At 35.1% G+C, this 72089-nt stretch overlaps 5 protein-coding genes and 1 pseudogene across 5 annotated transcripts in view; 3 read left to right on the plus strand and 3 right to left on the minus strand.

Moving 5' to 3' along the window:
• Window positions 1-4299: 4299 nt before the first annotated feature.
• On the plus strand, window positions 4300-26763 carry LOC121245052 (phenylalanine--tRNA ligase beta subunit, cytoplasmic-like). The gene is made up of 21 exons (XM_041143329.1): window positions 4300-4560; window positions 4902-4982; window positions 5083-5138; window positions 5268-5368; window positions 11223-11352; window positions 11462-11577; window positions 12027-12093; window positions 13079-13120; window positions 13819-13860; window positions 14002-14078; window positions 14439-14565; window positions 14728-14895; window positions 19319-19447; window positions 19553-19687; window positions 19822-19956; window positions 21973-22047; window positions 24238-24345; window positions 25830-25919; window positions 26030-26113; window positions 26484-26574; window positions 26696-26763. Exons 2-20 carry the CDS (start codon window positions 4925-4927, stop codon window positions 26550-26552), a joined length of 1809 nt encoding a protein of 602 aa, XP_040999263.1. The 5' UTR covers window positions 4300-4560; window positions 4902-4924; the 3' UTR covers window positions 26553-26574; window positions 26696-26763.
• Window positions 26764-29756: 2993 nt separating this feature from the next.
• LOC121245054 (protein MIS12 homolog) lies at window positions 29757-39050 on the minus strand. The gene is made up of 7 exons (XM_041143331.1): window positions 38793-39050; window positions 38635-38692; window positions 38149-38268; window positions 31837-31932; window positions 31412-31550; window positions 30136-30270; window positions 29757-30031 (listed from the first exon to the last, which is right to left on the minus strand). The coding sequence occupies exons 1-7, from the start codon at window positions 38912-38914 to the stop codon at window positions 29970-29972; spliced, it is 732 nt and encodes a 243-aa protein (XP_040999265.1). The 5' UTR covers window positions 38915-39050; the 3' UTR covers window positions 29757-29969.
• A 161-nt stretch (window positions 39051-39211) lies between these two features.
• LOC121245053 (plant cysteine oxidase 3) lies at window positions 39212-42621 on the plus strand. Its single transcript, XM_041143330.1, has 5 exons — window positions 39212-39438; window positions 39798-39949; window positions 40234-40396; window positions 41869-42069; window positions 42229-42621. The coding sequence occupies exons 1-5, from the start codon at window positions 39231-39233 to the stop codon at window positions 42354-42356; spliced, it is 852 nt and encodes a 283-aa protein (XP_040999264.1). The 5' UTR covers window positions 39212-39230; the 3' UTR covers window positions 42357-42621.
• A 3392-nt stretch (window positions 42622-46013) lies between these two features.
• Window positions 46014-49141, minus strand: LOC121245055 (probable disease resistance RPP8-like protein 2). Its single transcript, XM_041143333.1, has 2 exons — window positions 48322-49141; window positions 46014-48234 (listed from the first exon to the last, which is right to left on the minus strand). The coding sequence occupies exons 1-2, from the start codon at window positions 48905-48907 to the stop codon at window positions 46250-46252; spliced, it is 2571 nt and encodes an 856-aa protein (XP_040999267.1). The 5' UTR covers window positions 48908-49141; the 3' UTR covers window positions 46014-46249.
• Window positions 49142-57905: 8764 nt separating this feature from the next.
• Window positions 57906-58914, plus strand: LOC121245056 (annotated as a pseudogene).
• Window positions 58915-67987: 9073 nt separating this feature from the next.
• LOC121245057 (senescence-specific cysteine protease SAG39-like) overlaps window positions 67988-72089 on the minus strand; it is a 16817-nt gene continuing 12715 nt past the window's right edge. The window contains exons 3-4 of the mRNA XM_041143334.1: window positions 68984-69440; window positions 67988-68715 (exon numbers count right to left, since the gene is read on the minus strand). Of these exons, the coding sequence (XP_040999268.1) occupies window positions 68123-68715; window positions 68984-69440 (1050 nt within the window). The 3' untranslated portion in view covers window positions 67988-68122. The remainder of the gene's footprint in view (window positions 68716-68983; window positions 69441-72089) is intronic.

The raw sequence follows: 72089 nt of genomic DNA on the forward strand, positions 1-72089 counted from the left end.
ATTGGACAATAAATGATGGAGAAAGAGAGATGAGCTCGAAATGTGGAAGATCGAATGGAAGGGCAATGGAGAGTTTTTATAAAGCCAAAAATTGTTTCATGGAATGTAAGGGGGTTAAATGAGAAAGAAAAATACCTCAATGTTACAAATCAGCTTCGTAAATGGAGAGTAGATATGGTATGCTTGCAAGAAACGAAGCTTAAATTTATCGCCCTTTGCATCATTAGGAGCTTGTCAAGTTGTAGTCAAGTTGAGTGGTATTACTTGCCATCCAATGTAGCATAAAGAGATATCTTAGCGATGTGGGACAAAAGAGTAGTGAAAAAAGTAGAGGATTTTTTGGGTGACTTTATGGTGGCTTGCTCATTTAAGAATGTTGTGGATAAATACTAGTGGGCTTTCGCTGGTGTTTGTGAACCTAATCTAGATCGCACACGAAGCTTATTATGGAATAAGCTAGCTGGAGTAAGCAGCATATGGGACTTACCTCAAGGAATTGTCAGCGATTTCAATATCACTCGATTCCTGAGTGAAAGATTAGGTGGTTCCAGCTTTACCCCAACAATGGTAGCCTTCTCTAACTTCATATTTGAACAAAATTTATTGGACATTCCTCTTGCAGATGGCTCCTTCACTTGGTCAAGTAACCATGAACACCCCTATTGGTCAATGATCGATAGATTTCTAATATAACCAGAATGTGAAACACATTATCCGGACCTTATTTAAAAGAGACTCTACAAGTTGTGTTCTGATCACTTTCCTATTCTCCTTGATTGTGGAAGTTTCATGGAGGCCCAAACTATTTCAAGTTGAGAACACGTGGTTGAATGTAGAAGGATTTCTCGGTAGAGTCCGACAATTGTGGTCTTCTTACTAATTATATGGAAACCCAAGCTATATCTTGGCTTGCAGATTGAAATACTTGAAAAAAGATCTTGTTTGGTGATGTGGAAGGCCAAAAAAACTCTCTTTGAGGAACTCAAGGGATTGGAGGACATGGAAGGGGAGAGGGAACTATTTGAAGCAGAAAGGACTTGTAAAATCCAAGTGACTACATACATTGAAATAGTTTTTCTTATTGAAAGAAAATCTTGGAGATAAAAATCGCGAGTATTATGGTTTAAGGAAGGGGATAGATACACCAAGTTCTTCCACCGGGTGGCTGATTCACATAAGAGAAACAATGCTATAGAGACGTAGGTGATTGGTGGGGTGGCTTCCTCCAACCAAACTGAGATCACATATCATATTGTCAGTTACCATGAGAATGTTTTCTCGAAACAATTTTCTTGAAGACTGATATTAAATGAGTTTGATTTTGAAGTTCTTGATGAGCAAGGAACAAAACAACTTGAAAGGTCATTTGAGGAGTTAGAGGTCAGGCAAGTATTAAAACGCTTGGTATGTAACAAAGCTTCAGGTTCGGATGGTTTCTCCATGGCGTTTTTTCAAACATGTTGGGAAGTGCTTAAAGACAACATGATGGGTTTTCTTGAATTTTATGAAAATGGAAAGTTTGAAAAAAGCAAAAATGAACCTTTTATAGCACTCATACTAAAAAAGCCTAGTGTTGTAGAGGTAAAAGATTATCATCCCATTAGCTTGGTGAGTGGGATGCACAAAATTCTCTCCTAAGTAACAAATGTTTGGATAGTAGACTCAAGTCGGGAAAGTTGGGGCTTTTGTGCAAGCTGGATCTGAAAAAGGCCTATGATCATACCAACTGGAGATTGTTACTCTACATGGTGTACTTGGATCCATCATTGTATATGTAGAACTTGTTTCTTTATATTGGTGAATGGCATGCCAAAATGCTTCTTTAAAAGTTCACGAAGATTGAGACAATGTGATCATTTTTCTCCGCTACTCTTTGTTTTTGTGATGGGAGCTTTTAGTAAGATGATTTCAAGTGTCGTGGAGGGTGGGTTCATATATGGATCCTTAGTGGAGGAGCAACTACTAGCTTTCTCAACATCTCTCATCTACTATTCGCTGATGATACCTAGTTGGAAGAAGATGTATTTATTTAAAGGTGGTAGGGTCATCCTAATCAAAAGCACTCTCTCCAATTTGCCAACTTACTTCCTCTCATTATTTCTCTCTCCGCTAATGTTTATGAGGTGAGATAAATTATGAGCTTAAATTTCACTTCATGAAATGGGCCACATTATGCTCTCCATTATAGAAGGAGAATTGAGTATTCAAAACTTGACATCTTTCAATAAAGTCTTGCTTAACAAATGCTTATGGAGATATCACTATGAACAGGGGCTTTGTGGAGAATTGTCATTGAATTAAAACATGGACAACCATGTAGAGAATGTTGTTCTAATGAGGTGAGTGGGCCTTATAGATTGGGCTTGTGGAAGCATATAAGAAGAGGCTGGGAAACATATGCAAGAAATATCCGCTTTACTGTGGGTAATGGATCCAAGGTCAAGTTTTGGCATGATGTATGATCCGACGATAGGGCACTCAAGGAAACTTATCCACAAGTTTATGTTCTAGCACGGATGAAAGAAGCCTCGATTGCAGGCATACTAATCATCTCCAATGGGATTTTCCAATGGAATCTTACATTCCTTAGACAAGCACAAGATTGAGAAATCGATGTTTCTTCGACGTTCTTTGACATTATGTATTCCACCGATTTGTCAGGGGGAGTGGAAGACAAGATTTTTTGGTACCCCTCTAAGAACGGGATATTCATAGTTCTGTATTTCTTACCAAGTCATGTCCACGTGCAACAAAAATTCATTTCCATAGAAGAGCATTTGAAAGACCAATGCACCTCTAAATGCAACATTTTTTGTATGGACAGATTTTTTAGAGAAGATCCTCACTCTAGATAACTTGAGGAAATGCCAAATCATAGTCACAGAGTGATGTTACATATGCAAGAAGAGCGGAGAGTCCATTGAACATCTACTACTTCATTGTGAGATTGCAATGACTTTATAGAATGAAGTCTTTACTCGGTTGAGACTAGTTTCGAGAGGTATTCGAGGCAACTCTCAAATGGCATTCATATGGAAGATAGTCTCAATATGCCTATTGTAGTACATTTGGAAGGAGTGGAATGAACGAAGTTTTGAAGATCATAAGTGGACAATGGATAAGCTTAGAAACTTTTTTTTTTAATACTTTACTCCATTGGTCGATTGCAAATGATTTTCATGGCATGACTTTTAATGAATTCCTTATATCACTAAACTAATACGCTTAGGTGTTGCTCTTGTATATGTCTCGTATACTTGGGCTTTTGTATACTCTTTTAATCAATAAAATTTTGTTTATTGATATTTTTTTTTTATCATAATTGGGGCACATCTCACTTATAGTATATGATGTCGTTTTGAAGAATATGAGTAAAATGCTAAGACTCTAGCTCGCATGACCGATGACAGAAAGATGTGCATGGTGGAGATAAGAGAAGCGAACACCAAGGTAGAACGAGATAGAAGTGAACAACTTGCTCTTGAGAATTAGTTCGAAGATGAAATTACGAAATTAGATTTTTTTGGCATGAATGCAATGCAACAAGATTAGTTCCAAAGTCTTCGGAATGAAATTTATGAGACTTCAAAGAATAAGTCTGCAACTACATCTACATCTGAGGATCCATCCACACCTTTTGGAGGTGTGTAACTTTTCATCCAGCCTATATCGACGTTGTAATTAACATTAGTAGATATTTAACTACACTTTGCCTAATTCTAGTGGCTGCCCACACATGTGGCTGGGTAGCAATTCTGTAACTAGATGTGGTTTAGGCACTTTTAGTTTTGTGATTGGGCATTATTTTTATTTTTGGTGATGGGTTGATTTTTGGTGATTATGCTAATTTTGTGATGGGTTGAAATGTTTTTCACAAAACGTAATATTTTGCGATTGCCCATAGTTCAGTCTAATTTTGTACTGAAAATGTAAAACCAGATGTGCTGATTTTGTGATTGCCCTTACTTCAGTCTGATTTTGTGCTGAAAATGTAAAGCCAGATGTACTGATTTTGTGATTGCCCGTAGTTCATTCTCTATCCATTATCTTTGTTTTTAATTTTTGGTGATGGACATTGTTTTAATTACTTAATGTAGATTGTAACACTGTTTTGAATTAAATTAAGTAGTTGTTTGGATAATGAGATGAAATGATTTTAGATAAAATTAAAAGTTGAGTAAAATATTATATTTTATTATTATTATTATTTTAAAATTTAAAAAAATTGAATTATTTATTATATTTTAAATAAAAATTTAAAAAATTTGTAACGAAAATAAATTGATCCAAACCACTCCCGAATGTAAAATCACTCGTCATGCAAATTTTGATTTTGCATTTGCATGATCGAATGATAGTGCCTTAAAGCCTTCGCTTTTTCAGTGCGTCGTTACCCTGATCCATTGCCATAAACTTCGAAACCCCTTGACCTCTGCCGTGTCCCTTTTTCTCATCCGTCCGTCGCTGCGATCATCTGCCGCCCAACGCTTGCCAGTCTCGATTATCGAAGGCTAAAGCCCGCTGCCATCATCTGCGTCTGCTTCAACGATTCGAATCGAGGTCCACTTCTCTCCCTCTCCCTCTCTCTGTGTCTACAACTAATTTGGTTTCACCAACCATCTTTCCCAATGGTTATGTTAATGTACTCGTTTTTCCTCGTGTAATATCAGAATATTGTAATAGTGTCCGACATCCGCTTCGTTTTATGGAGTCGGAAACGGAGCCGATTCTAAAGTTATCGAAGTTGGAGGCCCGACTCGGCCTCCTATTAAGTCAGAGTCGGTGTCGGTGCACAATTCAGCCGGGGCAAAAGCGATCCTAAACAAAAGCACTAAACCTGACGAACCCCTTTTTTTGAAACGCATTCTTATCCCATTTTCTGCTTCATTGCTAAGTTGCAGACTATCTTCCTGAGTTATCAACCATGCCTACTATCAGCGTAGGAAGGGATCGACTGTTCGCAGCCCTCGGAAAAACTTACAGTGAGACTGATGATTTTTTTATATGTATTTCCTTGCATTTTTCTCTTTTCGAAGGAAATTTGATGAAATGGTTATGCTTTTTTTTTTTGGAATATCACAGCGCAGGAAGAGTTCGAGGACCTTTGCTTCAGGTTCGGTATCGAGCTCGACGACGTCGTAAGCATTTCGTGCACTCTTTGTCCTCTTCCTTCTTTCTCTCTCTCTTTTTTTTTTTTCTTGTTAATATTAATGATTTCGAGATTATTGGTACTTTTATTGAGAATACATTTCATTTGGCTGTCCCAGACTACCGAGAAAGCCATTATTAGAAAGGAAAAGCATTTGGAAGAGGAGGAAACCGGCGAAGACGAAGAAGTTATCTACAAGATTGAGATCCCTGCCAATAGGTATTATACTATTTCATATACAAAACGTGGTTGTTCTTTTTTATAAGTACTTTTATTGGCACCAAGTGTCTGAAACAAATCCCCGACTAATTTTGAGGGTGGACAAGCACTCGGCAATGAGTTTCTTGCGAGTGCACTTCAGGTAATTCAAGGGGCAAACTCGGGTACACCGGAAAATTTATAAGTTTTAAATGATAGCAGAGAATTTACATTTACTTATTGTTAATTATAGGTTTATTAGAATATTAAATTTTCAAAAGTAGCTATAGAGTTGCTACAGAGTTTATCCTTATATTTGTTCAGTTTGATTGGTTTTTCCTCTTAAGTGCTACAAATTTTTTTTTGTTCTCATTAAATAGTTTTTTGGCTTTGCTTATCATATAATTGAGTCGATTTAGATTGGGTTCACATGTTACATTACAGTTTTTAATGATCTTTTATACTCTCGATTTTTTTTTAAAGTTAACTGTATTTTCTATTTCTTTTTTCTAAGGTGTGTAAGTCACTTTGCTTATTTATGATAAGTTTATTTTCTTATAATTTTTTTAATAAAGGGATCTAGTAAAATTTTGAGTTTCTTAACTTGGTTTAATTGATTGACTTTTTTTTTATCATTAAACAAAATTTTATTGTGCATAAAGTAGACAAAGGCCCGAGTATATGAGACATATACAAGAGCATCACCTATATATGCTGGTTAGCGATACAAGGAAGTGTTCCTTAGGACTTATAGTGTCCTTTGTTTTTTTGTAAGTAATTAATCATTATTGATAAGCAGAAAAGGTTCAACTCAAGTACACGAGTATACAAGAGACACACCCATTTAGAAGGTGAAAAAGATACAGGAACTTATAATTTCCTATTCTAACATTCATTATTGTTTTTGCTTCTCGCATACTATGTTCTACTTATCAACAAGAAAACTAGAAACAAAAATCAGGGATATGCTTAAAATTTGAGTTTCTCAAGAAAAATAATTTCACAATCTTGCCTATAAAAAATAAAATAAAAATAAAATAATAACATTTTTTTTTGCATTGCCCACATTCCTTTACTTAATGTAGGCCTCGTTTGGAAACCCATTTCATTTCATCTCATCTCCTTCCTAAACATGCAAATATAAACACTTTTCAATTTCAAATATCCAACTTTTTCATCTAATCATTACAATTTTTCCAACTTCCAAACAAAACACAAAAAATAATTCAACTTTTTCAAATTCCAAAACAAAAATAATATTAAAAATTTATATTCTTACAATATTTTAACTTTATAATATTTTTGTTCAATTTTTTCTCTCTCCTTCCCAAAACCCAATAAAACATCTTAACTCAAACTATTTTACTATAATTAATAGATTTCTCATCTCATCTCATTCCCCAAATGAGGCCTTAGAAAGACTATGAACTGAGAGGAACTTTCATTTATTATTTTTCAATACCCTATTCCTTTGGGATGCCTTTATAGATTTTAATGGGCTGAATTTTCATGATTTTATCATATCTTTTTCTATTTCTAGTTAGGTGTTTCTCTTGTAATGTCCCATGTATTCGATTTTAAAAAGGCCATATACCCTTTGTGTTTTACTTTATAGGTATACCCTTTGTGTTTTTCTAATATAATATTCTATTACCTATCAAAAAAATTTCTATTTGATTATTGCAAAAGCAATCCCTCAATCTTACATTCTTAACTTTTGTTCAAATTTTCAATTTTAAATTTACTCCCTAGATTTCATAATTTTGTCAATTAGGTCCTTCCGTCATATTTGCATTAACTAAACTGATGGAAGTGCTTTCATGGCTTGCCACATTTCCAATTGGATAGGTGGCATATCACATGGAATAATAAGAAAAAATATATAATTGTTTAGAAAGCTAAAAGTCATTTAAAATATTCTAAAATCATTTAACAGATCCAAAAATTAAACAGGAATGTCAAAACTCATATGAAAACCTAGTTTCTAAAAATAAGTAAAAATAAATCAAAACGAAAAATGAAAAATAAAAGTCCAATATATTCTAGAAAAAAAACATTAAAAAATAAGAAAGGCAAAAATATGTGTAAGCTCATACAAAAATATATGAAAATATAAAAAAAGTAAATAATATTTTTTTATAAGTAAAAATTTATTAATACAATAGGCGTAGCCAAGTACACTGGATGTATACAAAAGAAAACACCAAGCTAGGGAGTAGAAATAGATACAAGGAAGTCATGAACATTAGCCCCATGTAGTGGCAATGCTGGCCAGCTAGACAAATATAGGAGGCATGCAGCAGATTAAAGCGGTTTGGAAGATGATTCCTATATGCATCATGTGGTGTTTGTGGTAGGAGCGCAATGATCGGACGTTTGAAGACAGAGAGATCGCTAGAGGAACTTATAGCTTTATTTTACAGTACTCTATGTACCTGGGCTATTGCTGTTGATTTCAACGGCATGGATCTACATGACTTTCTTGTCTCTTTTGCGCCTTCTTAATTAGGGCATATAGTTGTTCTTGTATTTGTATCGGGCTTTGCCTAATTCTTTGATCAATAAAATTTGTTTACTTATAAGAAAAAAAAAAAGCCTATGATAGGGAAATGATCCGAACAAAGCCCAAGAGAGAGAAATGAGAAATCTATCCATTCTAGACCAAGCTTGATTGGATGGCCATGTGAATGATCCTCCAATCTCTTGCTTGGGACAAAGACACACCTCCCCCAATCTCTCACTTGGGAACCGGGTAAGGTTGAAGCCACCACCAATGCACCAAGGCATGTCCCACCAATCCAGGTTTGGCCCATAAACTTTGGTAAAGGCCCACTTGAGATCATCTACCACCTTTTTTAGAAAAGCAAACCACTGTAAATTCCCCAACACACTCCTCAATACCTGTAAACTTTGAACAATCCTATGAGAAATATACCCTAGTCCCCGATTCCAAGTTAAAATCTTGGGCTTCATAATACAATTGGTTCTGCCCTCCCTCTATGCCTCCCTCGACTTGGACTACCTCCTTTAGTGTCGTAGTTGATTGCCCAAGTAAGATGCTTTAACTCATTGCTCTTCTTAGATCTTGATTTTGTTCCAAGTAAGTGACCCGCCTCAATTCCAGTGAGTAGTGCTATGAATTGGTTCTCAAATCCTTTGCATGTAATCCCCACACTCTGCTATATCTCGTTAATCTTTTGCAAAACTCAATCTGATGATGAATCAACTATATTGTTGATTAGTGGAAGAGATATTAGGGGGACAACATCTTCCACAGACGCAGCTCCAAATTGTATACCAGGCCCTAAATATTCCTCCTCACAAGGCACTAATGACAACCCCATCATTTCCTCCGCACCATCTCCTTCATACTAATCCTGCACCTCCTCAATAGCGCCATTGTTGTTGTCACTGCCTTGTCCAAAGCTGTATGTTGACCCACAAGGTGCCTGAACAGGTATCAAGAAATTGGTTCTCTCCATCATGGGTGTTGGGGCCATTGTCACCATTTGAAGTTCTGGGTTGGCTGCAGACTCATAATCACCCCCAAGTCTCTGTGTGGGTGTCATCATTTCGTCGTAGACAACATTGATTGGGCGTGCGCAACTCTCTGCCGATCCTTTCTATGCCACTCTGACAGACCCTAAATTTCTCCCATGCCTTGGTGTTCACATTTTCCTTCAACTCTAGCGTGGGTGTTGTCGTTTCATTAAAGAGAACACTGATCAGGGGTGTAGCACTCATCGGCAAACTTTTTCGTGTCACCCATGGTGGAGGGCAGTCCGTTTCGGCAGTCTCTATGCTGACCCACTTCGAATATATATGACCTGATTTTCCTTTTGACCCATCACACTCTCTTGGATCTGGATATAGAAACTAGGCCAAACCCAATTTTCTTTTTTCCTTTATCCGGTTTTATAGAATTTGGCCCATCTCTTATCACACCCAGCCCCACTCCTTTGTGTAAATGACTTATGATTTAGTCCTATCTTGGGCTCCCCTTTATTGGGCCTTACAACCCCATTACTAGCTCTCAAAAATAAGTCAATTTTCGTAGATAACAAGGCAACCGCTGCCTTCAACTTGACAAGCAGGTTTTGCATCTCTTTTAGTGTACTGTGCATCTTTCTTTCAGCCATACTGCTATTGCGAAGCCTCAAACCATCCCTTGTTGCATAGAAACAGTTCTTAAGGTTTCGGAGGAGTCAGACCTCTTCTGCCTTGGGTTCTGTCGATGTGTGATCTGGAGAGGTTTCAGACCACTTTCACAATTCCCCTTCTTGCCCCTATTATCAAACTGAGTCACCGAAGCATGATCCGTATTCTGAGCTTCTGCATATGATTGCCTCACCACCGTGGATGCACTCAAATCTTTTTGCTTCAGTTCCATACTGTTGTTCCTGTACTGTTGGTGCGTCATTGAGCCATGAAGGCTCTGTTTCCTTCGCGCATGTGTTTTATGAATTCCGATTGTCTTTCTGCCTGAAACACTACTTCCTCTGTAGCCACCAGCCACCCTATACCACTATGATTCAGAACTACAGACCTCCAAACCCTTCTGGTCTTCTCCACAATTTTTATTGAGGACCTCCATGCTTCTGCTGCAAACTCAAAAGCCTTCGATTCCACCCAAAAGTGCACAAACTGACCCATAATAATCTGTGATCTAAAATAAGGGAATGAAATAGAGAACTATTTCCGGCAATCAGTAGACTGCCGAAAATAGCGATTAGTGCACCCATTCCATACGAGAGACTAAAGAAGCAATCTTTTTTCTAACTGTAGCAAACTGGAAACTCCCTCTTTTTTCCACAAGAATCTGCCATTTGATGTGAGGATCAAGAATTTCACATCCCTCTTGTTTCCAAATGCAATTGTTGCGAGTGTCCTAAATAAAAAAGTAAAAAAATGAAACCCCAAAATAGAAAAGCAAAAGAAATGCAAACAAAAATCCAAAAACTAGGTTGGCGTACCAAGTGCAAAAATATGTTTTTTTTTATAAACACATAAAACTAGGTTGGCGTCCCAAATGCAAAAAAAGAAAAAGGAAAGTTTTGTAGTGCCTTTTACTTCATATAATTTAATACTTATAAAAAAAAATAAATAAATAAACAAATGATTTTTTTTTTTTTTGTTAAAAAATTTTGAGAAGCTTACTTCATATAATTTCAAATGAAAGTGTAGATGATTTAGATTTTTATTATTTTTGTATCTTGAATTTTTAATTCCTTTGTGTTTTTAAAATTTGGTTATTTTAAATGTGTTTTGCAGTTTCTTTTTTACTTCATATAATTTTTTAATGATTTTGGGATTCAAATGTTTTTTCTTTCAAAAACAATTTTGGTACCAAGGATCTAAATGATTTTTTCATATTTTTAAACAATTTTGTTATATTTTTATTCTTTTTTAGCCATGTGGCATGCTGCATGTCCATTATTGGATGGCATTTATGATAGTTTAGGTGAGAAAAATATGGAGGGACCAGATTGATGTAATTGTAAAACCCAAGGAGCAAGATGATAAAATGTAAAACTCAAGGAGCAAAAAGGCAAATGTGCAAAATTCTGAGACTTTATAGTTTTTAACCTTTATTTTATGAGGGTAATTAAAAAAAGAGAATTGGTACAAACATAAAGGAATTGCACAAAAGTAAACCCACAAACTGACGTGGCTTGATACGGTATGTCAGATTGTAAAGTTACTTTTATTGTAAAGTAGATTTAATGGATCACATGAAGTCACGTCAATTTGTGTGTTTACTTTTGTGTAATCTCTTTGTGGCTAAAGTGTCTCTTAAAAAAATGCAAGATAAATTCAAATTGTTTACTCCTTATTGCTTATAAAAAATCTAATTATTTTGTTTTGACATGCACAGATATGATTTGCTTTGCTCGGAAGGAATTGCTCAGGCTCTTCGAATCTTCAGTGGCCAGCAGGAGATGCCGAATTATAATGTGGCTAACATTAGTAGAGAATCGATGATTAAAATGCACGTGAAACCAGAGGTTGTTTATCCCCAAAATTCACAAGCCCATGATCGAATTTTTTTTCTTAAATTTTCATTGTGACAGCTGATTTTCTGGGGTCTGAACTCTTCCTTTTCTCTGCTTGCAGACAGCTTCAATTCGTCCTTATGTTGTTTGTGCTGTTTTAAGAGGTATAACATTTGATGAAGGAAGTTATAACAGCTTTATTGATCTCCAAGATAAGCTCCATCAAAACATTTGCCGGTAATGAATCCTAACTCACAACTTCATTTATAATATGTAACTTGGCATAATTATTATCTCCAAGAAAATGCTTTGAACCATTAAAAGTTGAAGATTTCTTTTTTGATTAACTTTTGCTTGTGTTTGTCCATTAAATCTAGACAGAACAGGGTTTATTTATTATGTTTTATGTATGGTTGTTTAAATGATATGCAAATAACACAAGCATCAACGAGTGTGCACAAAGTTATGAAAAATCTTATGAGGTTATATATTAAACCTTAATTTTGACCTAAAGTTTATAAAGTCTTTTTTGCTTATGTAGTTTTTAGCAGATCCCCCATCGGCCAAAACTAGCATATATTTGTTACATGGCCCAAAGATTTTATGTCTGGAGCTTTTATGTAAAGTTTCCTTAAAGATTTTATGTAATCTATCATTTCACTTGCTTGTATTTGATAATTTTTTAGCCGAAGAACCCTAGTTGCCATTGGAACTCACGACATGGATACATTACATGGCCCTTTCACATATGAGGTAGGTTTCTCCAATATTAATTCTTCTTGTTACGGTATGTTATGCCTTGGTTAATGTGTTATGGCTGAACACATGTGGGCAGTTAGTTCTTTTTTTGATAATGTCTCTTTGGAATGATTGGCGGTAGAGAAATGATAGAAGCTTCGAGGACGGCGAGATAACAATGGATGAGCTTATAGTTTTGGTTTTTAACACATTGATCTTATGGGTGGGGCCATTGTTTTTTAATGGGCTTAATGTCTATGATTTTCTACTTTCGGTTGTAAACCCTAGTTAGGTACTTCTCATATATACTTCTTGTGTACTTGGGCTTTGCCTCATTTTATGAATAAAACTTCTTGATTACCTATAAAAAAAATCTCTTTGGAATGAAGGGAGAAGTTTCTGCCCTAGGTCAAAAGCTTTTGGAGACCTGTCACCCCTTTGGCCCTTCAATACATATAATCTGCTTGTAAAGAAGATGCCACCATCTTATTCCAGTTGGAAGTATTCTATGTGGCCTGTACTTTTTGAGTCGGTAACTCCTTATTGTCCCGAGGTGCACTTGCAATAAACATCTTGCTGAGGGCCTGTGCACCCCTGGGATTAGTCGGAACTTTGTTTTTGGACATCCAGTGCCAATAAAAAAAAACTCCTTATTCTGGATGGTTAGATTAATTTGTTGATCACCTTTTTTACTTGTCCAATCCTATGTCAGGACATGCGGCTTTTATATTGTTTGTCCGATTGTTGAAGATTTTCCTCTCTCTCTCTCCTTTTTCAAGTGTTTAGTGTGTTGAGCATATCCACAAACACGGTTGCTTTGGGAAGTTATTTCTCTCATTTTTGTATGAGGTTATAAAAAATTGTACGATGTTATTCCACATTAATTTGCTTAGTTTAAATAATACTTGAAGGTTGTACGGACTGAAGTTAGAACATCTACTGCATCAGTAACTTACAATTTCACTCTTTTTATTTTTTTTATTTTTTTTGTTATTTGCAGGCTTTGCCTCCTTCAAGTATAAATTTTGTGCCACTGAAGCAGGTAACCTTCATATTTTGATTCAATTCTTAAACACAGTCCAAATATATTGTTACTTTGTCAGAATCAGTGCTACCTGATAAAGTCATGAGAAACAGTATTATACAAAATGAACACATAGGCTTGTGACTAAAAAAATTACAGAATGCTTGAAGGGCCTTCCCTAAAATCTCTGTTGAAGAAAGATGTATTTTCCTGGGTAAAAGAAAATTGGATTCATGTAGCAAGCAATAGGTTTCCCTGTTGTTATTCAGAGTTTTAAACCAACCTTGTTCCCATTGGTTTATTATACTTGATATATAATTTACCATTTCTTCTGCTTTGGTGTCCCTTTCAAAGAAATTGAATCATGTGGTTGACAACTTTTAAACAAAGAGAGTTTGTGTCTGAAATAAGAGCCCTTTTGTGTTTTTTTTTTTTTCACGCAACTTTTTGTTTTCTCTTGCACACTTCTCGTTTGTCCATGCAACTTCAGTTTTTTAAACTAAATCTTCTTATTACAAGGTACTTTTCCCCTTCTCTGATTGACCAAAGAATCTGCTGATTCATCGGAACTTCCTATTCTTTTGTAGATGGCAGTGGTCTAAGAAAATTTGCCTTTATCATGCTTTATCTTCTTTTTTTGAATGATAAAATAGTGTGAAGTTGCAGTGTATAATGTTAGAACTGATTGCTGAAAGCTTTTTTCGTTTGGAATTTAGGTGAAGAATTTCAGAGCTGATGAGCTGATGGAGTTTTACAAAGTGAGTCTTAGATAAAGATATTGGTGATTGCACCTACATTGCCTGTGCACGATTCGTAGGATCTTCTATATTTTACTTTATGTTGGTTGTGGAGATATTTGAATATAATTTCTTGATCTATGTTTAATCTTGATTTGGCAGTCAGATTTGAAACTGAAGAAATTTTTGCACATAATTGAGAGCTCACCAGTGTTCCCTGTTATATATGACAGTAACAGGTATGATGATTTTTTTTCTTTTACGTTTATGCAATTGTAAGGACTTTGATTTACCTGCCATTTTAATTAATTGTTGTTATTTCTTTACTGTTCTATCATTTTCCCCTTACTTTCTTGTCTTAAATTGTTGAAGATATCTGCTCTGAGGACATTGAGTTCATACTGTTCTTTTTACTGAGAGTACTGGAAATATAACTCTATTGTCTTTATTGAATTTTCATTGAACAAGAAAATCTTTTAGCCTATGTACATCCTCTTAATTCCTTTTTATACTGAATGAGTAGTTGTAGGTATTTATCTGCTCTTAATGTTTTAATATTTGTCTTTTTCTTCGCCCTGAAAATTCTATTTTTGATGCAGAACGGTTTTATCTTTGCCCCCAATTATCAATAGTGCCCATTCAGCTATCACTCTTAAGACGAAGAATGTGTTCATTGAATGTACTGCCACTGATCTGACAAAAGCCAAGATTGTTTTGAACACAATGGTAACATGGAAATTTTCGGCTGCTTTGAATTTTTTTTGATTGTTAATTTTATTGATCATGAAATAGACAAAAGCCCGAGTATACAGGACATATACTCGGCTGCTTTGGATTTTGATTATGGCTTAGAGTTGATGAATGAATGATTTTCTTCTATTGTCCTAGGTGACAACCTTTTCAGAATATTGTGAAAGGAAGTTTGAAATTGAGCCAGTTGAAGTGATATACTCAGATGGGAAGTCATATATTTGTCCTGATTTGTCTGTCTACAGCATGGAAGTCTCTCTGTCCTATATTACTGGTGCAATTGGCGTCCCCTTGGATGCTGTCAAGGTATTTCAATTTCTTTGCATTATATGTCTATTTCTTGATAACCCCACGGGGTTGGCCCAAGTGGTGAAGGTTTTGGTCTTGGGGTATCACTCCCTTCAAAGTCCAAGGTTCAACATCTTATGGGTGCAAATAATTTTTCGGGGCCACACCCCCTGGTGAAAAGCTAGCAATTTAACAAGTTCCGTGTAGGGAAACTTCCGAGGGTGCAGTGCATGAGACTAGGGTTTACTTTACAGTGGTGGGTCCGAAGGGCCCTGCCTTGGAGAGGTTCCCGAATCCCCAACATAAAAAAAAGTCTTTTTTTTTTATAAGTAATAATTTTATTCAAAGAAATAGGTATAAGCCCAAGTACACAAGACGTATACAAAGGAAACATCTAAAACTTCCAAAAACAGAAAGAAACTGACATCTGATAACTAAAACAGATGCAGAAAATTATCCTTCATTACAAAAGCTTTAACCTAAGAACTCAAAGTACTCAAGAAAAAATCCCTAAGATCTCCCAACGAGTGTTCTTTATCTTCGAAGCATCTCCCATTTCTTTCAAGCCATATGCACCACATAAGACAAGGAGGAATCATCTTCCAAACTCTCGCCGCCTTCTTACAGCCCTTCAAACCCTTCCACCCTACAAAAAATGTCTATTTCTTGATTTATGAAACCTTAAATGTGCATTCAAGGCGGTGACTGTTATTGATGCATGTGTGTATGGGAGTGCTCATTTCTGATATATTTAGTTTTTAATTTATAATGGGGCTGGTTAGCTGTACTTGTTAGTATTTGTAAGTTCTTTATTTGTTTGGTCTTTATGCATGTCACCAACCAACAACTTATATTTGTATATTTTTCGTTGATGTTTGTTTTCCACTATAGCTGGATGCAAACGAGTATCTAACGTTCTCTCACTTGGAAAAAGATTTTGTTTTTTGATTGGCACCAGGTGTCCAGGAATAGCGTCCCAACTAATCCCAGGGGTGCATAGGCCCTCGGTAAGGAGTTTTCCGCAAGCACACCTTGGGTAATTCTAGGGAAAAATCTCCCAATCTGATGGCTCCTAGAGATTGTTTGCACCGAAGGGGATTGACATTGAAATCTCACTTGGAAAAAGATTGACATTGAAATCTCTCCCAATACAACATGGCAAATTCCACCAACTTATTAACCCACCTTTCTTTGATGAAGAACTTAGCAACCCACCCTAAGGCATTTTACCTCTCTGTTTAATCCTTTTGCATTCTAAAATAGTATTTAGGCTTCATAAGAAACTAAGAGAATTCGTCCCCTTCATTCTATCCTAACTAGAGTCATGGACCTTTAGGTTATGTTTGGATGTTGAGTTGAGTTGTGAATAGTAGTATTTTATGGGTCCCATTGAGATGGGTTTAACTTTTTTAGGTTGAGATAGATTGAACTTCTTAGGTTAAAATGTATGAAGTAGGTTGAGATGAGTTTTAAATTTTTTATGGGAAGCTGAAAAGTAGTGGGTCCTATCAATAATTAGTTTGAGATGAGTTGAGTTTGGTTCAACAACCAAACACAACCTTAGTATCTAGATAAAACAAGTTAGTTATTTTTATTTTTTGATGAATAAGAAGTATCTTTTAAGATAAGTAACAAGGCAAAGCAAAGTACACAGGAAGTATACAAATACTAAACCTAGTTACAAGTCAGTTATTTTAAATCTTTACAACCTTTTAGTATCTGGTGTATTTCTACTCGCCAAGTCTTGGACACCTATTAGCTTTGATGGCAATGGACCATCCATATGCTCCTCGTCAAAAACATCACATGAGATTCCCACTAAGTGCATGAAGGATTTAACTTCCTGTGAAACCCAATTTGAGGATGTTGCATGCCCATCCTCAGTAGCAAATAGATATTTAAGGGTTCGCAACTCAAGGGCTCATCTCGAGTATAGTGATTCACTACAAGGACAGACTCGCAGTGTTGAAGTGTGTTTGAGCACAAAGTGCCAAGGCCAAAAGTATTTCACTTACCAAAAGCGAAGCACATTTATAAAGGCTCACATTAAGTGTGCTTTTTGGCACTTTCCTTGGTGAGCTTAAATCTCAACAAGTGCGCTGTTGTAGTTTTTTGAAAAAATATAAAATAATGGAATTAACTTTTATTGTTTGTTTGGACCCCTTTTCTTGTCCTCAATTACTACTTTAGGATTGTGTTTTATTGCTTATGTTAGTTCCAATGTCAATACCTACTAGGGCTGCAACCCGACCTGATAAAGACAGATTTGCGCCCAACCCGACCCGAGAATCTTCATCTAAGGCGTCAACCCGAACCGACTCGACCCAAACAAAATCAAACCGGGTTGAACCCGTATGACCCGACCTTTAAAAACAAGGTCGTTTTCATGCTTCCATAAACGAAAACCGATTCGCTTAGGGGGAAAAAAAATGAAAACGGATTCAATGGTTTACAAACCACGGGAGAGGAAGAGAGAGAAGTCTTGGGATCGAAGGAGAAGATCTCGAGCTGAGGTGAGGCATCCCTAAGTCTCGACCTGCCCAGCACCAGCAGCAGCAACGGCGGCAACAAATCTGCAGACGGCGGCGTCTAGCTCAAGCAAAGTTACATTGAAGGTAGAGAACCAGATCTTTAAATGGCATGCTGAATCTGATCAGGGGGAGACCCGCCTTCGTGGAAGAAAAGGTACTTGGAGCTTGGGTTCGATAGTGGTGGTGGTAGTGGAGGAGGCGGATTAGACTCTGGTGGGGGAGCGAAAGACAGAAGAATAAAAAAGAAGCTCAAAGGATGATGAGTTGCTTTCATGGCGAATTTTTCTTGGTATCTCTAATTAATTTCTTTTCTTTCTCCTAATTCATCTCTGGTTTTCATCTTGCAAATTTTCTGTATGGTGAGCCTGCATGTGGGCTGTGTGGGCAGCTAGTGGTTTGGGTTTGAGGAATCAAAGGTCCCAAATAATGATATTTGTTCAAGCGAGAGGAGAAACAGTGCTAGAAAAATAGAGACGGAACACATTCTAAAGGGTTTCTTCTCTATGGCGTTTTAATGGAGTCTTGGCCATGAGAGAAAAGGCTTTTAATGCAAAAAAGAAAGAAATTGGAAGAGATCAGTTAAAGGCTGCAAAGGCAATGGAGGAGAGAGAGAGAGAGTAAAAGGCAAAGGATGAAAACTTTCAGAACTTGTGCTTCTCGAGGCATATCAACGGCCAGAAATGGTGAAGCTTTACAGGAGATGTAAGATATGAAAGACAATGCAAGATGGTGTCAGAGCCAATAGAAGAAAGTTATGAGATGAAAACCAGAGATGAATTAGGACGCCTAATTGCAAAGAGATGAATAATATCATCCACTTTATTCTCCTCATCAATTTCCTTTTCTCCATTCTCTGTTTCAGGCATATTATTGATGCTACATTTTGTTACGAACTTGTTTGTTGTTGCCCAAGGGTGTCACTTGTTTGTTCGTTGCCCAAAGGGTGTCACATGTTTTCATAAAACCAATTCAGAACACAGCTCATTTTTTTTTTCAATAATTCTAAAAAATTACAGCAATTTTCACTTACTAAACATGCCCATCAAATTCTTGTTACCCATTGTCAATTTTTATATTTTTCAAAGATCAGTCTCCTTATTTTTTGAGTATCATGGAACATGTTTATAGACATTGAACTCCTTCCTATTCTGTTTGAACTGCGACTTTTAATGAGGGTACTAGCATATGTAAGAAAGTGGGACTAATAATAAACATAACCAGATCCACGATCTCTGATTTTTTTCATGTTATATTTTTGTTAGTAATTTGTTGTGTCTACTTTATAGGGTTTGCACCTGATCTACACAAAATTAACAATGGCATACTTTATTTGAAATCTTAAACTATGTTCTGTTGGAGGATGGAAGGTAGGAGGGTTGGAGAGGGAGAGAAGGGATAGAAGGTAAGGCAGAGGATTCTACCTCCACTTCATTTTGTTTGGTTGGCAGGGTAAGGGGGAGGGAATGATTATAGTTAAATGCGGGGTGAGGGTAACATTGAATTTTATTCCCTTCTATTTTTTCTTAAGTAACTTTACTCACTTTTGTCACACTTCCTCTTTTAGCGAAAAAGGAAAACAAATGAATAAAACAAATAACTCTCCCCCCTCTCTCCCCTCCGATCTTTCTGACTTTGATTGGATTGTAAACAGTGGGGCAGGTGGAATTATCCTCTGGATTTGCTTTCCCCCTAACCAAACAGTGTGACTTGTGTGCCCTCTCATCTTCTTCAGAACCTCCTTATTCATTGCTCCCGTAAAACTTAATATTAGATTAGCAATCTGTTAGTAGCTGTCATGTTATGATGTGGATACTTTATATTTCTATATGTTCAGTGACAGTAACTACTCATATGCACAAGGGCTTAGCTTGTTTTTGCGCTGTCTACTCACTGTCTTTCCTATCATGCAGGTCACTAGTTTGTTGAATCGGATGCAATTGAGTGCTGTGCAGTCTGTATCAGGTGATAATAGCTCTGATATTACTGTATCTGTACCCCCAACTAGAAGTGATGTTCTTCATCCATGTGATGTTATGGAGGTATTAATAGTACTAAAACCTGGTCATTTAACTAATGCGTCTTTTCTGCACCAAACATGTTTGTACTTGTATTTGTATTGACATGGCATGTTTTTCGTTGCTAAGGATGTTGCCATTGCTTATGGGTACAATAATATTAAGGATATTGCGATTGCTAAGGGTTACAATATTTCAAAGGGCAGGGCTGTGTCTTTGAGGCCACTGCCCCTGGAAGAGTTTAGTCATCTTGTCAGATTGGAGGTACAGAGCCAATAAGATACAAATAAGATTGCAGCTTTTTCTTGATTAGTGATACCGTTCCTTGTATACTTTTATTTTTTTTATTGCATTCTATTTGTTTAACAATTTTTTTTTTGGTTTGATTTTCCCATTAGATGGCAATGTGTGGGTTTACCGAGGTCTTGTCATTTATTTTGTGCTCACACAATGATAATTTTGCAATGTTAAATCATGAAGATGATGGTTCCACTGCGGTGATTATTGAAAATCCTCGTTCTTCTGAAAATGAGGTTTGTATTCTCAATCTTATGTGCTTAATTATACTCTGATAATGTGGATTTGCTAGTATAATTTTTGGAAGGGTATGAATGTTGTATATGATTGTTGTAACTTCTATTGATATGATATCCTTTAATTGTCTCTTTACTCATTTTAGGTGCATTCTCTTTTGAAAAGTCCTCGTTTGCTGTCCTTAAGCTTGCTATTTTTATTATCTCTTTGTTATCAAGACTTTTTTTGAACAAAATCAAGACTTAATGCATATCATGAACTCCATTTCTTTAGAAGGCAGTTATATATTTTTTGAGTCATTTGCCTCCGCTTTCTTCTTCTGTTTGTTACTTTTTTTTACACTAGTTGTCTTGTGTGGATTAAAGATTTTCTTGAAAAATTCTAAAATCTTTTTGAGAAATTGTTTTTCTTTTGTGTTTTGTAAAAATGGTAGAACCTGTAGAAAAAATGGAGGACTTATAAAAAAAAAGTGGACTTATAAAAAAGAAAAAAGAAAAAAGCGGTGGTGTCCACTGAATAGATGCTTGTTGTGAAAATTTTCCAATGTTTTTTGGGGGTTTTGTTGTGTTGTGTTCTTTAGGTTATGCCAAGGCAAAAGGATTAAATGAAAAAAAGTTTGGATGTTTGGTTGATAGAAAATAAGTCTGCTATAATCTAAAAGACATTTGAAGATTTGTTAGCTGGTTAGGTGTCCCCTTTTCAGTTCCACCTCTGACCTTTCTTTACCAGTAATATGTATTATTGATGCACATTGCTCATATAAGATTGATACTATTACTGTTTAAAAAAAAAAGATTGATACTATTACTGTTATTTATTTTTATACTTATCTTTACCATTATTTTTTGACCAATCAAAAAAAAAAAAAAAAAATTTATATACTTACATCTAAGGTGATTCTTTTTAACCTTTACATCATTCACAATTTTTTATGAGTTCTATATTTTGTCAAACTCACTGTTGTGAACCTTCCGTGCTAAGATTTGTTCCATATCAACAAGGTCATTGGGGTTGGTAGCCAACCCTTGCACACAAACTCTCCAAATTATATTTTTATTTTTTATTTTTGATAAGTAAACCAAATTATATTTTTATTGGCATTTATTTGGAAACTTGTTTATGTATTGCATTGCTATCCTGTCCACGCCCAATGAGTATGAGATTAGGATGCATCACTGCATGATATGCATGTTATAACCAGAATTGTGTGCGGATTGTTTCACAAGATTGTCTGTATCACAATTTTAAGTTGCTATCGAAGTGGCTCTCCTGATTTGGACTTCCATTTTGTCATTAAGGTGCATGCATTTTTCGCTTTAACCAAATTAAAAACAGGATCTTAGAGTGCGTCTACGCTTAATAATTAATTGGGAAAAATACACAAATCCCCTCAAATTACCATTGCATTGCAATTACCCTTAAAAATATCAATTTTGGTGATTACCCCCTAAACTACTCAAAATTTGCAATATACCTCCCCTCATAAGAACTTTGACATAAATACCCTTCATAAAAAGTTTGAAAAAGAAATCTCAAAACCCATAGAAGATATAAAAATACAAAATAATTATAGCAAAGTAAAAATTAAAATGTAAAAATTAAAATTAAGTTTCAAAAATTTTGAAATGTAATATTAGAAAAGTAAACAATGAAAATCATTTTCAAAATAAAGTTTTGAAATTCAACTTTTTTTTAAATCTTTATGAAATTTTAATTTTTAATTTAACATGGGATTTGGTCAATTTTTAGAATTTTTGGGTGTAATTTTGTCCTTTTAAGTGGAAAGGAGGCACATTGTAATTAGTTATTAGTTTGGGGGTGATTGCAAATTGGGTGGTAATTTGAGGGGGTTTTGTGTGTTTTCCAACTAATTAGTATATTGTTACCAACTTCAGTAAACTCTAGGTTTGCTTCTTGGTTTACTTGGTTTTCACTGTCATTTATTTCTTTTATCTTCGTTTGTTTTCTCCACTTTCTTTATTGATTTGAAGTTCGACATATTGTTTCATTTCCAGACTGCTCGTACCAGTCTTATGTCTGGTCTATTGAAAACTGTTGGACAGAACAAAGCCCATCCAAAGCCCATAAAGGTACATTGTAGTTTCTCAATAGACTATTGATTTTTCCGTGGGTGAGTCTGACTGTGCCCATGTTATTAGGTAGTCACATTAAGTTTGTATTATGTTAGACGAGTTGTGAGCGTGTAGGGTTAATAATTTCTGAATGGAAAATGCTTGGGTGCCCGAAGGTGGTGACCAAAGCATGTGACGGAACAGTGCATTTGTCTGTTTTTAATATTACCTTCGGGCATAGTGGCAGGACTTTTTCTGAATTGTGCATAGCATTCAATTTAGTTAGGCCATTATTCTTAGTTCTAGTTCTCTCTTTATGGAATCTTATGTTGTTTCATTGTCGTCAATAAATACAAAATTTGTGGATATAAAAGTTACAATCTTTTGTGTAATTTTTCTGTTCATGTAGTTGTGCTGTTTAATCATGTCATAAATAAATATGAAAATTTTAAACCAATTGAATTAAATATAACATCCGTATATGTAATCTTCATATACCAATGGACAGCTCTAGCATTTCTTAAAAGCCATGCAAGTGAGTTGCTTATAGCAGTAATTGTCGAATGTAGGGATATTAAAACGATTATTGTTACTTTGTTATCTGGGGCTTCTAGGATATTTTTGAAGGCAAAACCCACTCAATCCGAAAGTGCCAAATATCATGCCCACAAGTCCTCAGCCAACCCCCAATGTAGTAGAAGATGATCAACACTTGCCTAATCCTGTTTGCACAAACATCACCACTCCATTACTTTGATATGCCTCTTTTGTCAAATTACCCAGTGTTAAGATCTTTCCCAAGACCTCCATCCAAACAAAACCTTTGAATGTGCCATGCTTCTCTAAATAGACTTCCAAGGAAATGAAGAACCAACTAGAGTGACGAGCGCATTGAAGAAGATTTCACCTCGGTTGGATCTCCAATATATTTGATCATCGCCATCTATTCTCCACCTAAAGAAATACAGCCGGCCTGAAGAATGAAGAGAACAACTTCATCACTCAATCTTTTGTTGATCTAACAAAATTAAGATTCCATTGGGGCAAGCGTTATTCAACTGAAGCCTCCTTACAAAGGAATGAATGAAATATCTCCCAAAAGTCTCCTTAACTTGGCCTTGAAAGTGGCCTCCGAATGGAAGCCCATGTACTTTTTTGGTAAGATGACACTTTACACCCCAGAATGCCTTAACTTGAACTCATCAGCATTCCTCCCCACAAGAAATCAATCTAAAACATCTCAAAGTGTTTGGCAACACCAAGGATAGGGAAGAAAGACTAGAAAAGTTGGTAGGTTAGAGTATTCTTGATCAGAGTAACTTGCTCGCTTTAGTCACTTTCACCTAAGTGATGTTCCATCTATTTTATAGCACCACCCAAATAGATGGTGCCTTCAACAGCATCCCTTGTGGGAGACTTGGATGCTTCATGGGTAGATATGACACTCTACAGCCTAGGAAACAAGTCAAACTGCCAATATTATCCACCACTCTAACTGATACTAATTCTGACTTGGCCATGTTGATTTTTAGCTCTAAGTTTGCTTTGAATCATAGGAATAAAAGACGCAAATGATTGATATGATCCTATATTGTCTCACAAAAGATTAAAGTCTCATTACTGAACAAGAGAGGAGACAGGATAAGCTCTTCATTTGTCTAATCTACCAAGAAACTTGATAGGAGCCCCTGTTTACAGCAGCTGACAGAATTCACTCGGCAAATCCATCACCACCCAAAGAGTAGAGCTGTCTCAAGTTGTGAGAGCTGTTAAAGAAGCATGAGGGAGTGTTGTTTATCAAAGCTGAAAAAATCGCCTTAGAAATATAATTTTCTATCCACTCACACCATCTCTTTCACTTGATCGTATGCATTCTTCATATCATTTCTGTAGAGCACACCTAGAAACCCCAATCTAGTTATGGTATCGGACATTCTTTAGCTATTATAACTGAGTCTAAGGTGTTTTGCCCCTTAATGAAAGCATTATGTGATCTGGGTGTATTTTCACCAACGCCGCTGTATTAGCTAGAACTTTCGAGATGATTTATATGAAGTGATCTCTCTTATAGGAAAAAGTGATCTCTTATCGTTATTTATATACATTGGCTTAATTTTTGTATCTTCATCAGGCAAAGTAATATTCTTCCGTCATTTTATCTATTGTGCATCTAACAACAAAGTTCTCCCATTTTAATTTTGTCTCTAGATTTTTGAAGTTGGTGACGTAGTGCGGTTGGATGAGACTGAAGATTTAGGTGCAACAAATCGTCGCCAACTTGCTGCACTATATTGTGGTGCTACTGCTGGATATGAGGTGCCTTGATATCTTACTCAGTTTAATTATTTTATATTACTAATGATAGTTGTTTTGAATGGCTAATCTCAGTTTGTTTTATGATATTGGAATTTTTTAAAACATTGGCTCAATCCGTCCGCATTCATCTCCATCTTTTAAAAAAAGTGGATGTTTTATTCCGGTTCATTTATTGTTTGTGACTCGCATTTCTGGCAATTCAAGTTTCTATATTTAGATTTTCACCTATAAAAAAATCTGTATTTTCAAGTTGGCTTTGTCCGAACGAGAGTTGTGAGCATTCAAACTGTGTTGGCATTGAATCTTAGGGCCCATTTGGATACTTAGGATATCTCAGTATATTTGTGAATAATAGTGAAATAGTTTGAGTTAAAATATTTTATTAGGTTTTAGGAAAGGAGAGAGAAAAGGTTGAATAAAAATATTATAAAGTTACAAAATTGTTTGAATATAATTTTTGTTTTGCAATTTGAAAAAGTAGTATTGTTTTTGTGTTTTGTTTGAGAGTTTGGGAAGGTTGTAATGATTAGGTAATTATTAGATGAAAAAGTTGAAGATTTGAAATTGAAAGTGTTTTGTGTTTGAGTGATGTTTGGAAAAGAAATATTTGAGAATACTTGAGAATAATTGTGTTCCCAAACGGACTCTTAGTTATCATCAAAGCAATGTTCCAAAATCGAGACTTGATTTACAATTCTGATGCTGCGTCACTATCTCTAGGGAAGAAGGTTTTTCCCTTTTGGACTGCTGCTTCATTAGGCTTTTAATTTTGGATAATAGAAACCAAAGGATGTTTTTGTGATGAATAGTTGGCATGTTCTTATAAAAAAAAAAAAAAATAGTTGGCATGTTTAAATGTAGCAAGTTCATTGATCTCCTGCTGCTTCATTATTCCCTTGTTAAGAGAGCTATGATCTCTTAGTGTTTCCTTTGCGGGATGCCTCAAGAGTGGTTGATGGGTACTGGCCAAAGAGGACTGTTTGGACGGCATGAAATCAGTTTCATTTGAAGCGCTTTTCTTCTTTGCTTTATGTGGATGGTAGGGATAGAGGAATAATTGAGCAGGAAGAAGGATGGAGAGAGGATCATAAATTTAATCGTGTCAAACTGTTTACTTGAAACTTTGAATCTTATGCTTGTACTCCTTGTTCTGAGTGGTCTACTGCTTGTAGCAGTCTCTTTCCTTGATTTTGTAGATTGTGGATAATTTAAACCTCATTATCAAATTATTTGGGGGAATTTTTGGATACATTATGTATGTGTGGGGTCTCTCCACTTTTTAATACAAGTCACCTAATTTATATGTTAATTTTTTGGATGGATAAACTCAACCTATGTAATTAAACATATCCTTCATGTGTGAATGTAAATGTCCTCTGAAGAGAATTATTATCTAAAAAAATGTCTGCATAAAAACTGTACATTTATGTGTTACATGTGAAGCATTTCAACAGCGTGCCTAAATTTAAACTTGAGATTTGCAGATAATTCATGGGCTGGTGGAAAGAATCATGGAAGTGATTGGGCTTGTTCCACCTAATGACAATACAACCTACTATCTAAAGCCATCTAATGTAAGGGCTCGTCTCCCCTCTTGTCCATTGCAGTTCCTATATATTTTTTTTTTTTTTTTTTGGTATTAGTGCTTGGTGATGAGGTACCTCTGTCTTGCTGTCTTCTGAAGGAGCCTGAGTTTCTTCGGGGTACACAAGCTAGCATCATTTATAAAGGGAAGCAAATTGGAACTTCTGGAATAGTGCACCCTGAGGTAATTATTTTTCCGTAAATAAAAACTTGCTGGTTGGTGTGGAAAGCATATAACCAGATATCTAACCTATATGACTGGTTTTCCTTTCTGCCCAACCATTCCAACCTGAGATGTTAGAAATAAGTTAAACTGACCATTGTCTGTTGTGTTCAGTTTATTTCTGATCAGTTTTGTGGAGATAATTAGAAATCTTTACAGGAAGCAAATCGTGTTAAATGATCTTTGCATCATTCTGCATTTCCGCCAGAGCATTCTTTTTTGCTACTTTAACTAACGGTTTAATCGAGTCAATATGGAGACGGCTTTAAACTCTTTTTCATGGTTATTTGAAATGACAGTCAACTTATTTGAGAATATGCTGTGGCTTTAGGTCTTGAACAAGTGTGACATCCCTGATCCTTGCTCCTATTTTGAACTCAACATCCAGTGCTTTTTGTAGGATTTATTTTGTAACAGCAGAGGTAAGTTTCTTGATCATTTTGTCCTTCTAACCTTTCTTTGGTTCGTAATAAAACTGAATATATATCATCTCTGACTCCGAGTTCTTTAGTAAGTTTAATTTGTGTTATTTAATAACTACAGGAACATTGGCTTCGCTTCGATTACTCCATCGTTTAGTGGCTCTAGTACCAGAAATTACCATAAAGGGCATCCATTTGCTAAATACTCTTCTGGTTGTCTCCATTTTGGAACCATGTATGATGATGGGGATGGAGGAATATCATTTCAATTGCCCGGTATTTTTTTTTGGGGGGGGGGGGGGGGGGGGGGGGGGGGGGGGGGGGGGGGGGTTCCTTTATTTAAGTTGATTATATATATATATATATATATATATATTGTGTCCGTATTGGGAATTTGATGTGTATTGTTGCCTAACTTTTATGATTAATGAAGAAAAGATTTTGTATCCCGCTTTACATTCTACCGAAGCTTCTGTTTCCCAGATTCCAGTTTGATGTCATGGATTAATACTACATGCAGTCGTGGAGTGCGCAAGTATCGTACAGTTGTTTTGAAAAAAAGTGAAGTTTACTAATAAATTTATTTATTTATTTATTTTTCATGTGAATTCCTATTTATTTATGTTTTTCAAAATGATTGTGCGGTATTTGTACACTTACAACTGTAACTATCATTTCTCGATGTCATGACCACTTTTACTTGCCGGCTTTAGGGTTGGGATAATCAAAAGATGACTTTTTTCAAGTTTTTGTTATTTTGCAATAAATTCGTACTTTGTCATAATATTATCTAAAAGCCCATCAAGTAAAACGTAAGCTTGAGAATGTCAGCCAATCCAGCTTAAGTAGTTGGAAGTTGATGTCTGAGATCTGAAGGAAAGCATTCAAATCTCGGAAACTAAACGATGTTGAGCACAATTTGAGAAATCATTCAGAGCAACAAAACCTGGAGCACTGCTTCCATCAGCACAACAATTTCCTGATTTTGGTTTTGGGGCTTTTGAGACTGATGGTGAAAACTTATAATCACTCATAGCACCGTAAAGGAAAGTCAAGTCCTTAAAAAGAAAGTACTCAAAGCTTCAACTTGATCATTTCGTCATGTAAAAAATGAAGAGAAATGATGCAGTTGTAGAGTATATAGTAAAAGTGAGTAAATATGGAATTCATAAGAAAAAATTAATTATTTAATAATAGACTTTTGCTCTTTTTCAAAATGATTATACAGTACTTACGTACTCTACATCTGTATTTTGCATTTCTTGGTTCTTTCTCCATTGTTGAACAACATCTTTTCATCCTCCTGCTTGAGTTATTCTTGTTACTAGTCAGTATCCTTTTTGAGCATCTCTTTGATATTTTCAGTCTTGATCATTTGATTCCACGTCATCACTTGATCTTTCATCATTTTCAGTTTGTGTTTTTTACCCTCTCTAATTCTATACATTTGGGCATGATCTTGTATATAGCTGCTTGGCCTACCTCTTCTTGTTTTGCAAAGATTCCATCAAGGAAAATGTTATATCTTACGCCATCATCTCTCTTACTCTACTTGGTTGACTAGGCATCAATTTAACCCTTAAATTGATTATTTTAAAAAGTAATAGTTAATCTATGTCAGCAATGGAGCGAAGGGAATGAGATGAAAGTCTAGTACATAACATAACTCTTCTGTCAATATAACCCCAACATCTTGCACCTCATTTCACAAACTCAATTTCTCTCCTCACAATACAATCCCAATCAAACTAGAATCTAAGCCCAAAGTATTGACATGGTCTCCGACTTCACACTGGTAGGGAAAACCATTTCTCTCAAACCCTTACATAAAGGACTAGTAAAAGGGACTATCATTCATTTGGAACTTCATATACTGACTTTACCGTTGAGGTGGTGGACAACAATGTCTTTAATCTTTGGCTTCTCCAAGCAAATAAGATAAGCAACAAGTTCTGAATCTTAGGCCCTTGAATATATGCTGAGGTAGCAACTGGTCCTCAGAAGGACTTGGCCCCCGGGACCATTTGGGGATAGGAATGGGAGATTGCTGCTTAATCACTCTGGATGTACAAGCTTGTCTTAAACGTTTTCACAACAGTAACAACAAAGGTAATTGGATTTGAGCAGAGGTTGTTGTGAACTATAAGTGGTTTCTCAAGAACCAAATACAATCTAGGGACACTGGGACAGTATGGCAAAGACTTACAACTGATGAGACTCCTCTGTATGAATCCCAATATATATTGATGGATTTTGAGCTTTTTTTTCCAACTAGCTGGTCACTGATTATCATCAAATGCCATGGAGACTGCCAACACAGGATGCAGGAGTTCATCTTAGAAAAGGGTGGATAAGGGATCCCTCTTCCATGTAAGGGACAGACACAACAGTGTTTTTTTTTTTTAATGACGGGAGAACCACCCCACGGCAGAGACCTTAGGGACAGATACAATATTCACTACAGCAGTGATCTTGAAAGAATGCTAGAAACAACGTTTCATAAGAAGAAATTCAGTCGGGTTGGCATCGTAAGTTTAAGTTTTTTCTTTTCCAGACCTCACTTGGCAAAGAATGATTGGGGAGAACTTGAATCGGAAACTAGAGCTGCTCAGGCTGATTTGACAGAATACCGACCAGAAGCATGGTGAAACCATTTATGCTGGTCTCCAATCGTCGATAAATTATATTGGGAAATATGAATCTCCAGAATTTTAGACTTGAGTGAGAGAATGCAATAAGATGTTCTAACTTCAAGGTTGTTCCATCTTCAGTTCTGAAACCTTGTTGGTGTCTAAAGGGTAAAGTTGGAGTTTGAGAGATGGTAATGAAGGAATCCATAGATCAAGCTAAACTCTAATAGACGGTTCATTGTTACAAATTTTGGGGTGAAGTGTATTTTCTTGAAATCAAAACTCCACAAAGTGGTTAGTAAATAGATAAAATGACTTGGACATTAGAGCATCCGTAACTCTAACCCATATTGTTACCTACACAGTTCGTCCATATCATCCATGGGACTATATTCACATATTTGAATTTCAAGCACCAAATTTGTCAAGCCAAAACTTGAGGAACCAAAGTATATTTTAGCAAAAGGAAAATTAGTAAGATTAATTGATGAAGCTATGATATGAATATGCTACCGAACTTGATATGGGCTCTAATTAGACCTTTGGTAGTAATTTTTCTTTCTTGAGGATTCTTGAGTCATTATTGTCTAAAAATTGCTTTATCCTTACCGATCAGGGTAAAATGCATGTGTTCATAGCATATGTGATTAAGCTTGCAACCGTATTGATTTATTTAGAACAATCACAGAAAGATAAAACTAACAGAATCGGAAAATACATACTAACGATTACATCTGCAGTCCATGAGTGAGGGAATACAGATGCTTACAATTTCTTCATTTCAGCTAAAAATTGTTGGAGTTCTTCCAACTTTTCAGTTGTTGAGCCTGCCAAAAAAAAAGTCTCAGCACAAACATGAAAATATTCTGTCCCTAGAGGTAATATTACTTGCAGTAGGACCAAAACAACATCAACTAGATGTAATTGATACCTTTGCTATCCAACTTAGACAAATCTCGGTTTGGATTATAAAACATCTCTGCTTTAGTCTGTTCAGTCCCTACTGATTTGCCCATCTTCAACTTTAACATTCGTGTCCGGAGTTCTGATGCAGTTCTCACCATCTCTGCATGAAGGAATAATATATAAGAATTTACTCATAACAAAAAAAAAGGAATAATATATAAGAATGTGTCTTAAAAAATGTTTGAGAAATATTTAACAAATAAGTCTTGAAAACAATTAATTAACAATAATTTAAAACCTAAATGTAGAAAACCTTCCATTCCACTATCATCAAAATGCTAACAGCAAGATAAATAATAATAATAATAATAAATTAATTAATTAAAAAAAAAAAAAAAAAAAAAAAACCTTACAATGCAGAATTAATAGAGGGTGCAGACAAGGAGGTATTTCTTCGCTTTGTAAGTTCTGAACCCAGGCTCTACCCCAACTTGACCCATCCCTTCGTAATACCAAGTGAAGGCCCAAAGGGGAAAAACAGCACACTCGTAGGGGAAAAAACACAAAGAAAAAAGACAACCTCAAACTGCAGTATCTCAGAGAGTACCATCAAATTTTTACTTAGGGCAGCTTACAACAGGTATTTCTGCAATTGGAGGAATGTTCACAAGTATTTGATGGACATCAATAAAATATTTTTTCTTGAAGGGGAAAGAAGAAAATAGATTGAAGCAGCATTAGTGCCCCATTGCACATTGGCACAAGTTTTCTATAAGCACCTGGTTGGCAATTGGGACTTTCATACAAGTCTTCAAATGGTCCCAGCAATTATGCCACTAAAAAAATAACATAATAATACTAAAATATTCCCCCTAACTCCTGGCTACTTAGACACAAGTGCATTTTCAAAAATTTCTGGAAGTTGTAATAATGTGATAATAAAAAGAAATCTTCAGAGTGTAGCAGTTGCTGCAGGATCTCTCTGAGCAAAAGGAGATGGTCCAAGTGATTCTTGTCGATTATCAAGTGACTAGGATTTTTATGTAATTGACTTCAGAAGATGAACAAATGTGGAGATGATAATTCATAATCAGGGCATTCATTGAACAACTAAACTCAAGTCTCATATTACCAAAAGAATTTACTGTATTGTAAGATTAACTTCATAACACTAACCGTTATTGTGCATGAATAAAATTAAAGTGGATGTCACAGCAATCTTAAATAAAGAAAATGTAGATCTGGAAAGCTTATCTAATTTTTTTTTTTTTTTAAGTAATCTGGAAAGCTTATCTAATTACCCTGGAAGAAGTCATGTGCAGAATTTGTCTCGTATAGTTCTAATGCCTCATTGACAATTCCAGCACTCCGATTGCTAGAAGCACACAGCTTTTCTAATGATTGGAACTCACGTTCAAGCACAGCAGACTCCCTCCCAACCTGTACATCGTATACCCATCAAAAGGGAAATATGTGTTTTTTTTTTTTTTTTATTTACTATGCATCAGCTACTATTCACTCTCACACCCCACACCTATAGCTTTTTCATAGGGTGTGGAGGTGTTTTTCATAGAGTATGGGGGTGTTTTTCATAAGGTGTGGGGTGGTGAACAGTGGTTGATGAGAAGAATTTTTCTTTCTTTTTTTTTTTTGGGGGGGGGGGGGGGGTGATAATAGAAAAAAATACAATTGCATGCAAACTTGCAGCATGCTGGATAGCTTTTACCACAGCAAGTTTATTCCTCAAGGATTCCAACTGTGCTTCAAGATCTGTATCACAGAGTGGTTCCTCACACATCAAAACGTCACCGTTTGGTTCATCCTGGGAAAAAGATTTATTTTAATGTTTGAGGAGTGTTGATATAAATAAAGAAAGTTTATAGCACAGAAAACTATAATTAACTAAAATGTGGTGTAAAGAATATGATTACTCGAGCTTAGAACCACTCCTTTGATACCTGTCAACTGATCAATTGTCCAAAAAGTTTAAATTGATCAAAAGAGGACAACTTAGCCATTTGATTAATATTTCAAAAAGGTAAAAACAGCGAAGTGGTCTCTTTTCCAGAGCCAAAAATCCATGGGATTCTGAAGGTTTATTTGGCAGGTTACGGTACGAAAAAGCTCAAGTATTCCAATATCCAAAGAAAATGATTACAAGAAAGAAGAATCTTAACAGCTGTCAATGGTGGTGAATGATATAACAAAACTAGTAGTTAGGGAAAAACAGAAGGAAAAAGGAAAGAAAAAGAGAAAGCTTCATGTTAGAAATGCATGCTTTTCATAAACCAGAACACTCAACTTTTGAGTTTTGACTTGATTTCGCTACAGAACTATGACCTTAAAACCCAGCTCCTAATTTGACTAACTGATTCAAAAGATAAAATAAAAGGCACAGTTAATAACACCTAAAATCTATCACTGGAATTCCTCTCCCTCTCCCTCTCCTCTCTCCCCTTCTCCGAAAACACACTTTACACACTCAAACTCACTTCGAAACTACGTAGGCAAATTACCACTTTTGACACGATGTACCCTCAGACTACCAAAAAGTTATAATGTTCATAATCTTGATGATCAGATCTTAAAGGGGGATGTACATTGCAACATTTTCGTAGTTTGATGGTTCAACGTATTAAAGGTGGTAGGTTGGCCAAATTGTATCCCCCCCCCCCTCCCCCCCCAAGCATTGATAAATATCTGCTAACAACACTTCATTTTTTTTTTTTGATTAGTAAAAGATAGATATTATATATATGAATGAAAAAGGTATAGCCTTTGTACACAGGAAGTATACATAAGTGCTCTTAATACATTCTAAGAACGATAAATTAAAGACAAGAAATCCGGAATATTGTCTCCATGCAAAACAATAGTGGAAAACCAACACATTAGAGTGTGAAGAAAAAAATTCTTCAACTCGGACATTGTGCGCTACTTATCTTCAAAGCACCTCGCATTCCTTTCCGTCCAAGTACACCACATAATGCACAACGGAATCATCTTCCACACTGCTGCCACTTGTTGACAGCCCTGCAACTTTGTCCAACAACCCAACAAATCCACCACCCTCATAGGCATGACCCAAGCCACATCAACCCTTTGAAAGATCTCATCCCACAACGCCCTTGTTACCTCACAGTGTAATAAGAGATGGTCCACAAATTCTCCATTCTTTTTACACATGTAGCACCAATCCATCAATACACAACCTCTCTTTCTCATATTGTCCGTAGTCAATATCTTCCCAAGAGCAGCATTCCAAACAAAAAAAGTTACTTTAGAAGGCACACGAGCTCTCCAAATATTCTTCCGTGGGAACGGAGTATTGTCAAAATGTGTAGTCAAGATGCTATAATACGCCTTAACTGTACATATCCCGTGATTATTAGACCTCCACTTCAAACTATCTCGTTGTGCCCTAGGAGTCTCCGTGAAATATAATAAGCTGAAAAAAACTGAGACACTAGGTAATTCCCAATCATGGAAATCCCTATTAAACATAATATTCCATTGGTGCATACCATGAGAAAATAACCGCACATCCACCACTGAGGCCTCCCTATTAGCTGCAATACGGTATAGAGCCGGAAAAACCCTTTCCAATGCCTGATCTCCACACCACACGTCTCGCCAAAATCTGATTCGATTGCCCTCACCAACTACAAAACGAATTTGATTTGCAAAGCATGGCCACCCCTTCCTTATATACTTCCATAATCTCACACCATGCCCCCCTCTCACTTCATTAGAGCACCAACCACCCAACCCAATACCATATCTAGCATCAATAATATCCTTCCACAATGATCCCCCCTCCAAATGATATCTCCAAAGCCAGTTTCCTAGTAAAGCTTCATTTAAAGTTCACAAGTTACACACACCTGGTTAACGGCTCACCTTCGAAACAGAGGAAGAGAAAGGAGGACTGAGCTCCTTCATTGTATTTCCAAAATTTCTCCACCCCTCCCCCTTCCTTCCTTCCTTTCGGCACAACAATCAGACCTCTTCTCTTGTCATGCCCAAATTCCGAGAGGGCAATAAAACTGCCATAATAATTACTACCCCTCCATACCATCAACACAATATTTCCTTTTCTACGAGTTCTCAAGAACTCTGCAGAACCCAGTGATGCTGCACATTCCTTCACCATAGAGACCAACCATCCCATGGTTTCATGATCCAAAGAGATGTATTTCACCACACGACAACTGCTCTCTGTGATTCTCCACCACCTTTCATTCTCCTTTCTGAACTCAAAAACCTTCTGATCAATAACAACCTCCCTGCACAGCCCCATCAAAACCAAACAATACTGTACCCAAACTGGACTAAAACTCAAAACTCTCAAAAGGAACTCAGGACCTCTCGCGCCCTACTGACAACGCTTCATTCTAGACCAAAAAGCCTTCTTAAAACTAAGACCTCGTTTGTTTTCACAACTTCTCTCAATTCATCTCATCTAATCATTACAATTTTCCAAAGTTCCCACACAATAAAATAAACAATTTTTTCAACTTTTTTAAATCCCAAAACAAAAATAATATTAAAAATATATATTCTAACAATATTTTATTCAACTTTTAACTTTAATCTCAACTCATCTCATCTGTGAAAACAAACGAGACCTAATTGAACATATAGCTTTACTTTCTTATTTTCAAAAAGAATATATCTTCTTCTCTAGCCATGAAATTTCTGCGGCATCACTTTTATAGCAAAAAAGAATACTAAATTACATGAGGATGGTCTACTAAAGAAAGTTGATGATAACACAATATGTAACCAGATCAGATTTCTTATACAAAGCATATCATGTTTTTTTTTATTGGCACTGGGTGTCCGAAATAGCATCCCTACTAATCCTGGGGGTGCACAGGCCCTCGGCAAGGAATTTTCCGCAAGTGCACTTCAGGTAATTCAAGAGGAAAATCCCCCAGTCCGATGGCCCCTAGAAATTGTTTGCACCCAATGGGATTTGAACCTTAGACCTAGGGGAAGCATAACCCCCAGCCCAAGGCCTTTACCACTTCAGCCAACCCCTAGGGGTTTATACAAAGCGATCTGATACAAAGCAAAATGGCTTAGATACCCCTAAGCCATTTTGTAAATTACAAGATATGCTTTGTAAATTACATGATAGCATAGGTCGAGATCGAGTTTATCTATAAGCCATCTGATACTGCTAACTTTAGTTTCGAAAAGCTGCTTTTGTAAGCCTCCCTTTGATCTCAATATATATCTGAACCATCCAATTTTAGTACTTATTTTAAGTGATTCAAGTGCCATTTGGCCCATCCCTTTAAATTAATGGTTAAATATCTTGATAGAAGTTCATGGAGGTGACAAGTTCTTGAGCAGAACTGAAGAGAGATATGTAAAACAGATTATGATAATAAATAGAACATTGACAACAGAAGCACTTTTTGTAGATAGAAACTGTTATTGTGAGCATTTTAATAGAAAATACTAATCAAATTATCAAGTACTTGAAATCTAAACCTAAATCTTTTTCTTTTTTTTTTCTTTTTTTTTTTTTTTTGCAGAACAAAGAAAAAAGAAAAGGGGCTTTATTAGGCTATTTTATGTTGACAAAAGATCTCTTTGATTGGTTCACCCTCTCATCTGACCCAAATCCAAGTGCACAGATAACAAAATCTGATTAATTAAATGGTTCACATGTCATCAAGGAATACCATTAAGGAATATCAATTGGTAGAAATTTGCATGGAAGATACTTTCAACAAAAAAAAATGGTTAATTATTTTTCATGTACACTCAAATGATTTGGTTGACTTCAAAGAGAAGAAGTCAGAAATGAAGCATTTGATCAATTTTCCCCTTCAACATTACCTTTTCTATTCGTTGTATCCAATGCAAATAAATCAACCTTAATGTATCCCAAAGTCCCCAACCCCTCTTTTTTTTTCCAGCCCATGCCTCCACCTTCTCTTCTTCCCTCCTCCTCCTCCTCCTCCTCTTTGGCGGGGCACAAACCCAAAGCCACGTCTCCCACGGCCAGTCTATGGTCTCCATATCTTTTTATTTTATTCTCTTTGTTTTCTTTTTTTTCCTTTGGTTTTAGATATTTGTATATCTTTTGGATTTGTGTATTTTTTTTAGATCTATAGATTTGCAGTTGGATCTGTGTTTTTATAGCTTCGATATGTATTTTAATGGTGTTTTTGCCTATTTGGGGTTTCAAATGTCGAACAATTAAGTGATTGTGTGGGGCTAGGGGAGAGGTGGAATATTGCCACCCGCCTAGGTGGGGCCGGGGGCAAGGTGGGAGGGGTGCCACCCGCTCAAATAGGGCAAATAGCACAATGAAGCATAAGATTATCTACTCCAATATTCAGTTCCCCTAACAATTAGTTTGTCAATTATGCTAATAAAGGTGATGCTTCTAGCACATATGCGACAAAATACTTATAAAAAAAAAAATATATATATATATATATGCAACAAAATCAATCTTAATGACCATGATGCAGAAGCATCATTTTTTTTTTTTTATCAGTAAATAAGTATTTTATTGATAATAGGTGAAGTCAAGTAAACAGGACATATACAAGAGCCACACCTAGGCAGGACTGCCTAAAGATACTAGAAAATCATGTAAGTTCATGCCATTAAAGTCTATTATAATCGACCAATGGAATAAAGTGTGCAGAAAAAAAGTTTTAAGCTCATCATTGTCCGTTCACGATCCTCAAAGCTCCGACTGTTCCTCTCCATCCATATGCACCACCATAGACAGGTCAGTATCATCTTCCACATAGCTGCAATTTGAGAATCACCCCGGATTCCTTGCCAACTGGCCAAAAATTCAACAACCCTTCTTGGCATTACCCAAATGAGTCCCACTCTCGCCAAGATATCGTTCCATAAACTCATGGCTACATCACAATGCAATAATAGATGATCCACAAGACTGATCACTTTTCTTACACATGCAGCACCAATCCAATACAATGAAGCGGTGTTTCCTTAGATTATATAAAGTGAGAATCTTCCCTAACGAAGCTGTCCATACAAAAAAAGAAGCTTTTAAGGGGGCCTTAGTCTTCCATATGTTCTTCCATGGGAAGGTTCTTGTAGAGTGTGTCATAAGATACTTATAGAGTACAGTGTATCTCCTCTTCTTGGATGGTGACCATATCATCTTATCCGCACCTCTAGACATTCTACAAGTGTGTAAAAGATTGAAGAAATCTGTAAATGTGTCAATTTCCCAATCTTGGGCGGCTCTAAGGAAAGTGATGTTCCATTGGGGTGAACCACTAGAGAGATTCAGAAGCTCGGCAGAAGCATCAACTTGATGGGGTTCCTTTGAGAAGATAGAAAATACCTGCGATGCAACAAATCTTTTTCTAGAAAGAATGTTACCTAGAAGAGCAATGCAACAGACCATATTGTTATCCCACTTTCATCCCATTATGTAAAATGTGGCACTTTTCATCATCCTTGGATCATCTTTATATTGTTCAAAGAAAATTCAAAGGTTGATGGGCTATACCACAACATCGTAGTGGAATAAGAGTGAGATGAGAGTGTAGTTTGTAGAATTTTCCAACCTAAAATGGGGATTGCTGTGGAATGAAGAATGGGAACAGGAAAGTGGGCATAGGATTATAGTACAATGCCATAGGCTAATATATAAATTGCTCACATAGATTGATAGAATAGATATTATAATGTGATTAGTGAGTGTTACCCTCACAACGAAAACTGATGTGGTACCCTCGGATAAAAATATCATTATAGTCACAATAAGGGTAGACAAAGCTAAAATGGACTGCGAGTAGTACTAGTCCATAAGTAACATCCTAGAGAAGAAGTTGCATGAGGACACAATGTCTCAGACAAAAAATGCAATGGTACAACTCCCCAATCAGTCAACATCCTATGAAAACGCTTAACAGTTTACAGCAGTTGAAACTAACAGTAAGAAAATAAAGAAGACAACACAACAACAACAACAAAAATATTATGGTTGACCATTGCCCAAGTGCACCAATTAGCAGACAGAACATACAGCTTTCGGTAAGGAAAACCCTTGAGGAAGAGCAAAGCAGTGTCGAAGACAGTACTTCTCCCACATAGCCAGCCGCTTATCCAAAACCGACTGAACAATACTGCGTACAGTATCAATACCCTACAGCCATCCAAAGAAGCAAAACAAATCAAATACTTTACGCGCGAGAACAAGCAATTACAGCCACAGTGAAGTTTTACTAGCAGTTGACATTAACTAATAAAAAAAGAACTATCACTTTTCGTAGTAGTGCTTCAAAAGTTTCCGTCCGGTACAAATGGGTAAACTCCAGCCTTTTTTTTTTCTCAATTTAATAGGACATGCTTCAGCTTACACAGCTAACCATTCAATTCACTAACACTGACAATGAAATCGAAAAAGAAAACGAATAGAAAACCAAAGTAAATTATGTCGGTTTTACAGAATGAGTAACAACGGAAATATTAGCAAAAATTTAAAAGAAAAAACCGAAAAAAAGAAGATAACCTTGGTTAGATCTTCGGATCTATCGGTGGAGTGGGTGTTCAAACGGTTCGAAGCTTGTCTGCAGGGTAATCAAGAATACATATTCAGATTAGCAAATACTACAATGAAAGAGAACATTACTAATCTAGATTGAGAGAGAGAGAGAGAGAGAGGCATACTCGCGAAAGAAATGGAAAGCGTCATCGACCAAATCGTCGACGGTGTTTAGGGTTTCGTTGATGAATAGTTGGGGGTTCAGATTCAGCGACTCGAATATTGCCTCGCTTTCGCCGCCTTCCATTCTCCCTTACTTCCACGCACACATACTAGTTTAGTACACAGAGAGAGAGAGAGTGTGTGTGTCTTCACCTCGGAGAGCTTTCCCGCCAAAAAGGAGACAAGAGAGGAGCTTCTGGCACAGGGCAATGACAAAGGAGATTTTCAAATTTCAAAAAAAAAAAAAAAAAAAAAAAGGGGCAAAACCGACTCGACCCGGTTCGGACCGATTCGTTGGGGCCGGGTTGTACTCCTTCTGTTGGCTGTCATTCTCTCTCCCTTTGTCCGTCAAGTTTTTATTTTTTTTTTCGTCCGACTCTCAAATCTCAATCGAGGCCAAAATGTTTTCAAAATTCCAAAAAGCATCCGATAAGGTGACGATATTTTTGCAAATCAAAGACTGTTGCTCCATGTTTCTGAGGCACCTAAGCATGACCAAGAAGACCTCCAAAGTCCAGGCTCTCTACGACCTCTGCAGCAAGACCTTCACGCCCTCACCGACACCACTTCCCCCTTCTCAAGCTGTCCATAGGCTCTCTTCTCTTCTGGGTTTGTCCCAATTTCATCAACTCCATGAATAAACATGGTTATTACATGTAATTTTCCAAGGTTTTGTTGCAGTTTGCAAAGTTCGTCTCAATTTCGTTTGCTTTAAATAATACATTTCATAATAATGTTGTAGGGTCATTTTGGAGTTGATTTTTGGAATTTCAGTTTACATGTGAATGAAATTAGCACAGAATTTGACCCTGATGCCGAATTTGTATTTGGGGAATCATTTAATTGATTGGTGGCGTCAATGTACTGTAGCCATTTCTAACCAAAGATTTACTAAATGCATTGGCAAATTTTATGACATTAGATTTTTATTGTGGATTCTGACCTCATTCATACTCATTATTTAATAGACACAATAGGACCAGCTGATCTTGGGCTTAAAGAGGAACAGTCAGATGATGATCGAGGACATGGAATTTTCGGACTTAGCCAGCTAAACAGGGTAGCACGATGGGCACAACCAATAACTTATCTGGATATTTATGAGTGCAATGATTTTACGGTATGCTCTAGCATTTTCTTAATCTTCTGGATGAAAAGTTGTTGAAGCTTGAAGTATGGCTGTGTATCATTTTACCATTTTTTAGTATATATTTTCTCATTCATTGGAAAAAGAAGTCCTTTGAGGAATTTTGTTTGCAGATTGATTCTTAAGATCATCTGACAGCTGATTTTGGAACTGCCTGTTTGCATGCATTCGCCTGGGGTTTATGTATGGCCGGTGTGTGTGTTTGTAAGCAGCTGTTTCAAAATATATTGAGTATGATGTTTTTATTTCATCTGTAGATGTGTGTATTTTGCTTTCCTACTTCCGCAGTTATTCCACTACATGACCATCCAGGGATGACCGTTTTTAGCAAAGTTCTCTATGGCTCTTTGCATGTGAAAGCTTATGATTGGGTTGAGCCTGCCCAAATCCAGGAAAGCAAGGGACCAAGTTCCTTTCCAGGTCTGTGTTCTCAGTTATTTCAGCTTGTGAGGACATACAGTTACCAAAAAACAATTTTTGCTTGATTATTATGGATATCCCATCTAGTAGTTGCTTTTATGAAGTCTCTATCCTACTTTGAGAAATTATCTGAAAAGGCTCCTTTGTGTAACTCCCTATTACACAAAGGGTCTCTAATCTCAGAAGTCACTGCATAATTAACCACTTTTATGGTCATGTTGAAGTGATTGGGGACCAGAATAAGCTCAGCTTGTTATCTTACTTATCATTAACCGATTTAATTGGTCATGTTGAAATGATTTGGGATCAGGATAAGCTCAATGTGTTACCTTACTTATCGAAAAGGAATAGAAGTGTAAGCTCCTTGTGTAAAAGCATTTAATTTCTTTTCAAATACCATTTTCCAGCCAGATAAACCTGATGGACACGTATTACACCAAAAATAGACCTAGTATATTGTTGCTAAAGGTTAACTTGATTCGTTAATTTTTTCTCTTTTTTTCCTTTTACCTCCTCAACTCAGAGCTGACAGTAGGAGGTATGCAATTTCCTGCTTGAGTAACACAAGCACTAACAGAGACATTATCTTCTTAGGAATTTTGTTAGAAACGGTGAAGATGGGATTTTGTTATTAGTAGTGTTGATATGATTAGGCTACGTTTGGGTAGTGAGAATACCTGATAAGTGTTGAGAATGTTTGTGAATAGTAGTGAAAAAGTAATAATAGAATAATGAATAGTAGGTAAAAAGTAATGATTAGTAAAAAAGTAGGTGAAAAGTAATAATAAAGTAAGGAATAGTAGTGAGAGTACTTGAGGTACTCTCACTTGCCAAACATAGCCTAAAGCTTTCTCTCTCTCTTTTGTTTTTTTTATGTATTCTACTCAAATGTCTCAGCTCAAATCGTTGGCTCATTGCGAAATTGATTTGTGCCAAGCAGTCATTAATAAATCAATCAACGCGCTAAATTTTATGCCATCAGTTTGGGCTGTCTTTTTTATTTAGATGATCCTATGGAAAATACCAGCCAGTTAGATAACTGTCACAGTCAAATAATGAACTTCTGATGACTGTACTGAACACCTCATGGTGAAATTTGGGCTTGACTCATCAACAATCACTATTGCATGACCCTCCTGCACACCTCATGGTGAAATGAGGGCTGGACTCATCGACAATCTCCCTAATTGTTGCAATCACCAGCCCATGGCCAATCTTTGGTCTGCATGTCAGATTTGCATGGCGACCACTTACTGAAAGAGAGAGTGATTCCACTCCTACAGGATGGCTTTTTCTTTTATCGTGAATTAGCCAAATTTCATGAGATGGACATGTCCTTTTTTACTTAGGAACCAAAAAAGTTGTAGCATGTGAACTTCTTGAAGGAAAGATAGTCCCATCCCATGTTCTTGATTTCAGGATGTTAAGGGTCAATAATTTGAAGTTTTGATGAAAACTTCTTTCATTTGCAGTTAGATTGGCAAAGTTGGCAGTTGATAAAGTTTTAGCAGCACCATGTGAAACAACTGTTCTGTACCCAATGAGTGGGGGTAATTTGCATTGTTTTACGGCACTCACCCCTTGTGCTGTGCTTGACATCCTCTCACCTCCCTACAGAGAGGCAGCAGGCAGAAAATGTTCTTACTACCATGACTACCCATACTCAACCTTCTGTAAGTAACTTGAAGTAACCATCTTACTTTTTTGCTTTTGCTCCTTTGCCCTTCTACAATATGCACATATAACTCAGTAATTCATACTTTTTTTCCTTCTTATTTTATTACATGAAAATGGCAACTAACTTGAGTGAGCTGTTAAACATATTACTGCAGCAGCAAGAAATGGAGCTGGTATAATTAATGGAAAAGAAGAGGACTATGCATGGCTTGCAGAGATAGAAACACCAGATGATCTCTATATGCGCCAGGGAAAATATGCTGGCCCAGCTATTCAGGCATAGCCCTTACCGCATCCAGTTGGTAGGTAGCCCAAGTTTCTCATTGCTTTCAGTTCAAGTTTTGGACTGCAGCAAATGTTATTGCCATGGTTACTGCCAGTCTTACAAAAGAGGCACTAAAATGCTGATGAAGCGTGCTTTATAGATGATTCTCCCCTATATTTTCATGAAGAAATTTACTTGAGATGTAGAATTTTGTTCATAGAACCGTAACATGAATTGAATGAGTAATCTCTAAGCTAGTATGTCATTTTTTGCAAGGGTTTTAGATAAACCAATCGTGATGTTACGTGTATCATTGGCATTTCTTTATCACTCAGTTTTGTATATTATGCTCTTTATACACACACACACACAGAGGTGTAATTATTTCAGTCCACCCTTGTATCTGCTAACAATCTGTAATTATTTCAGTCCACCCTTGTATCTGCTAACAATCTGGTCTTGCCCCAAATCTTTCTTCCATTTTTGAACCCACCTATTAGAGCAGGTGTAGTGCCCTGTAAATTTACAACGGAGAGAGGAGTCACTAGGACCCACTAATTATAATTCCAAGTCTATCTCAAGAGGAGATTTATAAATAAATTTTAGCCTTTTAGGTGGGATCCGTGAAGCATTATCGTAAGCATACCTCACAAGGAGTATTATAACAAAGCCTTGTCCATACTCTCTAAACAATAATCTTTCTTCTTCTTCTTCTTCTTCTTCTTCTTCTTCTTCTTTATTTATTTATTTATTTTGAGTGAATTTAAAATAGTTGATGATGTGGTCTAGTAGGTAGAATCCCAAACCTATAAGCCTTTAGATAGAACTTGAAAGTTAAATTTGACCCCATCCCACGTCTCATGTTGCATATCCACCAACGCAATTATGCTAGAACTGTTGGGGCGGTTGTGCCTCCAAGGGTTCTGAAAGACTGAAACGCTAGAAGGGAAGTTCAAAACTTCAAATCCAAGGCATTGCCTTGGATGTTTATGCTATGGAGGAATAGATGAGGATAAGGAGGGAACAAAGTGAAGGAAATGAAATGAGGTAACCATGGGAAGCTTTGACATAGTGTTCAGAAGGATAACAAATGTTGTGCGTGTGGAAGTAGTTGGAGGGCCTTGTTTTATATAGAGAAATGCTCGAAGTGCTGTGAAAATTACTGTAAACAGGTAACAAATTCACGTGGTTATTGAATTATCAAACCATAGGTATCTGATGGATTGGTCTGTAGGGAAGCGGCCAACTGACGGATGATCAAGTCAGTTTTAACTAAATGATAGTCAAGTTTCTTTACCATTGTTGGGTTTTTTGGTAACAAGGAAAGTGTGGTTAGTGGTGCGTGCAGAACTTGTTTGATAAATTTACGAATACCTGAAGATCATGAAGGTGCATGGTCAATTAGAACATTTGATATTTTGATCAATTCGAGTACCCTGGTGAGTTTTGTTGGTGAATCAACAGCATCTGATTCCCAAGCGCGTTTTAAACAACATTGTGATCAATCCCCCTTCTAGCCGGCCCCATGACCAAAGAGTTCCAACTTCCATGTGTACATTGAAGTGCCAGAGTTTGATACTGCTATCTTACTTTAATTTTGCATGCGTGGAGAGTATCCATTTAATGCAAATTCTGAATTGTTTTGGTCATTTGTGCTTCAAGAAAGATTATATTGACAAGCGAGATGATACAAAATAGTCCACATTTTATACTCAATGGATAAGCGCCAAAATAAGCGAAGTTTCACGTTAAATGATACTCCATTTCAAGCGATGGAAGAAGATCATCCTCATCCTACATAATTAGATGGCATAAGCATTACTCTCTCCATTCTTTCTCAATTTTGGAACAAGACAATTTCTTGAGAGTAAAAAAATTATTCTGGATTCTACTATGAGGGGTTTTATATGAATTTGGAGGCTTTTCTATAAATGTTATGATGTTCTCTATTCTAAAGAATCTGATGCCAGTACTGTAGATTAATTGTAATGGCAAACAGTTCAACGTGTGTTTCCTATAATGTTTAGAGAGGGAGAGAATCTGCTCACTTCCAACTGCAGTCTGTTGTCTTTGTTAACAGAATCACTGATGTATCTCTGATTCCTTCCCCTCCTAGATCATGCAAGAAAGCTCTCTTTTAGGACCACTAATCTTGTGTTGGTCTTCATGCCCAACACCCCCCCCCCCCCCCCCTCTTAATTCTAACTTGGTTGTTGTTCATGTGTGACTTTTTTCCTTCTCTGTACTCTTCTATTAATAACTAATAAAAGTTTGATTTGCTGAGGAAGAGAAATAGAATGATTCCAGGGGTTTGGTTTGAGCATTGCATGACCATAATAATGCAGAAAGCAAACTTTCATTCTTGCTAAGATTCTAAATTCAGTTGTTCACAAGGGCTGAGGATATGGAAAAACCAGAAAAGATACTGGTTCAGGTCTGGAAGTAGGTGACAGATCAGAGCAGAAATTTGTTGTTCACTCAGGAGACAAAAGTAATGTCAAGTCAAAATGAGACTCGTGGTAGTAATTATCACCTAGTGCTTGAAAAATCAAATCTATGCTGATTGGCTCAAGCAAAGGTTCATCAAGATTTTCCTGCATTTACTTGGTTTGAAGCTCAGATGATTGAATCCATTATGACAACTCAGATCCAGTACCTTTTATCCAGAAGGGAAGGTTGAGAGATTGCCCTTTCCAAATTTCTTTTTATTAAAGGTTGAGAAATAGCTCTTTCTTGGCCTTGAGGTAATCTGAAAGCTTCACCAGCATATCATACGCTCCCAAGTTCCACAAAGTGTCAATCAAGCATAGTAAATGATATGCATGGCAATAAAGAAGAGTAATGCTAGATATAATTTTAGAGTGCGTTATCTCCGTGCACCTCTTTTGAAAAAAAAATATGGTTTACTAGGAAAAAGTTAATTTTTTCATGTGAGTCTTAGATTTTTCTTACTTTTTCTTTAAAAAATGCACGAGACTTGCAACCTGTTAGGTAAATCATTTTCCAACCAAGAATTGACAACCTATTATATATGAATAACATAACTAACTTTAATCTAACCATTTACTTATAAAAATCAATTACAATGCTCAACCCTAAAGGGGAAAATTCTTGAAATATAATGTTTTCTATAGTTTCAAGGGAAGCGGCCCAGCTAGTGAGACTGCGAAATAAGTGAGATTTTATTATTATTATTTTATTTATTTATTTATTTATTTATTTTGCTAGTTTTTGTTGATTAATTATGAGGAGAAATTACTCGAGGATGTAATTATAAATTGCATGATATTTTTCAACTTGCAATAAAAAGTTGTATCCCAAATAGTCAAAAATGGAAAAAGTGTCTCTGCAAGATGAAAACTATCTTGCTCATTGTAGCAAGATTCTGAAGTAGAAAAGTACAGCTAAAGAAGATTTGCATGCTTGCAAACACTTGTTGGAATAAAAATTAGCAAACAAGACTTGATCACTCTCCACTCACTCGAATTTGACTCGGCCTCGTTTGAATTCAAAACTCACCTCTACTCATTCCATCTCATTATTATAATTTTTCTAAATTTTCACACAAAATATAATAAATAATTTAATTTTTTCAAATCTCAAAATAATAATAATATTAAAAATAATATTCTAACAATATTTTATTCAACTCATCTCTGAATCCAAACGAGGATATCCATAAATGCAGCAGTTCTTTGAGCAAGAGAACATGAGATCAAGATTACTCTGGTGGCCCCATTTCTCCTTGCCTGCCAGAAATCTGATTCCTACAACCTGTTTAATTATTTGTTCTAAGGTAATTGAAAACATTACTTGCCATGAAAAGAAAAAGGCAATAACATGGGGATAAAACCAAAACATTAGTAAAGCTAAGATACATATGACTCAAGGCTATAGCAAAGATGTTTTCCTCAAAATGGAAGTGTATGCTCAATTCTATACCAGTTTTCACCCTGACGTTCTTGAACCTTCATTTCAATATCAAAAGGCATATATCCCAATCTTAAAATGCAAAGACTACTTACTGGCCATAGTCCTCTTGGAACAATCTTCAACCGCTTGCATTGAACAATCTCTAATTCTCTCAGACTGCACATTGCCTTTTCTGCTATTCGCCACATCTCTACTGAGGAAAGAAAAGAGAGTTTCAAGATCTGCAGTTGTGGAAAACCCCCGCTACTGCAAATCATTTCTTTTCCAACATATGATGACTGCTTCAATTTCAGAACTCTCAGGTTTGGCAGCTTCTCCAGCTTTTCCATGGGGTCTTCAGTCAAAAAGGAGTTTTGTAAGGACAACTCGGTGAGGTTTGGTGGAAACTTTTGTGTCTTATTCATAAGTCCAACTAATCGCAGCTTGTGGAGATAAGTGTGAGATGAGAAGTCCAAGTTTGGGATGGCAGCAGGAAATCCTGTTGCATTTCCTGCTGCGTGCAACTTCAAACAATGGAGACCCTTCAGGTTCAAAATCCACATGGCTAAAGCTTTTTCTTGCAACTCTAGTTCTCCGCACAATCCTAGTTCTCTTAGGTTGGTTAGCTTGTTTAAAACATTCTCTACACTTTCAGTCCCATTAATGGACAACCCATGTAAAGTTTGGAGATTTGCAAGAAATGTTCTAGAGGGTGGTGGGCTTGGCACAATCTCCCTAAATTCATTGACAAATAGGTGTCTTAGTTGCTGCAGTTTGATAACCACAGCAGGAATAGGACTGACTAAAGTTGATCTCAGATCTAAAGTCTGCAATTTCACGAGATAGCAAACTGACGAAGGGAGTGTTTTTAGCCATGTACCTCTTAACCCCAAATACCTCAAATGAACAAGCTTTCCAATAGCTGAGTCAAGCCTAGCTATATGAATGCCTTCTAAGTCAAGAACTCGCAGGAGTTTGAATTTCTTCATTTCTCTGAAAACGGGTTCATTAAGGTCAAAGCACAGTATGGAGCGGACCTTTGAAGTGTTTTTTAATGCAGGGGGAACTCTGCCGTGTACAGAAAGATGACGACCTCTTGTGAAGGACTTAACTTTGACATCCTGATGAATGACTTCAAGAAATCGATCCTCCTTAGCTTTTGATATTGCAAATTCCCTTAAAAGGTCATGTATACTGCATGTTTTAATTCTTCCATTTGATTTCCTAGCTGCAACCTGAATCATACTCCTTCCTATTAGTTCCTCCAAGTAATCCTCTGCAACATCTTCCAATGGTTCTTGGCCTCTTGGCTGTACAAATCCCTCTGCGACCCATAACAAGATCAACCTTCTGGCCGAAATCTCAAAGTCTTCAGGAAAAAGACCCAAGTAGAGAAAACATGGTGTCAAGTAGTATGGTAAGTCATGATAGCTTAATGCTAAGATGTCAGCACATAGAGTTGGGTCTTGTGTTAGCTGCCAATGCACACTCTGCAACACTTTGAGCCACTCACTGTAGGATGCTTCTTTTCTGGACAGGAGACCTCCCAATACTACAATAGCAAGAGGTAAGCCCCCACACTTTTTCACAATCTGCCTGCCAAGCTCTTCAGACCATGGAGGTAAAGTTCTTGTGGAGTTCCATTCTAGGCACACCTTTTTGGACAACAATTTCCAGCTATCCTCATCACTAAGAAGGCATAGCTCGTGTGGCGGGCTTCTTGGATCAGCATGTAAAGCAACATCTTTGAAACGGGTCGTTAACACTATCCTACTTCCATTCTCTGCATCTGGAAAGGCTGCTTTGAGATCATCCCAAACTTCTATTTTCCAAATATCATCAAGCACTATGATATACCTCCTCTCCTCCAAGAATTTTGACAAGAGTTCCTTCAAATCCTCGTTACTCATTGTGTCAAAGTCTGCTTTTCCAAGCCCCAATATTGTTTTGCCTAAATATTGCAAGATCTCCTTGACTCTATATTCTTGAGAAACATAAACCCAGGCACAATAATCAAAACGCTTCTTGATAAAGCTAGAATGGTAAATCTTCTTGGAAAGTGTAGTCTTACCTACGCCTGCCATACCAATGATTGAAATTACTGATCGCCGCGACTCCCCATGGATCACTCTTGCCTCCAACATGTTTATGTCTTCCACCAAACCAACAGTGTCCTCTTCACAAGCATGAGGAGACGATCGTCTCTTCTCCCGAAGCCTACCAACTGCAAGACCTGTCACTTCTCCCCCTCTCCCTAAATTTTCAATTCCATAAGTTCCTCTACTGTAATTGATATGTTGAATTTTAGTTTTGACCTTATTGATCTGCCTGTTGATCTTGTGGCGAGCTATGAACCTGCCCAACATAAAAGGGTGGCAGTCAAAACACAAGAATTTTCTCTGTTGTGCCATTTTGAGGATGTAGGTGTCAATAACATCATCACTGTCATAAGCAACATCCCGAATGTCTGCTATCCAGTTTCTAATTCTTTCATCACCATCTTGCTTTGCATCAGCATCTTTAAGAAAGCATTGGATTCGCCTCAATTCGTCTTCGATCCATTCAACTTGTGTACTGACTTTTGACAAGGCAACAGCTTCATCAATGAGGTGGGTTGCAATTTTATCTAGTACCAAGGAAACTATGTACTCTGTCATGTTTAGGCTAACTTGTCACTGAAAACACAAAGGCTTGGAGATTCTCACAGTTCACCAAAATATTTTATGCAGGAATACGCTGTATTCTTTGAGATTTTCATGGAGGCTTTCAGGCTGTCTGACATTAGTTTTTCATCTCTGGTAGTTATTTTGTGCTAAAAATCAACGCAGAAAAATTTTGTGGCTGACCAGATGTCGGCTATTTTGGATGATGAGGTCTAGAGATATTAAAGTGGCAAACCGTGTGAAATAGCCTACTAGTCAATGGATTGGTATTATACGAAAGGGATTTGTTGTATATAAGTTACTATTCACCCTCACACCCTCACATTTGATAATTTTTTTTTATAGAGTATGAATAGTGACTGATAAAAATAATTATTCTATATAAAATGAAATGTATTATTTGAAAAGTAATGTTAGATACAATTATAAAGTGCGCAAACTCTACACAATCATTTTAAAATAGAGTAGAGTCTATGATTAAAAAATTAATTTTTTTATATAGATCTCGTATTTACTCATTTTTTTCAAAAGAATTATATACTCAACGACTGTAAATATTATTTTTCTTATTTGAATATAAATTAAATAATCAATTTCTTTCTTTCTTTCTATTAACTAAAACTTTTGAGTCATTTTTTTTTTTTTTCGAGAAAAAAGCTTTTGAGAGTAACGGATTTGAATCCTGACTCCACACTTTACTTTTATTTAATTAAATATTCTACGTATTGAGTCAACTTGAAAGAGTCCAGCCTACAGAAAATATCGAAACATAAGTCTGCTTCTTTGACCCTCAATCAGGTCTATAGTTTCCCTTCACAAGCAAGAAGCCGTCAACCTTGACATGTTCTACTCCAAATTGAAGAAGTGAAATTGAATCAGACCACTGTCTATAATACAGTATGATAACTACTAATCCAACGTTGATGTGTATCTATCAAAGATGAAAAAAATGCCGACTTTGATTTAAAAATTTTGATTAAAAAAAAAGAAAAATAAAAAATTTAACAATTTTAGGAAGAAGAGATTATTCACATATGTACTGAATTAATTAATTAAATTATTTAAATATATATATATATATATTTACGATATCAGAGCAAAGGCATTGACTAATGAACTCAACCCTCCTTGACCGCAAACCAATTCCGTCCATTTGGATGATGTTGCCAAGAACTCAAAGTGCTAAAATTTCTCCTTTTCCCATTGAAAAGTCCTAAACATGATTTTTTTTTCTAACTCCTATTATATTGGTCTTCGATCACATCCAAGTCCTTCTCTTTCTGCCACGGGGACGTTCTAACGTGGGTCTGGTTTTTTTAAATACATCAAATAAAAAAAAAAAAAACCATTTTTTTAAAAAAATAATATTTTATTGAGTTGTATAAAAGTAAGCTTTATAATTTTTATTTTATAATTTTTTGTTTGCTTTGATTCTATCTTTGTTTCCAACAATGCTTTTGTGTTTGAGTTTTGATGTTTTTAAGATAATTCTTCGTCATAAGTGAGGACTATTATAAGTAATGGACGTATTATTGATGTAATTTTTCTTTAATGACGGATGCCAACAATAAGGTTGAATGACTTATAATGGTGCTTGAATGGTGGTACGACACTCAAATGTTTATTTATGATTCAAACAGTAAATAAAATATAGAAAATGTAAATAGAGATGTTAATATATATTTACGTGGTCTGACGCTAAGATTCCGAAGACAAAATCTACTATATTTGATATTTTGCAATCTCTCATGAGCTACTATGTTCTCAAATACATAAAAGGTGAAAATGAAGATTTTTAAAGAAGTTGAAAATGATGCATATCTTGTATAGTAGGCCTGGGCAAAAAAGTACTTCACCCAATTAATTCGAAAGGTCCGATGTAGGCCCACCCGACTTTAGTCGGGTTCAAAGGATCAAAATAAATATCGGACTTATTATATCTATTATCGGTCGAAACCGATCACCAAATAAAAGAACCGCACCATTTCTAAATTTGTAGGAAAAAACCCTTTAATTAAAGAAAAAGTAGTAGTTGTACCTAAACTTTAAAAAGTTTGAAAAATATGCACAAAATTGGAAACCCCCCATCAACATCACTTATCAATCAACATCACTCATCAATAATACTCTCTCTCAGGTGCGGCTACTATGCCGCCCCATCTTGACTGAAAAAATTTTTTTTTATATTTTTTTAACATATTTAAATGTATTTAAAAAATAAAAAAAAAAACATATTAATATATTTAAAATCACTTCTTTAATTATTAAGTAAAAAAAAATAAAAAAAATTTGACCAGCGATCAAATGGAAGTATCAAAAGGAATGGATATAGTAGTGTTTTTTACTCTCTCTCTATAGATTAACATGATTGAATCACCAGAGTCCTGACCCACGCATCATTCATTTCCATTCATCTCTCTTTCTGCCCTTGCTATCCTCCTCTCTCGCTCTATTTTATCTTTGTTTCGCATTTTCTGTGAGATCCTTCACGTCCAAGCTGAACAATGCGCTGTTCTCATGGATTTATCCTCCCGCTCTCTCTCTCTCTGTTTGTTTCTTGAGAATTTTTTTTTTTTTTTTTCTCTTGTTGGTAGTGTAAGAAGAGACGGCTGAAATGCTGCTATCCGAGATTCTGAATGACTCTCACCACAGTAAAGCCATCGACGATTCAACGACTATATCGAGTTTCTACAGACAGCTTCTACAAACGACTCTTCTGCAAAGTTTTGCTCTTTTCATTTTTTTTGTTTTTTTTTTTTTGGGTTTTTTCTTGAGATTGAGAAGAATTTGAGATTGAGATTGATATTGTCTATTTGTCATCAAATTTGAGATAAATTGATCTGCAGAAAATTGGATTTTTTTTTTTTGGTAAAGGTCAGGTCATGTGGGTTCGACCCGATTCTATTTTATTCGGGTCGAGTCAATTCGGTTTGGCACCTTAAACAAGACGGATCGGGTACAAACCCAGTTGTGCTGGGTCAGGTTGCAGCCCTACAGTGTATAGAAGTCCAAAATTTGTAAGCTTCCTAAACAGAGAGAGAGGGACAGAGTTCATTTCCCTCTATCTCATTTCTTCAACTTGAAGTCATATCTCTTACTTCACGTCTTATCCCACAATTTTAACTTGAGTTTTGCTATATATATAAGCTGATGTGTTAACATATTATTTATGGTAAGATCTATTATAATTTTAAAAAAATTAAAATATCAATCATTTTTTAACATAACTGAGGTGAAAAGCTTCCATATCATCAATATGTTGAGTTTGTAAAAAATAAAGCTCATCTTTCAAACCATCAATTGGTAGGTTTTGTCATTTCGTTATTTGCTTTGTTAATGGGCCTTTTAATTACTGATGGGCCGAGAGCTAGCACATCTTATACCCAACGCGTACAATCGTATTTCATATATAAAAAAATTTTATTTTCTTATCACAAACCCTACAATAGTATCCGTACATGCATTTCTCACAACAAAACATGAAGTGGTCCAGAATATTTGTTGCATGGCATTAACGTCACGAGACTCGTGTGGATTCCATTAAAGACCCAAATTTATGAATAATCCACTCAAGTAATTAATTAAATATGTATCATATGATAAAAAAAATAGAAATTATCTGTACAAGTTATTTTAAATAAATAAATCTCGTGTAAGTTTTTATTTTAAAAAAAAGTATAAGAAAGAATATTCTTAATTTGAATCCTTGAGCACGTTCCCATATTAATTTGAGTGTAATAAATGAGCATTTACTGTTCAAAACAACAGATAAAACAGTCTTCAGATATGTAAAGACAACATGCATGTCTCATGTGTACCTACGTACAAACGTATATAAATGACGCAGTTCTTACAACTAGAATGTGGATGAGGAATCAATCAGACAGACATGATGGCTAGCTTGTCTCATAACTCCAACAAAACAAACCTAATAAACATGAGTTAATGTTCTAGTATTCTCAAATTGATTGATGTATATTATCTACATCACTTAAATGTACGTAAGATTTAATTTATAAAATTTAAATTTTAAAATTTTTCTTTCAAATCAAATTATGACATGTGAATACTTCAATGGGTGTGTTCTATACACATGTTTAAAAATATAATAACTCAATATAAAACAAAGTTGATGGTAAAAAAAAAAAAAATTAATTTACTATATTCTTTTAACACACCCAACACACCATGCATTGAAGTGAGTCTCACAATAATGAGAAAGTATTGATTTTTTTTTTTTTTTATAATTATAATGGGTCTTATAATAAGTAGTGTGTTGACATAAGAAGCTTATAAGTTACAAATCACCGGGGGTATAAACAAGCAAGACTACTCGATAAATCGCTCAAATTTGACTCCGTCAAACTTGAATTCGCTTGATTCATTTATTAAACGAGACATTCATGAATACAAAATTATGATCGATTATTAAACGATACAACTCTTATAAAGTTCAACTCGACTCGTACATATTAACACGCATGATAACTCAAAGAGAAATACTTTAACTACAAATGGATTATACAAAAGTAAACTCATAAAGTGACATAGTTTGATATGATACCTTAGATTATAAAGTTACTTTTATTGTAAAGTAGATTTAATGGATCGCATGCAACCTTGTCATTTTGTGAATTTACTTATGTATAATCATTTTGTGTCTGTAACACTTGATCTCTCGAGCAATGTGTCTGTCACTTTTTATAATAAATGGGTTCCATAACAAATGGTGTGTTAGACATAACAAGCTTATAAGTTGCGAAACTCGAGTAAAAATTGCGAGAGGGATCAAACAAATTAACAGCTTAAGGTCCTGAGAATTTTGCAATCCTTGGGTTTTCTATTTCAAATTTGAAAAGGGAAGGAAGCCAAAATTAAGAAAGGGTAATGCACGTTCTAAGGGAATTATAACAAAGACACTCATAACGTGACAAATGCCATAGATTAGGGTTTTTAGTTTGAAGTGCCCTCCCTGATGGATGGACTTAGAAAGAAACGTGCATGGGGTGGAATTCTTGTTTATTTTTGGGGTTTTGTTTGTAGGCTAGCTATTGGATGTATTAATAATGTATGCCATGATATGTGGAATTATTTGACCTAAAAAATCATTTAAATATTAATTAATAACCTATTAACATAAAAACAAACTTAATTATGTCATGATCTCATTGCTTTGGTGTTTTTGTAACTACTTGAGCTAATGTATACAAGAAGCCAAAAAGAAAGGAATTTAAAATAATAATTTTATCCTTAAAATACAAGCATATGTCCAACAAATTAAACATCTCTTAGCCCCAAAAAGGTCTATAACCCTAAAAATTATAATAAATTCTAACTCCACAAAGTCTAATAAAAACACTCGAGAAAGGTTTTTAAAAAATATCTCTAACGTATCTTAAAAACTGATCATGGCTGGTCCCTAAAACATATGATAAAATATGCATAAATATGTTTTTATAAAACTAAAAATTAATAATTAGCCTCATGAATCTCTCTAGTAAAACTTAGATCTTTATAATTCAAAAGTTCGACCCAAAAGCTCTTAAAAGCTAAAAGATCATGTATTTTAATTTTCAAAAACTAATAATATTGCATGATTTTTCTCTATAACTTCTTATATATTCTTTCCAAGTACTCCTTTCTTGCGCCACTTCTCCACACGTACAACTATTATTTAAAATTGAAAGATTGAGACGTTGATCTCCAATATATATTGAAGAGAGAAAATTATAAGAAGATATATATTTGCATGGTATTCTTTTTGTCTTATATAATAGATACATATATAAATATATACATGTAGATCAGAAATGATTGATATTTGCTGTCGTGGAGTGCGTAAATACTACACAATCTTTTTGAAAGAAGTGATCAGTAAATATAGGATTCACATAAAAAAATTAATTTTTTAATAATAGACCCTACTCTTTTTCAAAACGATTGAGTGACGCTTGCGTACTTTATGACTGTATGTAGCATTACTGTATATAGAATATGTTATACTATACAAGGACAACAAAAAAAAAAAAAAATTATTATTATATATTATGATCATATCATAAGTACTTTGCCCTCCAAAAGAGTAATTTACTCCAAGGTAAATTTTCAAAGTGTCGACCTACTTGGTCAGGATTCCAATGCGACCTTGACAAAGTAGCTAGTGTGACAACTAATGGCGTGATCAGCCTTCTTAGAAAGTAGAAGTATCTTAATTCTACGAGATTGTTATGTTTGGTTATTGAAATCAATTTAACTCATCTCAAATCATTATTAATGAGAGTTACTACTTTTTTAACTTCTCATATAACAAAGTAAAATTTATCTCAACCTACTTTATATATTTAAACTCATATATCAAGTTATTTATATTCAAACACATCTCAATAAAACTCACAAAATATTACTATTTACATATTAATTCAAATCATCTGAAATTATCTTAATATCCAAATGCAGCCTAAAAGAAAACAAAAATCTTATCACGCACTAACTACACATGATCAAAAATCTTATTTTGATCATATTAAGTAGTATGTGACACATTCATCACTATTAAATGATAAAGAAACATATAATAAATACTCATTTAATGGTGATAAAATGTGTCACATCATATTTAATAAGATGAAAATAAAATGGTAGTAGGGTGTATAGAATTTTCCTTTCAAAAATGACTAAATTGACAAGTAAAAATGATCAATAAAATATCTCATATTTTACATTAAATGATCTGCACCCGCGCGCAGACAAACCATTAATAACTGCAAGTTATATATATGTAAAAGAATTCAAAGGGACTAACTAATTAATGAGCTAGCAATATTGCGTTTAATTAATTGGCCAGTAGGCACGATCACATGAAATGATCATGAATATAGATCATCTGGAGAGAAAATTCAAGTTCATGTGTGTACTAATTTTCCACATTTTCTCAGAGTACTGTATTTTATCAAAATTTAATCTGCCAAATTTGTTTCTTCTACTGTTGTCTTGACTGCTAGCATGCTCCATGCAGCTAGCTAGCATGCTGCATGCTGCATGCAGCTAGGCTTCTCGTCAAACAAATACTACTACAGCATGCTCTCATAAAATAAATCATCATGTGGATGATGAATCCGACAGAAAGATGATGATTTGTCTCTATATATATATATATATATATATATATATATATCTCAGAACTAAAACAAAGCAGACCTAACAGATACATGAGTTTAAGATACATGCATGAAGAAGAATCAAACAAAACAGCTGAAGGTCCTGAGAATTTTTGCAGAAATATGGTATACTTTATATTAATTCAAAGTTTAAAAGGGAGAAGCTGCTTGGAAGTACAAAAAAACAAAGGGTACTGCACGTTCTAAGGGAATAACAAAGACATGCACTGATCATAATGTGACAAATGTCATGATACATTAATTTTTTATTAGGTTTAAGAGGCTGACGAAGTTGAAAAGAAACGTGGGTTGTTCTTGTTTGTTTTTGTGCTTTTGAGGAGTGAGTTTTTGTTTGTAGGCTATTGGGCATATGCTATCTGTGGAATTTTTTGGCCTAATTAAACAATGACTTGAATACTAACCTATTCACCAAAAAAAAACTTAGCTATTATGTCATCATCTCATTGCTAATTTGGCGTCTTTGTAACTACTTGATGAGCTTATAATGTACGTGTATGTATATATATATATATATATAATATACATTCCACCTCAGATGATCAGCATCTTGGAATTATTTCGACAGGTTCAGGTCGGAATATTACTAATTAACTAGTCGTTCACCCGCATGATGATGTGCGAGAAAGTAGTACTGTTAATTGTTAACGGATACTATATATGTATTTTCAAGTGAAATAAAGAGAATTCTGACAGTGATGAATCTCGTGAACATGAAACAAAGCAGTAACTAACCAACTAATCTGCAAAAAGAAGAAAAAAAAAAAAAAATTTGGGTCGTCACATATATATATTATATAGTCCTCCTAGTGTCTTCTTTTCTGGGATAATTATTAGTTGTGTTAGCTAACGACTCATCTCAAACTAGTCATAATTTGATGGGATCTATTACTTTTTCAACTTTTTAGAAAAAAAATTAAATTCATCTCAATATATATACTTCATATATTTAAACACATATTTCAACATATTTACATTTAAACACATCTCAACGAGATTAACAAAATATTACTATTTACAGATCATTTGAAATTATCTTAGCATCCAAACGCAGCCTTAGTAGTCCAAATAACTCATGAGTTTCTCTCAAATATATCATTGGCAAATCCGAGATACACTAGTACTCAAAGGGTATCCAAGTACTCTTTCTAGTTTTAGCTTCAACTCCCAAATGGCCAATATCGATCTTTTATCATCAATTTACAAAATTTGCACAAGAAACTGATACATATATATATAGGTCTCGAGAGCAAATTCAAGTCCACATGATGAGTTTTTCTAAATTCTTTAAGATCGAGCTGGGTATTTTTCAATTCAAATATCTGCCAAATTTGTTTCTTCTACTGTTGTCCTGATTGCTTTGATCTAGTCTCAAAAGTAGTAATATAGATGATACAAAACAACCAGTCTCAAAAGTAGATCATGATGCCTAGTCATGATTCATATCAGTCCAAAATTATGCAGTACTGAATGTTATGAAATGAAACTACTTGCTTGATTTTTAACAGCAATTAATGCCCCCTGATTGCCTTGTTTGTAGTCCCATACATTTGAGGACTAGAGAAATTTTTCCCCGGGTCACCACATGAATAAAGTGCAGTACTGTTTTCCAGTTATTCTATTTATGTATATGTTCTGCTCTATAATTTTATATACATCATCAGTTTTGTATATATCTATCTATCTATATATATATATATATATATATAAAGACAAATCTGAAATAAGACAATCAATCAACTTGCCATTTATCCGGCCCACCATCATTCTTAGGTCTGATTTATTTGTTCTATAATAATCTCAGGGTTCCTCACATCTGTTGCTAAACAAAACTTTCTCCTGTTCTCATGGACAGCCTAGAGTTTCCATATGAACCTGAGATGTATTCATGCAAAAATCATGCCCCAACACCTCTGGAAACAGAAAAAATCCATGGACAGGAAGAAAAGGGAAGCATGAAGCTCCCAAAGAGAGGGAACAGCAACGGGAAAAGGTATTTAGGGGTGAGACAAAGGCCCTCGGGAAGATGGGTTGCTGAAATCAAGGACTCCTCGCAGAAGCTGAGGCTGTGGTTAGGAACTTTTGACAGTGCAGAAGAGGCTGCCTTGGCTTTCGACAAAGCCGCCAGGCTTCTAAGAGGAAGAAATGCAAAGACAAACTTCCCATGTCATGGAATCGTGGGCACACATGAAGAAAGTTGCAGCTTACTGGGAAAGAATCCAAGGCTTTTTTCGGCTTCTCCAGCATGCAATCATGAAGAACCATGCAAGATCCTCGTCTCTTTACCCCCCGATCATTTCATGGGAAAATCAGAATACTCCTGGAGATAAAGTCCAGCTTGATTCAAGTTATTTTGATGTTCTTGTTGAAGAAACTATAGTTTGTTCATCATCAAGTACCTCTGAATCCGGAAGCTCATGTGGTTTCGATCACGACAGAAACAAGCTCTCTCAGCTCTCATTCGGTAGTTCGAAGGTCTATTCCTCTGTGTTTGTAGCTCCTTCTTTCAGTGCTTCTCTAGGGCAAGCAGGAGAACATCAAAAAGATTTCCAAGAGGCTTAGTCACTGGAAAGAATATCGCATTCAAACGTGCAAATTATGGACTATCAAAGAATGGCAGGCCAACTAGTGCGATGAAAAAAAAAAAAAAAAGAGTCCTTGTAAATTATGTTTTCCATATTATTTTCACTTGTAAGATGTTGTCTTCCAACCTTAGCTATTTGTCTTTGTTCTAAATCATCACATAGAGATTATCTACCTGATGATCAGTTGCGTATGGATGTGGGAGCTCAATTCTAGCTATCAAATGTTATATATATAGTTGGTTGTCTGCAGAATATATATATATATATATATATATTTGTATATATATGAAAATTATACCCACCATCCTCTTAATTATCATCTCCTCACCATTATCTTATTTGGCATCCAATTATAGTTGGATGATAAGGAATAAATGATAAATAATTTTTCAATCATTTAATGCCACACTAGAGAATGATGAAAGGATCGATGACGGTAAAAATGATGGTACGTAGCATTTCTCGTATATATATTTTGTTGCAAAATATGTTTTGAGTTTACCCTCAATCATGCATGCAGCTCCCTACCATCGATTTATCACAATTGCCAAAGTATATCATGCATGCCTCACTTTTAGGTGAAAAATCCAACATGGCATGAAACCTAGTTCCTTTTGATGGATGCAATATTATGATAAAAGATGTATTTCTTTACACGAAATATATAGATGTATGCATAATTTTTACATCTATAAATAGATATATCTATACCATTGATCTAACCTGGCCTCTTGAGTGTTGTAGTGACTTAAACAAACTCAACAAGGCTAGATCGACAGAAGCACAGAGCCATTATAGCATTACAGAAGAAGACTTTTTTCTTTGATCAAAGAAGGAAATTAAGGAACTATGTGGAGGTTTTATATATACATATATTTATATATATAAGAGGGTGAATTTATCTAGTACATGGAACTTTTATGCATGAATGATCTAGCTGCATGCCAACCATGAGTGTTTGGTTACCATGAAACTTCCTGGCTCATCCTTTGCTAGCTGAAGTGATATATATAGGTACTGCTCCCTTTCTCAAAAATTTATAGAAGAAAAAGAAAAAGAAAAAGAAAACAAGTACTACTTAATTCATGTTAACCGCGCGTACCATCTATGTCGATCAATTGCAAGTTAATATGGTATAAGACTAAAGCTGGGAGACACTTCCATTGTATCACTTGACATGCACTACCTTTCCTTGTACTTTAATTAAACATCTGGTATTGACTATTTAATTAGAGATTTATACCTTGATCTATAATAATTAAAAAAAAAAAGAATTACATATTATATATATAAACTTCCACTGGAATTCCAAATCTTGAAATCAAGCCAGCCATCAAAACTTTTTATATTACTTTCTAAACCTCAATTTAAGTGTTTGGCCAAAACGATAAGTTTTTTTCAATAACCCTAACTGATCAAATTGTAACCATTTTTTCTCAGATTAAACCAAAAGGGTAATTAAGGGTGTTCTAAGAAATAATTATAGTGGTTCATTTCCTTTTTAAAGAATTCTGAATTGGATATGAAACAAGAGAAACTAAAAGTTACTTCATACTTGATTGAAATTAAGAGATTTATTAAGAACTTCCAACCCCAAACATTTTATTTCCATATATAATAAATTTTGGAAAATGTTAGTGGAGCCCCTCAAAGTTACTGCTCAATTATTTTAATTTTTTAATTTTTTCATTTTTTTACTTAATGGTTAAAAAAGTGACTATTAGTGAAATTGTGTATTGTTTTTATTTTTTTTAATGATTAAAGATTGTGAGGGGAACTTTCCCCTCTCAAGAAAGGCCCATAGAATCTTGGCCCAAAAACCCAGCCCAATAAGGATCTAATCTAGACAAGAAGCAGATTGTCAATCGGGAAGGGGTGCCGTCTGGTCGACAAGACAGTTCAACCTGACACATCGGCGGCCTCCCTTGAGAACTAGGTATGCGTGGGGTACACAGGAGGTGTAGAGGACCCTTAATCCATCAGCATCAGAGCATTAACAGCTCCCATAAGCCAAGTTGAGACTTAAGAAATTGCCTCATATTAATGACGATGAAAATCAACATAGAGCTCCGCCGCATTTAAAGATTCTGACAGGGAGAACAGTGCAAGGAGTCCAGTGTGAGGAGTCTAGGTCTCAAAGCAACGGGCTTGATCTACTCACCAAACTTCTGATATAAATAGCCAATCTCAAGTACGATAAAGGGCTTTGGTTTTTAAGTTTCCTTACTTATTTACTACACTCCAAAAATATTTACTAACTTTGGCATCGAAAGCTTCCCGGCCCCCAGGCCGCCCTCTCAAGCCTCATTCATCCTTCTCTTTGCAGGGCCCGTCGTGAAGACCTGAGTTGTTAGAGTCTGACCCAAGGATGCGCAAAATACAACCTCAACGAGAATACTAAAAAATTGTTGAAAAAAAAATAGACTAGCAGTATGCCCAACATAACCACTAGGCAGCCTACTAGCATTGTCCATAAACTTTAGCATGATTCCAAGCGGCCTAGCTAGTATGAAAATGTTTAACCCTAATTCAATTTTCAAATATCATAAATCCAACCTTATCTACAAACATACAATATACTTGTCTAAGTTTCATCAATATCAAATCTAATCACGATGTGTATCATAAGTTTTTTTTTTTTTTTTTTTTTTTTTAAATATCTCATATTGTTACAATTTGTCAATCCCCACGTGAACTAGGAGTAAGGCTAGATATAGGCCCATGGTAAGTAAATATTGTGCAATCAATTGAAAAAGTAGGGTCCGTCATGAAAAAAAGTATATATTTTTCATATCAGTTATACATTTTATCAAAGAACTTACATAACTTGCATACCCTGAACTTACGTAAATCATTTTTCCGTTAAAAAAACTGCTACAAATATAAAAAAATTATATAAAAATAAACTCACAAACTGACGTGACTTTACGTAATATGTTAAATCTACTTTACATTAAAAGTAATTTTACAATCTGACGTACTGCATTAAGCCACATTAATTTATAGATTTACTTTTATGTAATTTTTTTATGACTAAAGTATTTCTCTTCCGTTAAACCCGCCGTGTCCGCTTTCCTTTTTATATATAACTTTACTTTCATGTAGTCTCCTTGTTGGTGGGCCTATATTATTGTCTTTGCAAGCCTATATATAACTTGGTTGGGCCTTTAAAGTAAGGTTTTAATACCTAAATTCATCTCAACTCATCATTACAACTTTTTTAAATTCTAACACAAAATATAATAAATAATTCAACTTTTTCAAAACTCAAAATAATAATAATATTTTATCATCTCTATTCAACTCAACTCAGTTTAACACCCCAACGTAGCTTAAAACATCATACAAAATAGCACAGTAACATATGATATAGGCCATCAATATGATAAGATAATATGGGATAGTGATTGGGTTACTATCCTATTACTACCCATTTACTAGTCATAGTTCATTTCAAGTTTTTTTTATTTTTTTATCATTTTCTTTTAAGTATATTTTTAACATCCTTAACTATTAAGAAAAAATTAAAAAATATATAATTTTACTAATAGTCACTTCTTTAACCATTAAATAAAATAAAAAATTAATAAAAAATCAAATATAAAATGAGTAGTAAGAGAGTAGTAACTCTATCATTTTCCATTGATATATATGGCCTGATAATAAAAGAACTCGCAATTAAATACCTCAATCAATATCCTATGTTAAATAAGAGAAAATATATTTACAGTTGTGAATTGTGCAACCGACACGTAATCGTTTTGAAAATAAAACGAATAAAATATGATATCTACATGAAAAAATTAATTTTTTAATAATAGATCTCGCTCTTTTTTAAAGTAATTACGCGGCGTTTACACACTTTACGATTATATAAAAAGTAGTCGTTAAATAATTAATAAAAAGATTGCAACGTGGCATACTAATGCATGCTGATCTGGCATTGTTTTTTTTTTAAAAAAAAAAATTGATTTAGGAAAGTGCAACTTCTCGTGTGTTTGAAATTGAAATCGAAATTCCAATTAATTGGAGAAAAAAAAAAAAAAAACAGGTGAATGAATGATGAATCATAGCAGCTACGTATCTATGATCTTAGCCTTTGTGACCAAGAGAGAAGATCAGGGAATTAGTACTATGTTACGAACCAAAGCTTTAAAGCAATGGTGCGCAGGTAAAGTGCGCATTAACATCACCATCCTCCATAACATCATGACAAGATGCCATTGCCCATCAGATTTAACAATATATGTCATGGTGCTCATTGCCACTGTTGTCATCATGATTTCATGTCTTCCCCGATCGGATGTCATTTTCATTATCTGCTGAATTATTGGTCTGTTTGATGGGGGACAGAGTGAGGCCACAGGGATTCATCATCATTCATTATTCATTAAGTTTATAATTTTTCTTTATTATCTATAATTTACTCATGCACCTAATTATATACAGGAAAATTTTATTTGTAATTTTGAATGAAAGATTACGTGTACAACCTCATTGATGAATTAAAATTAAAAAAAAAATATATCATTTTAAAAAAGATATTATTATAATTTTAATTTTTTTTAAATATAACTGTATAGACTTGTATGAACAGTCTTCATTTAAGGATTGTGCATAGATTAACTCTTGTTAATAATGGGTTTTTTTCTTTTTATCACTCTCTTTGGCACCGAAACAATTCATGTTAACTTCCATGAAAGCCAAAGCCAAAAGAATTCCAGTTCTTTTATTTTTATTTTTTTATGTAAATAAAATCTTCATTTTTCGTGTAATAATAATAATTTTGAGTCTATAATTTGGATATGATGATCAATACAGAACAAAAGGATAAAAAGATGTGGATATGAATAATAGGAAAGTCCCACCACCATCTCCATGAAGACTTGAACTGAAAAGCTCTGCCACTTATCCACCAAAGGAAATCACATTTATTGCCAAGCAAACTCCAATTGGCACTGGACCTCCCTTTTTTTCTTTTTTCATGATATATGTTTTGGTTTGGTTTTGGAAATACCGTAAGAAACTTATCCTATTAGAGCTTATATCCAGTAATCTGCTAGTTTATCGATGAATATTTTATCTGCTGAGAAAAAAAATAAACTCCAAATTATTAAGATTATTGACTTAGATGAAGTTTGGATAGTGAGATAAATTTTAGATGAAAATTGAATAAAATATTATTAAAATATTATTTTTTAATATTATTATTACTTTAAAATTTAAAAAAATTGAATTGTTTGTTATATTTTGTGTGAAAATTTAAAAAAAATTGTAATGATGAGATGAAATGAAATATTTTCAATATCCAAACGGAACAGTCCAAAGAGGATTTTGAGAATGAAGTAGTTATAACTTATAAGAGTTAACTTTTATTAGTTTCTACCGTTTATTTCTCTCCTAATTAGCCAAAAAAAAAAAAAAAAGGAAAAAAAAGGAACCAACAAGACTATTTTCCATTATAGTGACAAGAACACAAGAAGCTAAGCATGGCAGCTACTTCAAGTAATAAATCAGCACAAAGAACCAAACAAAGGGAACATCCACAGTTTGTGTAGTTTTCAAAGAGTCTCCCCTCTACTTCTGTAGAATCTTGATACTTGGACTGTTGGATTTTATGGTAGAATAACATCAACTTCTGTTTATTTTCATTCTAATCCAGAACATACTCTGCCAAACTTGCACTCAACTGTGCTTTTCCCTCACTTTCATACAGCAAATTGCCATACCCACGTCTCCTCCCACTTCAGGACTTCATTTCAAGTGTACTTTTTCCCCTTATCGGAGAAAGAAAAAGGTTACAACTTTATAGCCACCTGCTCAAGAAAATGACACCTAATTGGCAGGCACAGAATCGATTCCAATCATTCTCATTGAAGCCTTGAGATGAGACAAATATGAGCAAAAATTCTATGTGCAGTCACTTTAGCGTACTCATTGCGGACTCTACTTATGTGATTGGCTGCATCACTTTTTTTTTAATATAAAATAATTGTTTTGGTCAATCACATCAGTGGAGTGCACAAGAAGTACGCAAAAGTAACTGTATGTAGCAGAACTCAACAAACTATGGCCTTACCGATCAAAAAAAAGTTTGTTAGATGGCCTTAATATCTCCTAGCTGAACCAGAAGGGAACTCTGATTCAAGTTAGAACATCCAAAAGTTGTAAAATGAGCCTCACATTTATACCATCTTATCCACAGAATGCACTTAATAATGATGTTTCTGAAGAGATTACAAACCACTCAGATTCTGCCTAATTAATTTGGTAAGCAAAGTACACGTTAACCCTCTTTCACAGTAACAGATTAGTGTATTTTCCATTCATCTTCACTAGTTGCTATGAGCCAAGAACAACCTTCCTTTCGCTCCTGAGCCGGAGCCTGCACTACCTTCGGGACTTTCAGAATGTCTTCGAAGAACCACAAAAGAACACAAGACCTCAAAGGTAATTAATTCCAAACCGTAAAGTATAATGCTAATGAAGAGAACAAACCTATTAAACATATATAAAATTTAACAAAATCCACTAAACAGCAGCAGCACAAATAAGGGAAAAAAGAAGAAGATATAATTCACTGCAAACTGATAGCAAAGAACACTTTTTGAGATATTAAAAGTGGGAAATGAACATCAAGCATCCATACCATTAAGCATTAAACTAGAATCAAGCTAAAAAAAATAAGTTGATCATTGCTGTTGAACAAAAAGGTAAGTGCCAATTGAAACAAACGTGCATTAACAATTTCTAGAAATTCATTGGTTCTGTGAAATGAGTTAGGGAAGATACAAGTAGTTCTATTTTATACAATTGAATGCAAGATTAGAAGTCAGCAGCTATGTTCTTGTTTTTTTTTTTGTGTGTGTTCATTTCATCCACTCGGTAATCATCAGAAAACAATCATGAAGTCGAAAGCAGTTTCATCATGATGATCTTGATATCAACCATTATTAGGGGGAAAAAAAATAGTTTGTTTCCACCATATTGTAGGAAATTAGTACATAAAAACACACTCATCTTGAAAGGCAAGATTCCTCAAAACCGGCCGGATGGCGGACGTGCACAATTCATTCATCTCATAACCTGCAGATTACTCAATAATATATGACAACACAAAACAAGCACCAACTAGCATGAGAGTATGAAAGAGGGAAAAAAAAAAACTAAAAATCAAGGCATCTACGATTCTATGAATAAATTCGAATGGAAAAACTTCTCATAAAATCATCATCCCAATAAAATTGCAATGAAATGCTCCAAATACACCAGAAATCAACAGATGATTTGGTAACTAGAAAATGCAGAGAGTTCAAAATCTTCTAGTCTCTAATGTTTCACGATCTTCCTATTTCCACGAAATGGTAATACACAGACCAGAGAGAAGGTACAACGAAGACAACACGTCCCCTCCCTCCACGCCGTTCTTCTTCTTTCCCATAAGTACAAAAAAATACCATTTTTCTTCATTTGCTTTGCCACAATTTCTCAGCAACCAAACAGGGAATATGACTAAACAAGCCAATAAATGCTAGAGAGATAGAGGATGAGCGCTGGATGCAGAGGTTTATCGACCGATTCATGTTTTGTGCAGTCTCACAAAAAATCCCCAAGAAGAGGTCGATGAACCGCTGCCTCCAGTGACTTCACTCCCACCATACCAAATGCCCACATAAACAAACAAACGCAAACGAAATTACAAATATTCGCCTACATTTTTTTGACCAGAAACAAAACCCAACAAGGATTTAGATACCACAAAATAGAAAAAGGAAAAAATACACCCGATTAAGAACAACAAGAGTAAATGGCGTAAAACAACACAAATCTGAACAAACCATAAAGATCAAATAAAGGAACAAAAAAAAGAAAAAAAGAAAGAACAGCTAGAGCTGACTTGTCCTTTTGGCATCATCCTAAATAGCATGTACTTTTGTAGAGAGAGAGAGAGAGAGTGAACTAAAACCAGGAATCTGAAGGGTCACCATTGCCGAATGTCTCTCTCTCTCTCTCTCTCTGCTTTGCAAAGAGAGTGGCACAGTGTGACCTTTTTTTTTTTTTTTAATCGTGTTTGCGATAACATTGAAACTACGGTCTTTAATCCAGTTTTAGTTCAGAAAAAGGATAACGCCAAGCTTGATAATGAGAAGCAGCCATGGCGTGCATGATTGGTCACATGGAATCATCAAAAAGTCTCACTGTTCAGGGTGAGCTATCACTTTCTTTTTGTTTTTTCTTTTCGAGATATTTTGTCTCTTTCACTAAAAACAAAAGAAAATCATTAGATATTTTCCCAAGTGAAAAATGGCCTAATTCTTGTTCTCCATTACAAAAGTTTAAATCCATTGAGATAGTGTAAAATCACATAGCATATTGTGATGTTTTTTCTAATCAGCATATTGTGATGATGCAAATAAAAGAAGTATATGAAACATCAAATAATAAATATATGTAAATTTCTTCGTTAACATATCAAATACATCACTGATGTAAAAGCATGTCAGATCAGCTTGGGTAAAAAAGTATTGATACCTTAATTTTTAATGGATTTTATTGAAAATGTGAGTGGCTAACTCGAGTGTGTAATATATGCGGTGTATTTGGGTGAAACGGAATCAGCGTTGCTTTGAAGATAGGAAACGTACAATGGCAGAGCTTCATATTTTTTTATATACACTATTGCTTTGATTTTCTGCTATTATACTTAATTGGAACAATGTGCATGATTTTCTATTCTTAATTTATCGTTCCTAAAATATATTTAAGTATTCTTTTGTATATTTTCTGTGTACACAAACTATACTTATTTCATTGATATCAATGAAATTTATATACTTCTTGTCAAAAAATAAAAAACTCAACAAGGAAACATATTGGAAATTGCCATCAACATGACTCTAGCAGGAGCTAGTGAACTATGTTTTAGGCCTCATAAGTCTACCGGAGGTTTGGGCATCTTCTTCAATATAGACCTCCTTAGCCCATTGGTGCTCTAAAAGACTGTCCTATATCTCATGCAAGCTGGAACTGCTTCTAAGCCTTCACTGACTTGACTTCTGCTGGTAGATTGGATTTGGCATTCCAATTGGATTGGACATAAACATAATTGCAGCTGTCTGCTACAGTTGTGTAAGCCCAAAAAAGTAGCTACAATTTCTCAAAGTACTCCATAATAGAGGAATAAGAAAACTCAGAACATTTACAGGCATTAACTCTGCAAGTGGTTCTTCTTTGAGTTCAACTTTGATCAATGGCAATCACGCAACTTCGAGCATAATTAAAGAGAAGCAAGAAAAAAATAAAAAGAGAAAAACAAGCAAGCAGTTCCATTAATTGTAAATTCCCAAGTGTTTTGTTTACATTTATATGAACTGAGACAAAGTATCATTTCACACTTCTAAGATAAAGCATTGGAGTAATAATAAGGCTTATTCACCATTCAATATAATTCAAGCAGTGGGATAGGAAGACTCCATGGCAATGCCGCAAAGACCTTCTTTAGCATCAATATCTCTTTTCATCCTTATGTATCCTTCTTCACCCCAACTGGTGCCCCATGAATTCTTCACCAACCAATACTTAGTTCCATCTTTTGCAGTTCCATAACCTACTGCTGTAACACCATGATCCAATTCTGTTCCACATTCTCCTGTGAAGACCCCACTTGAGTAAAACTGGAAGTCAGAGCCACTAGCATCAATGGCAACTGAAACAGGTTGGTTGGCAACTGCTTTAAGCAGTTCCTTCTCATTGTTGGCAGGAACATCTTCATAGCCTGCGATCGTGGCTGCATGGGATGCTGCCTTGTTTTTGTTGCATGTTCCATCCACACCCTTGTAGGGATAATTTTCTTCAGTTGTAAGGCCTTTGTTTTGGATGATAAATTTAAATGCATCATCCATTAGACCACCTTCACAACCTTGGTCTTCACCGCTGGTGTCACAATCAACTACTTCTTGCTCTGAAAGAGAGACTGACTTTCCATTTGTGATGCTGGTGATCCCCTCCATGGCCGCAACCGCAGAAAATGCCCAACAACATCCTAAATTCATATTATAACACAAGGTACTCGTGTTAGGAAAAAAATCGTGGTTGGATCAAGATCTTCTCAAGTTTTTGTTCAAACTTGATGGGTTTAAATTAGATAGAGATAGACATGTAAAATGGGTCCCCCAACATATATTTCTCATTTAATGATGTTCGAATACGGACATCAATAAATGTTGTAGAAACCACTTCATTGAGATCTTTTTTCCAAATGATCTACACATAATTATCTATACAATAAATTCAGAATTTAATGCAATTACCACATGTTCCTTGGTCCTTTATGGGTGTAACAGCTCCTTTCTTTCTCCAATCAATGCTAGATGGCACAGCAGTAACATTCTCATACCTAAATGCTGTCACTGGAGATGAAGTAGGATTGGAGGTCCTTTTGTATCCATTGTGAGAGGCTTGAAATTCTTCATTACTCTGATCAGCAAAGAGATTAACACTCAGTTTATAAGGTCGGTTCCCAACACTGTTGAAAGACTCAATGTACTCAACATTGCGCTTGAAAATCTGGAAACGCATTTCCTTCTCTGTAATATCCTCATAACTGCGTCCATAGCGAGCCATCCATTGCTCATGCCTCTCCAACATGGAGGACGGTTCATGCAAGGTGCGGCAAGTGGCCTGTGAACTTGCCCAAATCCCCAGCAGTGCCAGGAAGATCAATCCCCTTGCAGTCGAGATCAAAGCCATATTCTTTCTCAAAGTATACTGAAAATAGTTACTTGAAATGCTGATTTTGCTTGTATTTGTGAATATGATTAGAGAAAAATGGCTATATATAGAACATTCATCAAGTTTTTGCTCTTCAAAACTAATCTTTTTACACCTTACTTGTACGTTGTTCAGCTCTTAATCAGCTCCGTGTACGTTGTTCTAACTTGGCATGCATCTTGCCTGCATGTGCTTATATATATACATATAACATATATATATATATATATATATATATATATATATATATTTGTATGTATCTTTCATTACAAATTTACAATTTTATTAAATAAATAAATCAATCAGGATGGATATATGGTTTTGGAAGTAGTCATCATCAGGATAGTTGGGTTGCTTGTTTTGATGTTTGATGTGTCTGATATCGTTTCTAGCTTGTATATATATTATTTCTTGCTCAATATGACAAAATATGGTAAGAATATTCTTGTGTTTGGTGCTTCCAATTCACTTATAAAGGAGGTTTGCCTTCAATTTTAACTTTAATGGGACCACTCCGTTGTTTCTTTTATCTGTTTGACTCAAAAATATTCAGCTCCCTCCCGGAGCAAATGTTCTACTGTGACTAATCTTTGCAAACCATGTATTTCAAGCAAAATGAAAATTTAGGTCCTCTATTATTAAAATATATATATATATATGAACAGGTCAGTCCAATGTTAGAAAAGAAAAACCGGAACCGAACCAATTTCGATCGATTTTGAGAAAAATGAAACTGGTACCGGACCGGACCAAACCCGATACCAAACCAAACCCATTGGTCTGGTTCTATCCAATCTAATTTATCGATTTACCGATTTTTTTTTTCACCGCCGGCCGACGGCCAACCCAATAACTTTCAGGCCAAGATTACTGCACTTTAGGGCATATAGAGAAAGAGAAACATATCAGGTAGACTTCATAGCATGTCTCATTAAATACTCAATAAATATTTTGAAACTAATTTTAATCCTAGGAAATTTAAATCCATAACCTTTATGGTTTATTCTATTAAGGTATTTAGCGTAAATATAGTATTTTTTCCCCTAATTTTTCAAAACCATAGCTAATTCATTACTTCCTCTTTTAAAAAATCATTTGTGTATTTTTTTAAAGGAAAATTATAGTATGCCTCCTAAGTTTGTTCTCTCATTTTGACCGCTAATATATTTAATTTTTTTTAATTTATTGTTTGCTTAATAGTTAAAGAAATGACTTTTAATATATTTGGTGCATTTTTTTAAAATATTAAAGATGTTTAAAAAATATGAAAAAAAATTAAAATATGTAATTTGTACTAGTGGGCAATGGGCACACCCAACAGTTAAAGTTGAGCGGCACACTAGAGCACCCTTTTCTAAAATATACTAAAAAGTAAATACAAAAAAAAAAAAAAAAAATTAATATGTACTACACTTTATCGGTGTACTAAGCATTTTTGTTTTCTCATGAATAATGCTAGAGCCATTGTTGGGGTTTTTGTTGGTTCTAGCATGTATCTTTTTATGTGTTTTTTTTAGTTTTTCTTATAGATTTTTTTTAACAATTTTAAATATTTTTAAAAAATAAAAAAAATACAAAATTATTAAAATATACTTCCTTAATCATGAATTAAAACAAAACTAGATTTTTTTATTTTACTTCATGATTAAGGAAATATTTTTTAATTATTTTTTTTTACTTTATGATTAAGAAATTATTTTTTAATGATTTTCTAAATTTTTTTTAATATTTAAAAATATTAAAAAATCTATATAAAAAATGACTTAAATAAAATATATAAAAAAATACAGGCTAAAGCCAATGGGAGTTCCAAGCAGTGGCTCTAGCATTATTTTTTTTTCACATCGATGTCAAATTTTAAGATTTTTTACGGAGTTATAGGTTTGGGAAATTCAATTCAACTAAAATAAAGATAAATATTGTATATTATAAATATTATATATTATATTTTCATCTTATTTATATTTCATGATACATTGCACTGTCCATAAACTCATATCAACTCAAAAAAAAAAAAAAAAAAAGCAATTAATAGTGCAACGTAAAGTAGGACCCTAGTGGGACCCTTTCCTCTCCGACTTTTATTTTTTATTTTTTATTTTTTACTTTTTATTTTCCTTCCAGTTGAAATTTTCTGTTTTTAACCCTAGGTGGACCTTTGTTCACCTCATAAGGCATGATGGACTCTTGCACTCGGTTTATGGAATTTGGTTTATTCTTGTAGCAGTTTGATTGATGACTCCACCCAACAAGTATTCATTACAATTTTTTTTATGGAATTTCAATGAGACTTGAGCCGTTTGGGCTGATAAGCCCCACCCGAAGGGAACATATGGACAAGCCTTATGGGCATCTAGGGACTTCGCCTTCGGGAAGGGAAAGAAAAAAAATAAAAAATAAATTTACCTGGTTTATGACTCGAGAATTATTAAACAAAAAGTTCACATAACAGGTCGTTCAAACAAAGTTTCGATAGAGAGTTCACACCACACTTATTCGAGCAACATCAGACAGAGAATTCATTTGAGCGAATAATCTAGTAATTGTAAAATTAAGATTTCTTTCATACAACTTTATAAATATGTAATTAATGAATGTTACAATTAAGGGTGTTCAACCGGATCCAGATCTGGATATCCGATCATA

Source organism: Juglans microcarpa x Juglans regia, chromosome 8S (genome assembly GCF_004785595.1).
Source record: "Juglans microcarpa x Juglans regia isolate MS1-56 chromosome 8S, Jm3101_v1.0, whole genome shotgun sequence".
NCBI classification, from domain to species: domain Eukaryota; kingdom Viridiplantae; phylum Streptophyta; class Magnoliopsida; order Fagales; family Juglandaceae; genus Juglans; species Juglans microcarpa x Juglans regia.

What these genes read in the sequence shown, in the direction of transcription:
- LOC121245054 (XM_041143331.1), bottom strand. Translation starts at nt 38,914, where the DNA reads ATGGAAGGCGGCGAAAGCGAGGCAATATTCGAGTCGCTGAATCTGAAC. An exon ending in GCTTTCCATTTCTTTCGCGA is followed by an intron (nt 38,693 to 38,792) that starts GTATGCCTCTCT and finishes ATTACCCTGCAG; the next exon opens with ACAAGCTTCGAACCGTTTGA. An exon ending in GTCTAAGTTGGATAGCAAAG is followed by an intron (nt 30,032 to 30,135) that starts GTATCAATTACA and finishes TTTTTTTGGCAG; the next exon opens with GCTCAACAACTGAAAAGTTG.
- LOC121245052 (XM_041143329.1), top strand. Translation starts at nt 4,925, where the DNA reads ATGCCTACTATCAGCGTAGGAAGGGATCGACTGTTCGCAGCCCTCGGA. An exon ending in ATTGAGATCCCTGCCAATAG is followed by an intron (nt 5,369 to 11,222) that starts GTATTATACTAT and finishes TGACATGCACAG; the next exon opens with ATATGATTTGCTTTGCTCGG. An exon ending in AAATGCACGTGAAACCAGAG is followed by an intron (nt 11,353 to 11,461) that starts GTTGTTTATCCC and finishes CTCTGCTTGCAG; the next exon opens with ACAGCTTCAATTCGTCCTTA.
- LOC121245053 (XM_041143330.1), top strand. Translation starts at nt 39,231, where the DNA reads ATGTTTTCAAAATTCCAAAAAGCATCCGATAAGGTGACGATATTTTTG. An exon ending in ATGAGTGCAATGATTTTACG is followed by an intron (nt 39,950 to 40,233) that starts GTATGCTCTAGC and finishes TTTCATCTGTAG; the next exon opens with ATGTGTGTATTTTGCTTTCC. An exon ending in GGGACCAAGTTCCTTTCCAG is followed by an intron (nt 40,397 to 41,868) that starts GTCTGTGTTCTC and finishes TTTCATTTGCAG; the next exon opens with TTAGATTGGCAAAGTTGGCA.
- LOC121245055 (XM_041143333.1), bottom strand. Translation starts at nt 48,907, where the DNA reads ATGACAGAGTACATAGTTTCCTTGGTACTAGATAAAATTGCAACCCAC. An exon ending in CATTGGTATGGCAGGCGTAG is followed by an intron (nt 48,235 to 48,321) that starts GTAAGACTACAC and finishes ATGTTTCTCAAG; the next exon opens with AATATAGAGTCAAGGAGATC.